We start from the raw sequence: 72089 nt of genomic DNA, 5'->3' as shown, positions 1-72089 counted from the left end.
TAATTGTTATGTTAAAGATCGAATGTAATATTATGTTATTATACTCTTTTGGTTGCTTTATTTTTAATGGCTTACAAATGATTGAGCGTTATATGTATCTTGTTTAAGAATACATAGTGTTAAGACTCACTGTGTGATGTTTTATATGGCTTGACCATTAGTGCTTTATAATATAAGACAAGAAAGAAACTAAATGAATAGCTAATTAGAACTTAAGATGAGTTACATTATCATCCTTTTTCAGATTTACAAACATGTCAACTTTTACTTCCAAAGGCTTACTGAATCTTAAGGTCTTTTTCTTCTAGTATCTTTTACTTGATTCTACCCAATATTCTTCTATACATGAATTGGTGATTTTAAACTAAATTGTCCAAAAAATTTGTAATTTTGTGCTGTGAAAATACGTATTTGCATTATAAATTTGCAAATTTCAGTTGCAAATTTATACTTTGTTTAAGTTTTGATAACTAATTGAAATTGACACATTAATGATCTGCAATAAAGGATGAGATATGGCTAGTAGTCCTGGAAAGTGATTATTTTACATCTTCCATGTAGGAGGGAACTATATGAAGACCTTGTAGGAAAAAATGACATATGTGAGATTATAAGTTGAACATTGATAACAAAAAGGTTGCTTGTTAAATATTCACAGGTCTATGGGACAATTCACAACTGGAATTAAAAAATTTATAATAAAGATTCGTGAATTAACAACAAAAATGCGTTCATTTGCAAGTCGACTAATATAACTAAAAAGTTGAACATGATAATGTACAATTCTAGAGAGACAATTCACAACTAAAATTAGAAAATTTACAACAAAGATACGTAAACTAACAAGAAAAATATATGCATTTGCAAGTGGACTAATTAAACTAAAAAAGTTGAACATGATAATATATAAGTCTAGGGAGACAATTCACAAATGGAATCAAAAAATTAGCAATAGGGATACGTGAATTAATAATAAAAATACATCTATTTGCAATTGGACTAATGTAACTAAAAAAAGTTGAATATGATAATGTACAAGTCTGGAAAGACAATTCACAATTAAAATTAGAAAATTTACAACAGGAATACGTGAATTAACAACAAAAATATGTCTATTTGCAAGTGGACTAATGTAACTAAAAGTTGAACATGATAATGTACAATTTTGGGGAGACAATTTGCAGCTGGAATTAGGAAATTTACATCAGGGATACGTGAATTAACAACCAAAATATATCTGTTTGCAAGTGAACTAATCTGTTCATACATTTATATTGTTGCTAGCCAATTTTAGTGCAATACTTAGGATAGTTTATCATCAAGTACTGTCATGAAATATTCCAACCCACCCCAAAAATCCTAAATAGGTTGTCATACCTACTTCCTCTACTAATCCAAAAATACATATTGGGGTTCATATATATACAAAAGTAATTGTATATTAAACCAAAAAAGATAATTTTCAGCAATAAAGTCACGCAGGGCTTGGGTTCCTGTAAGTTTTTCTAGTGTGACTATTTTCACCACATCTTAAGCAATGATACACTTTCTCCTACTAGAATTGTGATTCAATTCTCCTAGTTCTAAGCCTTCTAAGACAACAAGTAGTTAATGATAGTTGTAGGAAGATAGTGAATAAGTAATCACCATTTGGCCTAGGAATGTCATGGTCTTCACCAAAATCTTAAGTTTGCCATAAATTTTTTCTTGAGCTGAGAGTAAAAAGCAATCCTCCATATATGCATATACATTACCGTAGTTTTTCTTTATTACACTGTCCAACTATGACACGTGTCAAATCTTTCTCATTTTTGCAAACATGAATACGCTCGCTGCTATGGTGTTAGTCAATTAAGTGTCCAACTCCCACATCATCAACAAGGTCGAATAATGTTTTTCTGTCAAAACTAATTGTGTACTTCACCTTATATTGATAACTTTTAGGCTACAAATCATTTGCTATTATACTCTGTAGTTCTTTATATGTAATCTCTTTTCTTATCAACCTTCCACTTGTAATCCCCCTTCATATATCATTTTGCCTTCTAAAGTTTTCATAAATTCATCTCTCACATAAAAGATGCAAAATAATTGTTTTTTTTACTAATACTAGCCATATATAATTCGTTGCTGCATATCATTCAAATATTAATTTCAATCAGTTTTAAAAAAATTCAACACAGTATATGTTTACAACGGAAATTTACGAATTTACAATAAAAATATGAATGTTCACAACACAAAAATACTATTTTCCTATACAACGCTAATTTGCAAATTTACAATACAATTACATATTTTAACAACAACAAATTATCATTTCTCTGTATAATTAACTTCCATATCAGCTACTCAGGCACATTTACCCATGTTCCTCTCATTATTGTCTTTCTAAGTTCCTCCAACAACGTATGGCAGCTAATCTTCATCCATTTTCACCCACTTTTCAAAAATCACAAACACCCAATGTTCAACAACTTAAAATAAGAAGAGGATGACAATGTCTTTCTAAAGTCAAACTTACCATCAGATTTTCCCTCACTCACTACTTACTTACCAATTCATTTCAATACCCATTTCTACATTATTCACCCATCACAATCCACTGGTGCTCACCAAGCTAGATTTTGAAAACAAAGTTTTACCTCACACACCAAGCACCAGTGACAATAAGGACACAACACCGTAGGGCAGAGTTACAATTTCTCTCATTTTCACCAACACTAAGAGTGACTTCCAAAGATGATAGAGATCATCGGTCACTGCGTTTTCTCAGCTCATGGTGGTGGATACTCTCCCTTCATCATTGCATGGCGGTGGGAAAGAAATGGCGCAGACTTTTTCTTCTTCTACTTATTTCTTCTTTCTTTTACAGTACTGAAATTTCTTTTCATTTTTTGAAGCAAACCATAGCGACGAGAATTGAATGCGAGGTTGACATCAACGGTGATCAAATGCGCGGATGCAATGACGACAACAATGGACTCAACAGAATGATAGCAATGACGCTGATAGTACACATCCAAAAGCTGGAGGATGGAGTGATGTTTTTCAGAGAGGAGCTTTAGTGAGCAATCCGTCGGATTCTTTTTCCAAGTTTCAGATGCAACAAACTTCACAGGCAACAATGTCTTTTTATTCCAAAAATCAATTTCATTTTACACTCATGAGACTGCGGTGAAGTTTCATATTTTTATGAGGGCATTTTGAAATAAATTAGCTACAGTAACTCTTAATTGAAATTTTTCCTATTTTCAAAGAATAATGTCATTACAAGATATTAAATGTGGACATTTTTTTTAACAAGGATTCGAACCTTAATTCACCACATTGTGAGGAGATGACCCTTTTCACTGGACCTAATTCTTATCGGTGTTGTTGTCGTTTATTTTACCTTAAAGTGTTATTTTCTCTCTAGTAAAAAAATGTTATTTTCTCCGGGGGGGAAACAGGATAGAGTGAAATGCACATTAATTAGTGCGCGTGGGATTTCAAATGTCATGACTGCGTCAGCGTGGGATTTTTCGGCTCGGTCTCATGGGGCCATGATGATGACCATTGCAGTGAGAGTTTATCTACTCGAACTGTACTTATTAACTATTATTAGCTATTATCATTAAATTAAGTAAGAATTATAGGGCTTAATAATGACCCAATTCTTTTTTATTTTTAAATTAAATCAGCCCATCAAACATGACATTATATATATGTGTGTGTATGTATGGTCCTACCTGACCAAACTTGAGACCAAATTTGACATGTGAAACACTAGATGGTGGTGGACTAGACGCGCTGGGCTATAGGATTTCACTCCTATGTGAAGGCCCAAAATTTTAAATTGTTCAATTTTATTTTATGTATTTTCTATTAATAAAAAATGAAAAAAACCAAAAGATATGAAAAAAAAATATTTTTTTTCTAGGCACAAGTATCTTTCTATTAGAAGGAATCCTGTTAGAGACATTGTCAGAGACTAAATGTTGGAACCTCTCCTAGTGAAGATTTAAATCTTGGTTTACTAGCCTCTTCTACTAGACCCAATCCTTATTGGCGATACGAAAAAATATTGATGCTCCCTTAGATTAAAATAGAAGATAAACTTTGTTAGCGGGGTTTTATGTTTTTATAAGGTAACATTCACTTTTGTCTCAGCATTAAATGAGTTTTTTTTCCCAATTTTGCCCTTATATATATTTTCTTTTTTGAGTCATTTATTGCATATTTTACTTATTCTCTTTATTAGTAAGAGCATATTTGGGATAAAAAATATATGTCTTATATATTTATTGTTTTGAACTGATTTTAACTAATTTTTTAATAAATGTAAACGGATAAAGTTTATCTTATATTTTAAACTTGATGGAGTATAACCCTGCTATGTGTGAGAGTGAGTGAAAAAGAGAGTTCCTTGATTGCTCCTCTTGAGAATATACATCTTTTGATTAGAGTAATGTTGAAAGGTGGTTTTTTTTTTTTTTTATCATATCTGACTGAAAACCTTTTGAGGAGCTTCCAAACATATTGATCTTTGTTTGGGACGGTTTGATCGGCTATCAAAGTTCTCAAACTTGCCCAGAATTAGCGATCTTAATAAAGTTAATGATGAGACAGTGAATTGTGATCTGATTAAACTGAAATTTTATGGAGTGGTGTCGAATCTAAATGGTTGCATTGTCAATTGAAGCTTCTTATCTTCCTGAAATTTGGCGTGAACATTATAACATGTTCTGTGCATTGCAGCTTGTGTTGGTTGCAATCTAACGGCTAATTGAGCAGTTATTTGATCTTTGTTTTAACTGAAATTTTGTGTGGGAGATATGAGGTGTCCAATCTTTATCATCTGTGGTGTGATTGAAATTTGGTAATCTCTAACACATTTTCTATAGTTCTATTTGCTGTTTTATTTTATATTTAATCTATCGGTGACTTTTGGATGAGGTGAATTTTGATGTCATCATATAATAAACCACTTGAATACTGTATTCATTTCTAGGATAGTGAAATGTTTTATTTTGGGGCTGAGGCTTTTTTTTTTTCCAGTCACATTGAGGAACGAGATTTTTTCATGTTAAATTGTTGCGTCCATATTTATTATTTTTACTTCTCATCTTATATTCTATTTATGTTAATTTCATATGATCCTTGTTGTTAGGAAGATTTAATTGTTACTTCGCTTCCCTTTTTCTCCCAGAGAATTGTTACTTTGCTATTCCTATCAACTTGCGGGCTTGTATTTTACTACCTCTAATCCTAATTATAAGATCTCGTTTGTAATCTACAAATGAGGTCTTATGATTAGGACATGAGGCAGTACTACAGAATTTATATTTGAAAGTGAGTTCAAACATTATATAAATCTAAGAAAAGAATCATGGTACCAAGACAAATTATTTTAGTGAACTTTTATAGGGATATTTTATTAGAGCAAAAGACCCATTAATAATTAATAATATGTGTTTAAATTAAGCATAAAACAACAAACTTTTTATTAGAAATAAAATAAAAAATTGAAAAGTAGCTTGTGACAAGTGTGCATTGGCACTTTGCCAATCCATCCAAATCATATAACAAAATTGTCATTTTGCTGAATTCATAGAATCTGAGTTCGATTTAAGGGTCCAACTCATATTATCAGCTTTGCTTTTTATTATCACATTGCTACTTACTAATTAACAACAACCGGATGGTTATGAAAATCATATAACAAAATTGTCCTTGTGCTGAACCAAGTTGTCACTAATAAATACAAAATATATCATCTTCCATACTCATGAATTGCACAGAAATGCCATGTATCTTGGCTTGTTAGGTTACAAGGAAGGCCATAAATGTTTCCACTCTCATGCATTTAAATTTTTTTTCTCCTCTTGCTTTGGTTGTAGATCGGAAGCCAAGAAACATTTTTAATCATGCAAGTTTTTTAATGAGTAACGAGCCACCACAAGTATGTAACATTCAATCCATAGTTTTTTTAGAAGTACTTAAGCATAGCATCACCCTGTAATCATGAATAGTACGGTTCCACTCCTAGATTCATGGTAGTACATTAAATAGTTCTCAGTGACAACCACAACCAATAGACTAATAATCTCGAACCACCAAACAAGACCATGTATTATCTGGAAAATGAATTTTTTTCCCATTTAACTTATTAATTTCTTCATCTTTTTCAAATAATTGGCGCTTAACAATACAAAACATTTTGTAAAAGCAATCTCTTTACAAAAAAAAAAAAAACAAGAAGAAAAAGGAGTAGAGGTAGTCAAGTGACAACCTACACTACAATAAATAACAAGGAGTGCATATACAACCTTTTGCCATCATATCCTTCAAATCTAACTGTCCTTGTGTTTTGCCCCCCCTCTGCTTATGGCTTCTTGCCCTTCTTAATTGCATGTTGCCCAGCTGGGCTTATGCGGATAAGCCAAGCCAGAGATTCCATTTGAGAACGGGTGAGGAGAAGAGCGCACAATTCCCCAATTTTAAAGTGTGCTTTGCTATGTAACAAAAAACAAAGATATATTAATAAAGGAACTAAATTAGCTCTTTATAAATGGAAAAATTATCCATGTTTTTATTAAATCACAAAAACCAATATTTTAAATAGAAAAAAAAATTTAAGGGGCCAAAATCAAAATGAGAAGAAATTTAAAGAATAAAAAATTATAGTAACCTTAAAAAAAAAGAACTAAATTAGCTCTTCATACTAATTAATAAGCAGAACATAACAAAAGGAAAAGACAGAGCTGATAATGAAGCATCATTATGTCAATCTCCCGATCAGGTTCCTCACCTTTTTTCCTTCACCTTTTCCTTTAAATAAATCGAGGCGACGTGGTAATTACATATACAATGTAAATTATTCGGAGTCAGGTTTTTAAAGACTTCAGAATTATTATGTCATTTCAAGAACTTTTTAATAATTAAACTGTTTAAGTGGGTTCGCACAAAAATTTTTCTTTTTAGCTTTTGTATACGTACTCTTTTAATCCTATTTATAAAGTTGAGAAAGAAATTTTTCTTATTAAAGTTTTAGTATAAATGTATTATTTTGTTCTTTATTTAATATAGTATAGATAAAAATTATATACATTAAATGGAATAAAGATAAAAATTATATACATTAAATGAAAATTGTTTTAAATTTATGTCAGAGGCATCTATTTGTAGGAAGTGTTGTTTATCTCCACACTAAATTAAAGCTTTTGACAGAAAATTGTGTTGAGAATTCTGCTGTATTTGATCACATGACGGATGAGAAAATAGAGAATATAGATATGGAAGATGGAGTAATGTCTAAATTTGTCGCTGGCAATAAATACATTTAGCGGCGATGCAAAAAGTCGCTACAGAAAGTTGACTTGTTGCCGCTGAAAAATCAACTTTTTGCGGTCAATTTTTTTGTCGCCGCCAAGAGTTGCCCACAACAACTCTACTCCATCGGCAATGCTTCTCAACATGGCATTTTTGGCATCCAAGAACTCAAATATGTGATTTAAGTCCTGTCCAGACCTACAGTTAACAGTGAATACGAGTATAAGCTACTTGCACACCATATAATTGCATGACTCCAAACCAAGAGAACCATCAGTAAGAGGCGAAAGCTGACCTCTCAGAGTTATCTAAAGGAAAAAAAGTACAATGCTACGTCTTGAAGTCCCGGACAAACATTTTAGAACAAATCTATCAAGAAACTGAATATAGGTAGTGGTTCCACCTCAACAACTGAGGGAAATTTGCATGCATAATATAATGCTTTACAATGCTATAGATAGTTGACTTTTAAACCCACTCTCGGGTTTTTACACGAAAGTCAACATTGCTCCCATTTGTTAACTTCCGGGGCAGTATTGCTTAAAAAAACTTCCTAATAGACAATGATCCTTTGTGGCAACGTCCAAGGCAGAAGTGACTTTTATCCTTTAATTTTATATTAATTATTCTATATAGAAATAAAAAAAGAGAAATGCATAAATATATAAAACTAAAAATGTATGAAGAATAAGAATGAATAAAATAAACAAAAAATTAGATAAAAAAAACATAAACAAACATTTTGACACGGTTAGCCATACCAACTTTAAGTCCCAACTCCCAATATCAAGTATGGGATGCAACTAATCATTTTGAATTTATGTTTCAGCAGATCTTGACACTAAAGAAGGTGCAGAGTCTTGAGCATAGCTCGTTTCATTGATGGAAAAATAGGGGCAAATAAACCCGATATCAGGTTTTAAACCTGCTCCTGGGTTTTTAAGATTCACATTAATTTGTCATGGCCGTCATCAATGCAACTGATGGTCTGGGTGCGGTAAGGGTCAACACCTGTTTCCATTATCCTACTGCCACAGGTGCACGATGAAACTGATCAGTTTGAATTTATTTTTCAGCAGATCTTGACATGATATTTGGTGTAGTGACTTGAGTACAGCCTCTTTCCTTTTTACAAAGAGAGGCAATGTTTGTAATGTGGATAAACTCGCCATCGGAGTGTAAACCCACTAGCGGTTTTGTTTCACTTCCGTAAAGGATCACCTTATTTTGTCATTGCCGTCATCAATACCATTGATGGTTTGGGTGCGGTAAGAGTCGACACCCTTTTCCATTGTCTATACATTGAAAATTTTGAAAAGGAGATTATGATAGATGGTGTAGAGGCTTGAGTACAGCTTGTTTCCTTGGTGTATATAGAATGCATTTATATAAACATACTTTATTAATATAGAGTAGCAATATTCATATATTGTGGATAAATAAAGCCGCTAACGGGGTTTAAACCCACTATCGTACACTTGTTTCCATTAAGGATCACCTTGTTTTATCATCGGTTATAGTTTCAAGAGTAAGACACTTCTGGAAGAAAGCCATTCTTCCTTCTTTGAGAATCTTAACTATGAACGCTTGGAGTTCATTGGTGACGCCGTCTTGGGCCTCGCCCCCAGCAACCATCTCTTCTATGTAAACTCACTCTTCTGCGGGCATAGTTAAGAGTCTCAGAGAATGAAGAATGGCTGAAATTACCCCATACTACACTGTGCTTCCCCTCCATTTTGACATCTCAACTCTATCGTGTGTGTTTTTCTTTTTCTTTTTTTACCTGCCTCTATCGTGTGTTTGCACATAGCAAAAACTACACCCGCTTTAGGGTCACGTGAATGGCTTAAGAAATCAGAAAGGGCGGGTTGCACAGTATCAGGGAGGAAGACTCCAATTAAAATATAAATGTGTGTACATTACACCCTGTTCTCATTAGGGGCATTTTTGTCAAAATACGAGTCAATCTTTAGAAAAAATTAATGGTCAATGCAACGTAGAGAGAAAAAGCTGAGTCTATTTTTACAAAGCTGAGTGTATTTTTACTTTTGTGTCATGCTTGGATGAAAGAATATTAAATAGTGCCTCTAGTCGAAATTAATTTGTGAATATTAAAGAAGTTAGTTAACTTAGTGATTCGTAGTAAACAAATATTTCCTTTTCTAAAATATCCTTGTTAATCATGTACATGAGACAAAGGGTATGTTTGGATTTGAGATCTTAAATTTTGGACAAAACTACATCTCTAACTACTATAGTACAATTATTTTAAGGTAATATTGCATAACACGTTTTCCTCATAATGTTTGAGAAGGTTTCTCGATGATAAGCAGCTTAGTGCTAGGATGTAAGATGACTAGTTTTATAGTTTTTTATTCAAGTTGAGGTTGCCTTTGTAATATTAAAAAAAGATTTCTGTAATAAAATCTTAAGCACCTCATTTTTGTTCAACACTTCCATAAAGGATCACCTTATTTTGTCATTCCGTCATCAATGCAACTGATGGTCTGGGTGCGGTAAGGGTCAACACCTCTTTCCATTATCCTACTGCCTTAGGTGCGCGATGAAACTGATCAGTTTGAATTTATTTTTTCAGCAGATATTGACACAGAAGGCGTAGAACTTGAGTAGAGCTTGTTTCCTTGAATAAATAAACCCACTATCTGGTTTTTTGGTTCACATATAGCCCTAATATGTCATTACGTGTGACTATCTCCATCATATTTAAACCTAAACTCCCTCTGAAGCCGACTTGAGACCAGTTTGGAATCTTGTTCGTGCTTCGGCGCCACTTTCCTGATGGGAACTGTTGAACCTGAATTAAGCTAGACCCTCCTGAAGCTGCTTCACATCAATGGTAGAGCAAGAGAGCTACATTTACAGCAGTACCCTCATCAATGCCTTTCGTGCTGCATTCAAGTCTTCACACCTTACCGTCGGTCTACAATAGCACTTTGATTGACTGATTAAGGGGATTGAAATTTCAGAAGCTATCATATTGGTGGCTGCATTATATGCATGCTTAATGCCGAACTACCAAAGAAAGAGGAAGAGATCTCACAGTTGGCCTCTATCATTCAGCGAAGATCACCCATCAAGCTTCTTTCCTGCGGACGAGGTGAGTTCATAATTCTTCCTCTTGGTTTTTATGTTTAGTACTTATAAATCTTCTGCATTACATTTTTTTGTCTCTTTTTTCAGATGAGCTCTTCAACCACTTCAGCATCCAAAGCACACTGGGAGTAACGTCAGGTAGCCCAGTTGATGGAGTCGATACATGAAATCATCACAGGGGATGAAGGTGTATGGAAAAACCCTGGCTTCAAGACAATATCAGATAAGCTCAATAAAAGATGTGAGAGCTATTTTTCTGCTAAGCAAGTGGAGTACAAGCTGAGGTGCCTAAAGGACGAGTATGCAGAACATTGTGTAAGTTTTTTTATTTAGGCTCTTTTACTTATGCATGAAAATTTGCTAGTGAGAAGGCTGCTTTAGGGGATTTATTTTTTTGATAGAAGATTTAGGGGATTTATTTATATTAATGCACGAGGTATAATATTAATACAAGAGTTATTAGGATTTGGTAATGGTTCCCACGAGGACTTGAGCAGTTGTGATACCAGTTGTGTATCTGTTGGATGGATATATGAAAATTGAAGAATTTTGTCAAAAAAGTTCAACTCAATTTGAAGTTAAATTTTAGCTGTGAAGAAGCATTATGATTTATCAACTTCCTTTTGTTAATTATTCTTCTTAGAAATTTGGGTTTGAGTTGTTTAATTTCCCAGTCACAGAGAAAGCGAAGGGAAGAGATTTTCCCAAGAAAACTGGAGTTTAAATTCAATATCAAGCTATCGAAAGTTAGAAATTGATGTTTTTGTGTTATCCATAAATATACATATCAAGGTCTCTCTTTTTTTTTTGGATTTGACATATCAAGATCATATTTTCTAGTTCTAAAAGTATTAAATGAAAGAACAAATTTTTTCTTCTAAATATCACATTATTTGATTCCAAATTCAAAGCAATGCCTATTGTACCCTCTTCAAATTCTACTAATTCACCTGCCATTACTTCATCAAGACCATAAATACGAGCAATGCCATCACCTACTTGAAGTACGGTACCGGTATTTACAATCTAATACACATGGCAAGCCAGTAAATATAATATTTAAACATCACACTAATCACTAATGCATGAAAATCCACTGGTAAGGAAGTTGATTTAGATGATTTATAATTGTATGTCGTTATAACTGTTTTAAAATATTTAGTGCCTAACTATTTATCATTGTAATATTACAGGAAGAGCCCTAATATTTTATCAAGCTATTCTGCTTTGATACTAGAAGACTCTGTCTTGATGTACTGCTAGTGGTGTGCTGTAAATCTAGCTTCTCTACTTGTGATCAACAAGTACTTCCTCGAATGAGGGATGCCCTAGCTTCCATGGTTGAACTTTCCAGAAGACTGTCTAGCTTGGAGCTAGATAAGACACATCCTCATCTTTTTGCTTTTGCAGTATCCCATCTTGATGAGCCTGAATTCCAAATCCAGTTGTCAATGGTCGTTAACAACAAAGATATTACATGCGACTTTCTTTGGCGTCAGATGAGGAGGGCTGATGGAAGACTTGTTGATGATGATGTTGTATGTTGACTCTTTTTCTATTCTTCTTTAAATTTTGCCAAACTACTCTATTATAAGGATGGTTATAAGGATTTTTCTACAAGGAGGATATAAGAACGGTTGATGGAGTTCCATGCATACAAATTTCATCTTAACTTATTATATATTGTTTCTGGAAAACTGTTTATGCTATATGAATTTATGTTTTGTCCACTTAACTATCTGGTAATCATTCCCTGTATACTTGTTAAATTGGAAATTGTGGTTACTGGAGCTTTTGACTCACCCGTTGGTTATTTATCATTTTCAGGCGAGGGGTTCCAGTGTCGATTCCTAGGGGAAGTTGCCTGAGGCTTGAGTTTCACTTTCCACTCTGTATAGCCTCTTTTTTGTTGATACTACAGAATATGTTGTTAGTCATTCTATGTTTCTTCAATTACATGCATTGCTTGTCGCCAACAAGGACTTAAAAATCTCTGTATGTTATATACCAAAGGAGGGCTAAGTAAGATGCATTGCTAATGGTCTTGCGCCTATGTGGGCCCATATATAAATATTTTTATGCTTTAAGTTTTTGGGAAATGACATTTAGGAATAAGTTTTGAAATTTTAAAAATCCATGATCCTTGCCTAAAACTGAATTTTGCGGTACTTATTTTACAGATTTTCAATACTCATTTCCTTCATTTTCAATTTTTCAATAGTGATCTAAAATATTTTTAATACTTATCTTCCATGTTTTCGGTCTTAAAAACAATATCCAAAAGCCACGTACAGTTGACAAAGTTGCGAGCCTTTTAGCTATCTTGTTCAACAAAATATGGTGCCAGTTATTGGTTCTCCCCTTACAGTTGCCACTTCTCCACAAACTTCTGAAACTGACACGCAGTTATGCAAAGATAAAGGGTTATGTTTCAGATGTGGGGATAAATTTATTCCAGGCCATAAATGCATAACTGCCTTTTTTAAGCTAATGAAATTAACTGAAGATCCAGTAAAAAAAATTTGAAGAATGAGAACTTGATTTTTGAGTATTGATAGGATCCTAGTTTAAGAAAGAGTTCCCTTGAGTTTTCTGATTTTCAATACAAAATGCGATAGTGGGTATGGAACCCACTCTTTTTACCAATATTCATAAACTCGTGATCATGAGTGTTGGGAAATTTTAATTAGTATGGTGATGTAATTGGGTACAGGTTGCTCAAAATATGATATTTGAATGGGATTGCAAATAGTTGTGGCTGTGGTAAAAGAAAAGAAAAGCATAACTCTGGTTGTAAACCATAGGACCTCTTGCTATATGGTAGCATTGAAATCCTTTTCGTTATTGAAAGCATTGAAAACAAATCCCAAAGGGTTTCTTTCGCAACAAATACAACAGTAAAATCAAGTTCACTCTATGTTAATAAATTTATAAATACACATTAATAAAAATTCCAACTAATACAACAATAAATATTTAGCAATTAAACTCCCATAATTGGCTTACTGAAAATTCCTATACGAATGAACTCAGAAACTTCTTTAAGAAACCTACTATCGGGTTTTTAATTTAAATAATCAAAAATCAGAAAAAGCCTACCAGTATTAGAAGCCCAAGACAGCGTTGACGAATTAGGAAACCCACTCTCGGTTTCTAGTTTTAGAAGCCCAAGGCAACCCTACTGTTCTATATCCCCGATCTCGGGTATAAACACGCGACTTCTGAATACGTCTTCCTCCAAACTAGGAGTTACGCGTGTACATACTTCCTGCAAAAAGCTTGTCTAATCTTTGTTCGTACCCTAAAAATTTGTTCATCATATCGGTTTTACTAAAATGGCCAGTAAGTTTAACGGTTTAAGTGCTTTTAGATAGTTGACTTGGTTCCCTGCTTAACATGTTTTACTTTGATTGCAGATAATCCTTTGGGTAAAGTTCATAAAAAATGTAATGCAGTTACAGATTTTGATGTTGGCAACGAAGTGAAAAATTTCTTAAATGGCACTGGATTTGAAATCTCTTGATGCTTGTAGAAAAAGATTGTCGAAGCTCATGGTGTTTGATTCACGGTTTGGCGAGCAAGTATGATCATGAGACTCAGTTATTTAAATTTGGCTTTGAGGGTAATGTGACCCTATATTTTGGGTTAAGGGATATTCTCAACATTCTTAGTTTGCCAGTTAGTGGCAAACCACTTATAGCCAAGCTTGAAGGTGGTGGGGAAGTTATAGCTAACTCCATCTTTCCAAATTTTGGAGTATATTATAAAGAGAAGGGCATCTGTTTGAACAAGTTGAAAATGATTGCCACATCAAGAAGTGGAGAGGGTTATACTCATGGTTTGGAGCTGAGGATAAGGGCTACTGTTCTGTATTTACTAGGAATTTTAATTTTTCCTAATTCTTCAAGACATTATGTGAATGCTTTCTATGCAAAATTTGTGGAAAATATTGATGAGATAAAGAGTTTTGCATGGGGAGAAGATGCTTTGGTGGAGATCCACCATTGCTTGAAAAAGTATGACCAATGTGTCACAGCTAAATCAAAAACTGGTTGCAAAGTTGGCCTTGAAGGGAGTGCACTAGCTCTGATGGTAAGTAAATTGCCCATGTTCTTGCATTTTCTTTGAACTTTATTGATTTTAGAACGTATTCAACTCAATTTTTTTTTTCAGGCTTTTGCTTTTGAATATATCAAGCCTTTGAGCACACTGTTTAATTTGGAGGATGGGGCATCAACATTCCCACTGGCCAAGGGATGGGCCGCAAAATCAAGCAAAGTGCTAAAGAGCTCATATCCTGAAGTTCACTTGAAGGATATTGTAAAATGCTTTAAAAATTTGACGAATGTAAGTTCCTATCACTACTCTTATTTTAATTTTCTATAACTAATACTTGGCAAAGTTCATATTCTAATGCATGTTGGTTCACATGCAGGATGACATTCGTTGGAATCCCTATGAGGGTAAAGTTGAGCTTATGCCAGTGCCTTACAAAGATCAAGAAAAAATGGGATTGGCAATACTGCCAATATTCACATTGAGCCTTGGCCTTTACCATAAGCCCTTTGTTTGTCCAATGCAGTTTCAGCTCTCTGAAATGCAAGTCACAGAGATGGCAAATTGGATGGAACACAGGGTTAAAGCAAGTAATAAAAGGAGTTTATTAACATGCCAAGGAGCAAAAGGTAAGCTTTGCTCTTGTTTGAAAATCAGATTCCAGTCTTTCGTTCTTGTTTCGGAAAGGTTAAGTAGGCTTGTTTTATACATTAATTCAGTAGCACTTCTCTGTTTTATGTATCAGAAACAAAAGATTATTGGGTGGTGTGGAAAGACAAATTGTCCATTGATGTCATGGATGCAAGAAATGAAATCCAGGAGCAAACTTGGCCGACACAACAGTTTGACAGCTTCACCGTGGACATCTTTGATAAAGAAAAGACCCTTCAAGAGATTCATGAAGAAATTAAAGGAAAGGGAAAAAAGCCAAAGTGGCTTAAAAAGACTCTTGAAGCTAGACCCTTTGAAACACCTCTTGAAAAGGAGTGCAAGAGGCAAAAGGCAGTAAAGTATGATGGATTTGTATCATACAATGTATACTAAAGAAGAAAAAGAGGCCCAATAGGTGTATTGCAATTACTTTTGCTTTAATAATTTTTTCTGAAAAAATAAAAAGGGTAGAATCTTGAAAATAATGATCTATTATAATTACTTCTGTTTTGGTGCAGATAGCTGAAACCCCCCAATCAGAGGACATCAAAGTTGTAGCACAAACAAGGAGGAATAATATATCGTTTGTAAGTTAGAAAGGTTTAGCTTAATAACCGTCCACTGCTTGTATTTGAATTTGATATATATATATATATATTTTGAATTACTGTTGCATAGGAAACACGAATAGAATAGCTTTGGAAAAGTATTGAGAGAAAAGATCTGAAAATTGTCAAGCTAAGTGATTTGACTTTCCTGGAAGAAGCAAAACCTGAACAGTGTGATGAGCAAGAGCTGAGTGACATTGTTCATGGCTGGATCAATAAACTTAGTGAAAAGTAAGTGGACTGCCATGGAATTCAGGGGCTTTAAAGTTGCATTATTTTGAAAAAGAGTAAGTTATCTGATTTTCTATTTATTGTTGATAGTTGGAATGTGGAAACATATGACTGCGGCTGTTGGGCGCTTGACAAGAAGGATTTGTTACACTTCATGAATGAGACGACATGGTTTTCTGATTCAGTAAGATTTCTGAACTCTTATCTCCTCTTTTTGTTAATAGTTTTCTAAAATATTTATAAATGTGTAACTTCAATATTTTTCATTATTGTAGATCATAAACATGTACATGAAGTTACTCCAGAGAGAAAATGGGAATTTTGCATTTGTAAATTGTCAATTACTGGTAAATTCTTATAATTTTGAATTGCTTATTTATATTTAGGATCATTTTTCCCTTGTGACTAACAAACTCATTTCTGAGTCTTGGGTTAGACATATCTCGCACATTCCTATCCAAATGTAGAATTCCAGGACTTCTGTTTCACAAAAGAAGCTCGCAGAAGACATTTTGAAAGAGCAAAAAAGGTAATTGATTGCTCATGTGGAGGACAACAAAATCTGTGTTAATTGTATGATATTTTTTTTATTGCAGATTTTTGTGCCAATAATTTATAGTAGTCACTGGTACGCAATGGTCTTTCATATGGAGGATAAGAAGGCTTATATGTTGGATACTGTGGTACATGGTGAATCTTACTATGACATAGTAAAGGAGTTGGCGGTATGTACAAGCTTAATTGCAACATATCTTACTATAAAGGGCATAAGGTGAATGCATTAATGTATTTTCTCGTTTTGGGGCGTAGGCATATCTTGTTAATCGGTTGATCAATGACGAAAGTTGCCAATGGACATTTCATCTGGTTATGGACATTCCAAAGCAAGAAGATGGTTCTAGCTGTGGTCCCCTCTCATTGAAGATAATGCAATGTTGGGCGATAGGATATAAACCCTCATTTATAGATAAAGTAAGTATGAAGAATCATGTTTCTTTTTGTAGGATAATTTTTTTTAATATATGACACCTTATTTGAAGCATCATGTATACAGGTTGATGCTCACATTGCAAGAAAATTTATCATTTGGGAGATTATAAAGGACCAACCAATAAATTCATCGATGTATGGTCGAGAAATTTGTAATAATTTGGCATTGACAGATGGGCCACAAAAAAAGGCTTCTAATTTTTTATTTGAACGGAGTGCTTTTGAAGTCACATTGGAATCAAGGTAAGAGCTATAGCTAACTTAAAATTGTAAGGCTGATTTGTACATATTCATCGCAAACTAATTGTACCTTCTAATTGTAGGTCGTCATCATATAGAAAATAGAAATCACTATGAGGCTTTTTTGAAATTTTGCTCAAGAAGGTTCGTTGTTGTCATTTGGTCATCAAAAAGAAAGGTCATCTCGACATGCCAAGATCTTGAAGAAAAAGTAAACGGGCTGAAGTTCCTCTTTTATTGGGTAAGTTCCTCTTTAACCTGAAAAAATCTATTTCTTGGTAGAAATGTATGATATCATTTTATTTGGAACTAATGTGTTTTGCAGAATCAAGATCAGTGCACCATATCAGAGAAAAAGGTCCTTGGCAATGATGAAAAGCCAATAATGTTTAAGGATTTGAAAAGAGTGTGGCAAGTGTATCAGAATTATAATGCATCAAACACAATATTGATAGATGATTCTATGTACAAAACATATCTTAATCCTATAAGTATACCAAATTAGTTTACATTATGTGGTGTATTATTCTATTTTGGTCTAATCACTACTTCTCATTCTCTTGATGCTCATTTTATTTTTTGCTTGTCTCATCATTTTTTAGGAATACACTTCCATCATCCCCATGTCATTTAGAAAGGAGGACAACTATCTGGGTAAGGAGCATTATTCTGTATTTGTATTGGTATATTACTCATATGGGTTGAATAACAAGAAAACCACATACTTGCAGATGTGGAAAATGGTTTTGCAAAATATCTAGAGGAGTTGGCTGCCGCAGAAAACGTCCAAGATCACATTAGGAATAATCATTTTGGTGAGCAGGACTATCAAGACTCAGTGACTAGAGAATATTACCGATCTGTTGCAGAAGAATTGAAAAATATCCTCCAATATTAAAATTTGTTTTCATAGCACATTCGAATGTGTAAACTAAATGGCAATCTATAAGGATCACTCAATCACAGACACATTTGAGTGTTTACGGGTAAATAGTAATATGTGAGGATACAATGTCAAACATGCGAATGTAAATAGCAATCTGTAATGAACATGCAAATGTGAGCTCTAAATGGCAATGTGAAATCATAACTGAAACATAAAACCCAACACATTTTGGTTCACAAATTAAACTGAGTTACAGCAAAAGTATGAGCATACAATGTCAAACCCATAGAGTTAACAGAAGTTCCTAATAAATTCAAGTTAAATACATTCAAAATGGTCAGCAAGTAAAGTCCATATAGAGGAACATCTCTACATTTTGTAACAAGGAAACATGCTTTACAGGGTTCTCTACACCCTCTCTCGGGTCAAGCTCTATTGAACCATACTGTCAAACTGGTCAGCTGCATCTCGAAACTATGGTAGGAGGATAATGGAAAGAGGGGTCGACTCTGACCACACCCATTACTTCAGTGGATTTTATGACTGCCATGAAAATTTCCTCCCACTGGGAGACCACACGAAAAATGAATTTGTGTCCTAAATGTCAATGTGTAACCATAACTGAAACAGAAAACCCAACACATTTTGGTTCACAAATTAAACTGAGTTACAGAAAACGTATGAGCCTACAATGTCAAACCTATATAGTTAACAGAAGTTCCTAACAAGTTCAAGTTAAATACATCCAAAATGGTCACCAAGTAAAGTTCATATAGAGGAACATGTCTTCTTCATTTTGTAACAGGGAAACATGCTTTACAGTGTTCTCTACACCCTCTCTTGGGTCAAGCTCTGTTGAACCATACTGTCAAACTGGTCAGTTGCATCTCGCAACTATGGCGGTATGATAATGGAAAGAGGGGTTGACTCTGACAAACCCTATTACTTCAGTGGATTTTGTGACTGCCTTGAAAATTTCTTCCCACTGGGATACCAAACGAAAAATATCTCAATTTTACAGGATCAGAAATTGTATTAAACAATAAGTTAAAATTTGTTTTAGTCTACAAATGAAAAATATCTCAATTTTACAAGATCAGAAATTGTATTAAACAATAAGTTAAAATTTGTTTTAGTCTCATATTCGAATGTGTGGACTAAATGGCAATCTGTAAGGATCACTCAATCATACAACACAGACACATTCGAGTGTTTGCACTAAATGGCAATCTATGAGGATAACTGGCACAGATAACCGATGAACATGCGAATGTGAGCTCTAAATGGCAATGTGTAACCATAGCTGAAACAGAAAACCCAAGACATTTTGGTTCACAAATTAAACTGAGTTATAGCAAAAGTATGAGCATACACTGTCAAACCCATATAGTTAACAAAAGTTCCTAAGAAGTTCAAGTTAAATACATTCAAAATGGTCAGAAAGTAAAGTTCATAAGAAGTTGATGGTCATTAATTCTTTAGCTTCCTCCTTGGGGCCATCTTCTTCCGCTGATGCCTCGTTCCCGGTTGGATGGTTTGAGAACCAGGTAGGTTGACAGGCACAAACATGCTGTCCCGTATTGTTGAAGGACCTTGCTAAGGAATGGGATGTGCAAAGGACGTGGGGACATTGTTTCTAGGAAGGGTTGAGTCAAAAAATTCACCAGGAATTGTGGAAATTGGTGTAGGGAACATGGGTGGGCTAGGAGGTGCTGGAGGAGGCATTTTGGGTTGTGGCACAATTATGATGGATAGTGGAGTGACTGGTTCAATTGGGTGTGCATGTGCTTTGGTGAATGTTTGTGGGGATTGGTGTGAATTAGTCACTATATGGTGAATGGGGGATTGATGTCCAGAAGGTGGAATGGAAGAAGCAATGGGGGATTGAAGGTTTGTGTCATGCTGAGGGGGATGAAGCTCAACTTCAGGTCTTGTATTGGTTGGAGTTCCCCCAACATTTTCCTTAACACCCTTCACAGCAACATACTTTACGTATTCTTGAAAGTCAGACCCATACAGATTAATGAAATCTGTAACGTTCTTCACATCCATACGGACATCAGTCAGGGAGGTTTCAATATCAGTAATCTTGGCATGCATCTCTTGTGACTTGCTATTAACCCCTTTCTCAACACCTGTAACTTGCTCCTGCAAAGCCTGAAACTTGTTGTTTATTTCTAAAGCAAGTTGTTCCAAAGTGGTTGACACATGAAGCTTGAGGTCAGTCATTTTGTCCACCATCATAGAACCCAATATGTTAGCCAATGCAGGAGAAGGATGGACTGATGTTGCAGGATCTTTTGTCTTTGGTGACTCAACCTCTTCTTCTGTTGCACATGATGTTGGGTTGAGGGGCTAGCACTGTGATCTCCCCCGATTGAGATATGCATCTTGTTCAAGCATTTCTCATCAAACTCTTCTGTCCATTTTAGTGCCTCTCCATATTCCAAGTACTAAACTTTATGCTTCTTCAGAATGAATGACACAAGTGAGGGATATGGCAGATATGTATTCCTTTTTCCTAGTGCACCAGCCTTCAATATATGCTTCAGTATGAGACTCCCAATGTCTTTTGTCCTCCCTTTAATAATGCAGGTCAGATTTTTTCTTGTCCTTAGGCGTTAGAGCTGTGTAGTGTCCTCCTTTATTGACAAAGTTTCTGGTGTACAGATAATGCAGCACCCTATATCTAGCAGGCATCTTAGATGGTACAAGCACAGGGTTATCTGGGTACTCATTTGTGTCCATTAGTGTCTTGTACACCATTTTTTTAGAATATTGTTTTTTTTGTCCCCTGGGTTATCAACTCCCAACCATCTGTGTATCTTGTCCTCACTGATCGTAATTTTTTTTCCTCTCACAAAGGTTGACACCAATCCATATTTACCAATCTCAAGATTAGTATAAAAGACTTTCACAACAAATTCACTATAAGGGAGGGACAATTCCAACAATGTCCTATATGGCTTTAGCATATTTAATAGCCCAAATTTGAATGTGTTGTCAAAGGCATCTAATAATCCTACTCATGCGACAGATTGGTCGGCTAGTCAACCTTGGATCATACCTTTCCAGAGCTTCAGCATTGAAGTCCTTCATCCTCTCAGGAAACACTTGCACTCTGCGTTTCTTCTTCATTCTCTTCATGTATTTGGACCTGACCGAGTCCAGTTTAACAGGACTGTGTTCAGCATGCTTGGATGATTCACTGTCAGACTCAGTTCCATTGGGGCTGTCATCTACAACTCTTTTACCCTTTGCAGTTTCTGCTAATTTCCTCTTTCAAAGTGCCTCAAAAGTGGTGGGAGACTTTGCTTCACTTTGGTTTGTCCTTGAAGTGTTGTCATCGAAGTTAGATGAATCCTCATCCTCCTCCTTATCATCAGAGGATGTTGAGTCATCCTCTTCACTCCCTGATTTGGTCTGGTTGGATTTTGGTGCATCCTCAAAGCTCGAAGTGTCCTGTTGCTGTCGTTTTTGTTCCTTCTGCTTCTTCCTCCTCTCCTTGGCATCTTGTTGTTGCTTCCACTTTGCTGTAGCCTCAAAATCATCCATATTGTCGTCTGGATTTCTCCTATACTTTGAAGGTGCTCGTCAGTGACCCACCCTTCGAGTATCCCTGAACTGACGAAACTTCCTCACATCCTCCATTGTTATGCCAAGTGATTCCAAACGATTTTCACTTGTCTTCGTTCGCGCCATTGCAACAGCAATTCGATGAACAAGTTCGAATTCTAGAGTGAGATTGGGAGTATGGTTGGAAATGGGAACGGGAGCTTCATTTAGGTGTTTGTTGTCTCCGGTAAGGAAGTCGAATGGTAACTGTCCATTTGAAGTTCCCTCTACTTTTTATATTTCAAAATTAGAAAATGGCTTTTATTATTTTTGCGTTTAAATCTATTTTTTCAATGCATTCGGATTTGGAACGACGATGGAGGATTCCTCGAACTCCAATGTGGAAGTCACATTTCAATTTGTTTAACATGGGTGTTGGATTTCAATTGGAAAAGAATTCAAATTTGACCCACAGAATGCAATTTACAATGATATTGCTACGGATAGGGTTTAGAGGAAGATGTATTGAGAATTCTCTTGTTTATACCCAAGATTGGAGCTACGGAACAGTAGGTCTGTCTTGGGCCTCTATAGCTGGCGAGCATTTTCTGATTTTTATTTATTTAAATTATAAACCCGATAGTGGGTTTCTTAATTGCACGCTGATTCCTCATACGTATAGGAATTTTAAGTAAGCCAATTGTGGGAGTGAACTTGAATTGAGGTAACCACTTTCCAATTAATCTTGTATTCATGTTGAGGTGATTATAAGTGTATGCTTATAAACACCTGGCATAATTAATATTTCCCAACACCTATGCTCAGACGACATAAGTAAAAAGAGTGTGTTATATACCACTATCGGGTTTTTGGATTAACTATCACAAAACTCAAGGGAACATTTCCTTGAAAGTAGAGTATCCTTTGAGTCTATTCAGATTATATTATTCCAACATTTGTATTTGTTGCGCAAGAAACCTTTTGGGGTTTGTTTTCAATGCTTTTGACATCACCATACTAATTAAAATTTCCCAACACTCATGCTCACAAGTTTATGAATATTGGCAAAAAGAGTGGGTTCCACACCCACTATTGGATTTTTGTATCCTGTGTTGAAAATCAGAAAACTCAAGGGAACTCTTTCTTGAAAGTAGAGTATCCTTTGAGTTTGAATTAGGGGGGAAAACAATTTTTTTTTTGGTTGAAAGATCAAATGCATTAATAAGAAACTAGATACACAGATTATCACAAAAAAAAAAAAGAAACTAGATACACAGACTATAAGTACAGCACAGAAAAGCTACAGGAAAAAACAGTATGTGTTCACAATATCATCTGCTGTTCAAGATTAAAGGGTATTAACAAAAATCCCATCAACAAAAGTCACAGTAGTCTGTAGATAACAGAAAAAAAACCACAGAAAATCCTCGACCTAACAGAGTTCAATCATCCTCAAGATTTAGACAGTGCAAGGCTTCTTCAAGGGTGGTGGCTCTATTCTCAAAAGCATCCCTTTGTCGACTAACAGTTTCCAGCTCTTCTTCCAGAGCTTCGCATCTTGAGACTAAAGCTGAAATAATTGATCGGGATTCACTGGCTCCGCTAGTCCAAGATGCACTGGCTCTGCCAGTACACTGACTTCGCATCTTGACAAATGTAACACCAGCACAGCCCTGATAATTAACAATGAATTCAAACAACAAGGAAATTTCATAATAACAAAAGAAGAAAAATAACATAACAACAATACTGACTCTACATGCATAATAGTGCTTGCCAATAGTCTCCCTCGCATTAGAAACCTTGAGAAGCTGCTCCTTTCCACAAGATTCACAACAAGGGATAGGTTTCTTCACAATAAAAAGAGAGAAATTCATAATTTTTCTATAAGAATTAAAAAAATTTGAGAAAATAAGTCTTACCCCTTTCAGCCATTGTTGTTCTTCTCTAAATTCTTCAAACGATGCAGAAGCTTCAACCAACAAATAGAAAGAGCAATGCACAGTATTCGGCACCTTGTCTGTTTCAGCCTTGCATTCAGACCATTTACTGTATATGCCAGGATTACAACCCATATATACCACATAGAGTTTTTTCATCTGAAAATTTGTCACACCCTAATAATTTTATCCTAATTGATGAATGATTTGAGACTGACTAAGGTCAAGTAGTATAATAGACTGGTAGAGGATCTAGGCTATGAGGAAAAATCAGGATAGGGACATAACGGTCATTTTTGAAAAGATCGGTCAAGAAAGGGCAGTATTAGAAATAATGTCTGAAATTTCTGAAAATTCCCAGAAAATCATGAAAAATAGAATGGAGGGTAGAGAATAATTTTTGAGGCTTAGAAGGTGAATATAGGATAAAAAAATAATTTATCAGGGAATTATTTGTAATTATTGGAATTTTTGGTTAATTAAAGAAAATTAGCCAATTTTTATTATTTAAAATATACGGAGGCCTTAAAAATTCAAGGAAAAATAGGGATAAATTATGTGACATATTATCCTAATTTATAAAATTACTTCCCACCTTTGAAAGTACAGAGGTTAGCTTAAAGAATATTTATTACTGAATTATTATCGGTAGAATATTGATTTTTGACGGAATAAAATTTAGAAAATTATAGAGGGAGGTAAAACTTGAGGAAAATCATGGAATATCCTTAGAATGAGAGGAATTTAAGGAGGTGTTGAAATCAAAATTTTGTGACAGAAAATTGGACAGGATTGTTGGAAAATCGGACCGAAAATACACAAATAATCAGTGAATTGCACTAAATATTGGATGAGTCATTTTTCTTTCAATTTTCAGAGTAATAATTCGGCCAAAATAAGGGGGAAGGACAAGGTTGGAATTTTTCAAATTGTTCAAGGGCATAAAGGGAAATAAGTGACAAAACATTAAAATAATATTTTTTTACCACATGAAAATCACATGGTGAATAGGTGTCCTTCCATGTGTCATGATCTCAAGGCTTGTGCTCTAATATTTGTCCATATGTAAAGTGAAAAAAAATGGACGGCCGAGATCGCCTCTTTTTCTCTAAGGGCATTCTTGGTATTTTGAAAAATTCAAGCCTACAAATACCCCCTCACCCTTCATAATTCGGCCAAGATGGTTTCCTAGAGAGGGAATTTTTTGCTCTTAAATTCTAGGAGAGAGAAAGAAGAGAGAGAAAGGGAGAAAGAAAGGTTAAACGCCTTTAATCGTCGATTAAGAGTTAATTAAGGTATGTTTACCTCCCTAAGTGTTAATTATTTTTAGTTAATGATTTATTTGAGGAAGATTAGGATTAATTACCTTGATTAATTATGGTTTAGTGATAGCTAAGATTAATCATGTTATTTGATTAAAGATTAATAAGTAATTAAAGTTAGTTACCTTGATTAATTAATGACTAGTGATTCGTTATGTTAATTAAATGATGATTAATTATGATTAATCATGTTGATTAAGGAATGATTAATAATATTGATTAGAGAATGATTAATGGTTAATCCATAAGGGATTAGTGACTTAATCTTAGAGGATTATGTTGTATTAATGACTATGTGACTTGAGGACCTTAATTAAATATTGGATTAAGGATTAAGGGTTAGTGATTAACCAAGAAAGCATGATTAATCATGGATTAAGGAAGAATTCCAAGACCTTAATTGAGGATTAAGGCTTGGTCAAACCAAAGTCAAAGGATTAGGAAAGGTATACAGAAGTTATAAATTGAAAGGCACAAGGATAGTATTATATTGAGAAAGAATTGTATACTAGATATGGAATTTACCATACCCTTACTGTATGGTTGATAGGCAATTTTCTGGAAACCTATGAGGACCTCAAGCAAGAAAAACAAGGAAGAAACATTGAGCATGGAACGGAGGTAGCGTGAACTTGCAATTATTTTGTTGACCTGCGTTTGGTGTTTCTGCTATGTGTGTTTATGTGCCATGAGAATGTTTATGCACAGATAATGTGAACTCCTTGCAATATATGCCTTGACTCTTGCATGATTGAGTTTTGACTAGAATGATTATATGCTCCATGATGATGGCATGGATACAGAATGGTTATGGCATGGCATAATGACTAGCAATGTTATTTTACTGCATGTAGCATGACATCTTATGCATGTTAACCTGATGGTTGTATGTTCAATGCTACTGGGATTTCTATGAAATCTCATTCCTCCTATAACATGATATCCTAGGTGCCACTACTTCCAAGGAGAAGGGAAAAGAAGTAATCATGGCTTGAGGAAATTATGATTTATGTATTGTATTATACGGATTTAAACCTTTCTTTTCCAAGCCATGTAAGCATATTCTGAGCATGAACACATGATATGGTAACCTTTTTGGATGTATATTAATGGCAGAGTAGCTTTATATGCGAGTATGGTATGCTTATGGTGAAAAACGAAATGGTGCTAGAATTAGTGAAAAAGGGGGATAAAAATGGTCTAAATTTGACCAAACTTTGACCAATTAAGACCCTAGTCAAATGTTTGAATTTTCCCCTGAACTTTGGCATGCAAATAGATCTTATTTTTCCCTTTAAAATGAGTGGTAAATCATCACAATTGGAGCTCTGTGCAAGAAGTTATGCATTTCCGAAGTTAGGCAAAAATCTTGAAAAATAGAAAAATGACCAAATGAACAGTACTTTTTGAAATTAAAATCGGATGCGTTTATGATTAAATTGGAACCTGAGGTCATTTTTCTTTGATAGATGATGTTAAGAGCTTCGAGTGAGACTTGGAACGACCTTGTTTTGATTTTTTTAGAATTAGTTGTAATTTTTCAAAGTTATGCCAAGTTTAAGGTTACAATGAATAGTAATGCGGGAAAAGAAATTTTCAAACTCAGATTTTTCAACCCAGTAACCTGTAAATGCGCTTTCGAATATCTTAACTTGGCATAATATAAGGATGCAAATGTAAGGTGTTACAAAATTCAAGCCTTTCGAATAATTAGTTTAAGTAAAATCTGTCAAGAAAATTATAAAATGTAGAACTCAAGAAAGATAATGACCCATTGAAGAAAATCAAAACGCGCAAGAAAAGAAACGGAAATGAGATACTGACCTTTGATATTAAGCAAGTGAGAGAGACTCAAAGTGGAACACAATTTTCGCGTCGAAAGAAACAAAAGTATAGTACATTGGAATAGGGAGTTGGGACTTAAAGTTGGTATGCCTAACCGCGTCAAAATGTCTGTTTATGTTTTTTTATCTAATTTTTGTTATTTTATTCATTCTTATTCTTCATACATTTTTTTGGTTTATATATTTATGCATTTATCATTTTATTTTTATTTCTATATAGAATAATTAATATAAAATTAAAGGATAAAAATCATTTCTGCCTTGGACGTTGCCACAAAGGATCATTGGCTACCAGGAAGTTTTTTTAAGCAATACTGCCCCGGAAGTTAACAAATATGTAGTGGGACCCACCTAGCTTAAAAGAAGTATCAGAGGATATGGTTGAATGCTATTTCTCCCCATTAAATGAAGTTGAGTCTGAATTGGAGTTGCCCACCAACTTGCGGGAACCTTACATGTGAGGCATGAATTACCATTATTCAATATGCCTATAAGCAGCAGCAAGGGTAGTCACTTTATTTATCATTAAGCTTGCAAACCCTACGACGGTGTTCGATAAAAATGGTGAAAAAAAAATCTTTGTTGTAATAGCATAAAAAATGTAGCAGTCTTTTATCTTGTTCTTTTGGCCTGTGGGAGGGTTGAATAAATCCCGAGTAGAGCTTAATTTTGTTGTCGTTTTACTTGTCTCTGAAACAGAATAAGATGTCTCAAAATGATCCAATTTGTTGTAATCATTCCATTATCTTGCCTAGAATATCATATAGGCTTTTAGTCAGAGCAAAAACTCTTCGTTTGAGTGCATTGCATCTTAATTAAAAACCATTATTGCTGAGTTTTTACCTCAAGCAGGGTTAAGAAACTGTTGAAATTGCAGGTCAACAACCATGGGGTGAAGTTATTTAACAAACAATCTCTTATACTAAACACTCTTTTAATAAGTTTTCTCAATTACAATCCCAAACTCAATCCCTCATTTTTAATACTTCCTACCAAACGTAACCGTAGGACTTATATGGTTGTTCGAGGTGGTTTCCTAGTGGACTTAGTACTTACCTTACATGTGATCACTTCGTTTTTTGCTTGTGTTCATCTCTTGCCTTGCAGTTTTCATGGTTTAAGTTGGACTGACACTTCAATTCTCTTTCTCATTTTAGTATGCATGTTGTTCTTGTTGTTTTTCTATTTTGCTTTCAGTTATAATTAGTTCCTTGTGTGTTTTCATTTAATCTTATTATATAATGGGATCTAAATGGTTGTGTATCATTTTACCTAAGTTCTTAACAAATTTTCTTTTTATAAAAAAGAATTCAAGAATTCTAGTATCCAGACAATTTTGATATGTTTCATAAGCAAATCATTTCGAACAATGAAATTAAATATGGCTTATTATTTTATTTAATTCATTTTCTTCATAATCAACAGGTCTAAACACCCAGAACGATGTTATTGCTAAATCTAAACCTATCTATTGGCCAAGTTACGCCCAAGGAATCACTGTCCAACAAGACTTCACATCCCATTGGTGGATTATCAAAAAACCTAAGACTCAGATTCATAAGGTCAGACATCTTTTGCAGTATTGGATCTGGTTTGGTGGAGCTACGATTCATCCTCAAGAAGTTGTCTGCCTCATGTTTGGTATGAGAAAATGGAAAGGAGGAAAGAGAGCAGAAATTTTGATGAGTTCAATTTAAAAAATTGAAAAAGTGAGGTTATAAAATTTTTATTAAAAAAAGTAAGATAAAAAAATTAAAAATTAATTAAAAATTTTTAATCCAACTTCTTTAATATTGTAAATTAAGCTCATTAACATTTTTTTCCTCCAATTAATTTCATACCAAACATAGGATAAAAGTGTTCATCACAGCCATAATTTCTCCTCCAACAAACCAACTTTATTGCACCCTTTTACTTTAATTTGCCAATCTCAAACCACATAGTTCAACCCATAGCTCAGTGAAAATGATAGGGAAAATTTCCAGCTTCCTCACAAAACCACCATTCCAAAACTCTTGGTTTTGGCATGAGGGAAATGGAGTGGAGAAAAATTTTTAATGAGTTCGATTTAGAAAAATTGAGGAGAACCATTTTGTAGGTACCTATACTTTTTTTTCCTCAATTTTTAATTTAGTACCTACGTGTTTTTTCTTTTAATTAAATGTTTAAGTTTGCTTTGTTAGCATAATTAACTCCTCTAAAGGGGTTACACAATGATAACATAGCAAAGTTACAGGGATTAACGGACAGTGCTAGATTTAGTTAAGAAAAAAAAACACATAGGTATCAAAGTAAAAATTAAGAAAAATTATAGATATATGCAAAATAGTTTTCCCATCCTATTCCCTTTCATTCTCTCAGCTTCCCTCATGCCAACAGTTGGAAGTTATCGTCAGAAGGTAGGCCCAAACCTATAAGAGTTAGATAGTTTTATATTTAATTATTGCCATTCAATGCTGTTTTAAATTTTAAATTTTTTATTCTATATTCTATGTATTTTGCATATGTGATTCAAATCCTAAAGATTTGATTAGATTCAGATTTTCAGCTAAGATAGAATTACTGTTGTAACCCTAATTAACTCTATTTATGTATAGTCGCAGCATTCAGGTGATAATAAGAAAAACAGATTATTTTTCTATTCAACATTTTCATGGTATCAAGGCTATGGATGCAAAAAATCTGCAGTTTGGCAAGTTCGAAGCATTAAACACAAAGAAAGAGGCCAATGCCTCCTTTGTGCAAGTGCTAACCTTAGCTTGTGACCCCCATCCCAAGACCTTGATAATCTAATTACAACGCAGATGTTTGATGAAGAGAACTACCTTCAATGGTCTCTCTCTTTTTGTGAAGACCATGGTAGTGGCAGCTTCACCCAAGAAGGGGTGAATTGGGTGAAGTATAAAAATTTAACTAAATAAAATAAATGAACAGATAAAATAATGGATACGAGTTTGGAAAGTTTGACCAATGAATGAAGACACAAGAGTTTATATTGATTCGGTCTCAACCTCTTGACCTACGTTCAGTCCTCAGAGCACCTCTGAGATCTCCACTATATCCTTAAGATTTAAAGAGCTCTTGGTGCCTCAGTACAACAATTAAGTCTCTCAATCACTCTCCCTTACTACTCGTAAGGTTACAATCCTCTCAAGAGTCCACACCCTTGAGTAATTCTCATAATTGAGTAAAAGATATAGCAACCTCTCTTATAGAGTATATAAGTGATGAACACTAAAGCTCGGTTCAGAAAAACAGAGTATTGAATGCAATAGTAAAATTTAACAGATGGTAGCTCATATATTCAATACTTCATTCAATGCTCTTCGCGCCATTTATAGTTAGAGTATTTAAGTTATTTGTTAGACTGAAGAGCTTCTAGCCATTAGAAGATCGCTTACGTGTGTTTTCCAATTACAACGGTTGTTCGTCATTAATGCTTCTGACACAGTAGGTTAAGCCTATAATATATCCGTTGTGTTTCGTAATTTGCAGAAGTCTCTTAGCACAAGTAAGCTTTCTTCTGCAAGTAAATATAAATGAATAACAGAAAAGCTGATGATTCTTGATATTTATACAACAGATGAAAACATAGAATCAATCATCAAATATTCAGATAGTGAGTAGAACTTACTTGATCGATAACTCCTTGATCGATCATATTATTGATTAATTACAAGAGAAATAGACTTAACTGATGTATGCATTTGTCGAGTTAATTATAGATCAAATAATGATAGGACAAGTTATTGATAAAAGGTGAAATACAAACAAAGTGTTCTTAGCAAGTGAAATACTTTTGTACTTTGTGCAAGGCTAATTTCTTCCAAATTTGCATACCTTCATATCTTTAAAAAGAGAATAATATGATTAAGGAAGGCTGAGAACAACTTAAAGACAAAATAAAAATATGTTTTATGAATGATCATCGTGAACAATAGTTTGAAGTAAAGAAGTGGTGCATTGATCGATTAGATGATCAAAAATTGCTTAATTAATTAGTTCATCGATAATTTCAAGTATAGTGTAAAACAACTTTTAAGCACAATGATTTGTCACTTGTTCGATAAAGGGCTGATCGAACAAGTGATAGAAAAAATCATTCAAAAAAGATTTGACAGATATGCACAAGGAAAAGTTGATGATTGATTAAATAATCGATTAACTGATCGATTAAAAACTATAAATGCTTGAATTTATAAAATGTCAGAGTAAGCCTTTGATCAAACAATTGATATGAAAAAGTCTTGACGAAATGGTGCAGAAAGATATGATGATGATCGATAAAAGGATGATCGATTATGTGATCGATTATAGATTGTAAAAACCTTGTTTTGCAATATAACAGAGAATACTTTGACATAACACATTATCGATTAACCAGAATTGATTTGATTCACAATGTTCGAATAATTTATCAATAAAATAATGATCGATAATATGATTGATAATTCATAATCTATTTAACCCAATAACTAAGTCAAGGAAACTTACCAATTATCTGAGTCATTATTGATTATGACTTGATCGATCAAGTGATCGATAATCCTATTATTATACGAAATGAAGTTTATTCCTTTTTCCTGACAGTTTATCGATCAACCAATTATCGATTAAATAATTGATAATTTGCTGCAATATCTTACACTTAAACATTTCTATCAGTGATTGAATACTTGATTGATTAACCTATTTTAACAGTAAAGCATCACATAATACTTTAACAATTATCTAACACATGTTCGATAAACTAGTGATTGAATACTTGATTGATTAACTTAATAATTTTGTAGAGAAACTTAAAACTGAAACTTAAAATTTAGTTTGTTATCATCAAAATCTTTAAATCTAACAGACCGTTCATCCAAAACTCATTTAGATTAAATCAAATAATTTATTCGAAATATTAATCATGATAGAAGAGAAGAAACCTTAAAAGCATAAAATCCCTATTATGGTTAAAAGAAATAAACTTACATCACAAACAACTCATATTAGAAAAAAGCTTTGCACATCTAACATGATTTAAAGATAAAGCACTATCTTGTTGGAATTGATGGAATCAGTTCATATCAATCCTTAACCTAGACCTTAGACTTTTAAAGTCCAGAAATACCTTTCAACTATTAGCCCAAAAAAAACTCATACTTTCAAACATACAAAGTGATAAATCATTTTAAATAAGTTATGGAGTGTCGAAAGTTAATACTTTCAAAAGAGTGTCACATGCAAAGTCTTAGAGGCCTAGACCTTTGGCTTTCTAATGGCTTTTCCATCAAATAGCAGAAATCAAAAGTATTGGTTTATAATATTATAGTAAATGAGCCATATGTGACAATATATAATAAATCAGCACATAAAACAAAAAGGAGGGTACAAGCTATAACAAATACACTAAGCTTTTAGAGCCTTTCTTAATAGGCCACCACCTAAACTATCACATAAAAATAGTAGAAACAACAGGGTGAGACAAAAGTCTCAGTAACCAACTTTCCAACTCATCATACATTCTAACATATGCTTGTGGGGTGTCAAATGGAACAATGATTAATTCTCAAGAACTATAGATATATCAATAGAAATATAAAACAAGTATATTAAGATAATCCCAATCATCCAAACCCTCACTATAGGGATTAACATATAAGCCACATAAGTCTATCCCTCACTATAGGGGATCAACTAGACATATAGGCTTATTGCTCACTCTAGGAGATGAATAAGGAGCCACAAAAGTCTATCCCTTACTATGGGGGACAAAGAAAACTAATCAATGTGCACCGATGGCCGGCCTTATCACGTGATAGAACAAGACTCAACTCTAAATCCAAACAACTTCTAATTAATCACAATATCACTAGAAGTATGTCAATCTCTTCTTAATATACTTCATAAGATATAAATTATATATTATACACTTTTTTCCCCAAACTTCTTAATCACAATTCTAAAAATCCCACAAGACAATTTTCATAATTCAAAAGGGATAACATATTTTTTCAAGTTTCAAATAGCATATCATTATTCCAAAATAGCAAAATACTCACAAACAACACATTAGCGTATACAACAAGTGGAAATTGGTTACTTCTCTCTAAAGCGATAAAAAAAAAGATTACCCCAAGGTCAACCATGTGCTCAACCAATAATTAATCTACACAATTAATATAGCCACATATTAATATAAGCTTAAGCTAATTAATTAATTAAGCTTATATATTTTAGTTAAATTCCTGATTTAATTGTATAAAATTCTTAATTTATAAGTTAAGCTTTAAACTTCAAAAATTCTCTAATAGTATATCCTCAGCATTTTCAAGATTCTAAACTAATGAAAATCTTAATAATATGTCAAACAACCCAAATAAATTATTTAACTTAATGTTAATTGGTATAAATATGATATACATATATGTCATAAATAACAGATTTTTTTAACTATAAAAATTTTAAATACTAAAAACCAACAAATGGACAAATCTAAATTGATTGAAACAGACCACTCATTTACTTGTAAATTCTTATAGTCATCTATTATCAAAGTCAATACTTACACTATCCTTGGATCTCGACATTTTTTCTAATCATTATAATAATATTGCCTTTAGAAAGCTTAAAATATATATAAAATATTCATGAAAAAATTTTGATGAAAAGAATTAATTTTATGCAACTAAATTATCTCCAAAACTTGTGCTCTCATTCACAAAGACTGATGATCTGCTCCTTACTCTCTCTTGCTCTCTTGCTCTCTTTCTCTCTTGCATCGGACGAAAGGAAAACGATGTGTGGGGGTATATTTAATACCACCCACACATTTATTAGGGGAAGCTCCCCTCTAATAAATTTACTTTTAACTTTTCACCAAACTTTCAGTAGAAAGTTACTCTTTTTTTTTGTGTATAATAATGAAATATTATTATTTTATAATAATGTAATATTATCTATTTTATTTATTTATCTTTTATAAATCCTAAAATAAAATTTAGGATGTTAAACTTTTCTTATGTTTATTTGTGGACATGAAAAGAAAGATTATCTCAACAGCAATTCTACTTGCCTTACTACAATTGGTGCCAAGTATGCCACTTGGAGAGCCAAAAATAAATAAGTCATGTCATGGCTAATCAATTCAATGACATTAGACATTAGTGAGAATGTTGTGCTCTATGAAATTGCCTTGAAATTTAGGAGGGTGCTTGTGAATTATACTCAGCTTCCAACACTATTCTACTATTTGAAATCAAAGAAAGGTTTCATATACTGAAATAGGGGAGTATGTTATGGCAGCAAATGATCTTTGTGATAGAATTTTTTAAAACTGTAATGCATATATAATTATATTTCGAAGTGGATTGAAACAAAAAGGATTTACAAATTCTTTCTTGGCCTAAACCCTAAATTCAACGAGGTTAGAAGCAGAATTCTGAGCTTATCACCCATGCCTTCAATTAGAGAAATCTTGGTGAAGAGAGAAAAAAGCCAAAAAAAAAAGTGAACATCAATCCCCTAAGTCCGAATAGTAGTGAGATCGTAGCAATGGCTGCCTAGAGTGAAGTAAAAGGTAGCCTCTTCTGTGATCACTACAATAAGAAGGGTCATACCAGAGAGACATGCTAGAAATTCATGGCCGACCTCGAGTGAGCAAAATGGATGTAGAGAAAGTTGTGGATGTGGAGTTGAGAGGGGCAGGAATCTAAAATAGACGAATTAAACGTCAAGTTCAAAGATTCATTAATCTTTATGAGAAGCTACCTAAAGAAGGCACTGCCATTAGTTTATTAGTAACCAAAACAGGTATTATTTCAGTTGCTTTTTCCTCAGTACGTCTTGATTCAAAATATGGATAGTGGACTTAGGAGCCACTAATCATATGACTAGAGATATTTCCTTATTTCATGATATTCAGCCATGTCCAGAGAAGTAAGTTGTTAGAATTGCTTATTCATCTAATGTAGATATAGCTAAAATTGGAACAATGATTTTATTTGATAAAATTATTCTATAGAATGAGCTCTATGTTCTTAAGCTAGCTTGTAGTTTAATTTTAGTTAATAAACTTACCACACAAAATGATTGTTATGTGAATTTTGGATAACGTGATTGTATATTTTAGGAGGTGAGGTTAGGTGTGACGATTAGTTGGTATGAGAAGGATCGCGACCTATACTACTATCAGAAAAATGCCACTGAAAGAGGAAGGTTATCCAGTGCTGGTACTCTATTAAGTCAATTGTTGTCTAATTCTATTTTATTTAAATGAAATAAAGTTGTTTTATTCTTGTTCTAGTCATCCAAGTATTGAGTATTTCAAGAAATTGTATCCTTATTTTTCAAATAAAAATTTATCTTATTTTGATTGTGAAACTTGTTCTTTGGCCAAACACACTAAAAACTCCTACTCTTTTAGACCTTATAAGGCAACACATCTCTTCTATCTTATTCACAATGACATCGGACCATCCAAAATTTCCAACATAAATAGAGCATGGTGGTTTGTTACCTTTATTGATGACCATACACGACTTATGTGGGTGTGTTTGCTTAAAGAAAAATAAGAAGTTTCCATAGTTTTTATAACCTTTAATACACTCATTGAAACTCAATTTCAAACAAAAATAAAAAAAAATCTTAGAACTGATAATACTTGAGAATATTTTCACACAACCTTAAAAGAATTTTTGAACAGTTATGGGATTCACCATCAAAGCTCTTGTCCTCACACACCTGAAAAAATGGGGTTTCAAAAAGAAAAAATAGACAAATTCTTAACATGACAAGATCACTACTGATAGCCTCAAATGCACTTAGCCAATTTTGGGGGATCCCATGTTAACCTCAATTTATCTCATAAATCACACACCTTCCAAAACCCTTCAATTTTGAACACCATGTCAAGTTCTTCTTAAAACTTATGCCTTTACTCAACTCTCTACCACTTAAACTTTTTGGGTGCATTGCCTTTTTCCATAATAATTAAGGATCAAAACTAGATGCAAGAGCCACCAAGCATATGTCTGTTGGATGTTCACACTCCCAAAAAGTATACAAGTGTTACCATCCTCCTAGCTGAAAGTATTTTGTCTCCTATGATGTATCATTTATTGAACACCAACCATTTAGGAGAGTTATGAATGGCCCACTTTTAACAACGTTAAACCTACAAGCACAATGGATACAAACATATACATTCAACCCTCCTATTTTCAGCCACTGGCTGAACCAAAAAAAAAACCAAACAAATCTAGAACAACCATTAAACTAGGAGTGAGGAAAACCGAACTGTAATCGAAAACCAAACTAAGCCGAATTCAATTTTGATTTTTCGGTTCAGTTATTTCAGTTTTCGGTTACATATTTGGTTTTTATTTTTTACACAATTCAGTTTCGGTGTTCGGTTCAATTAGTAGAAATTTTTTTTGGTTATAACCGAAAAATCAAAATAAATTTATATTTAATAAATATGATTATAATAAATATATAGGTAGATATATGTGAACTCTTTAAATATATTTATATTCAATAAATATGGTTATAATAAATATTATTATAATAAATCACATTGAATGATGAAATATTTATTAATTAATGGTTGTAATCATGTTTTATTATTATTTTTCATTTAAAATCACTTTTCATATTTCTATATTTTGGTTAATTGGTTAACCAAACCGAAACATTTCGGTTAATTCAGTTTCGGTTATTTTGGTTAATCGATTTCGTTTCAGTGTTTAAAATTTGCTTTATTTGGTTATATGGTTAATTCGATTATCCCCAATATACGAACCGAAAAACCGAATGGTTACCCCTACACTAAACCCACCTAAAAATGTCCCTAAGCCACCTGAATCATTTATGGGAGAAGAAAGGATTAATGAGGAGCAATTTGAAGCTTATCAGAATGTTAAATCTACTTAAATAGTGCAAGATTAACAAGAGATTGAACAACTAACAAGGAAAAGTAGATAACTCACATCACACCAATCATCTCTCCCAAACTCAAATCCTCAAGAAAGTGATCTATGGTGGCCAATAGTACTATAAAAAGGGTAAGATCTTGTACTAAGCATCCTATTACTAACTCTGCCTCATGTGAAAAATTGTCTCCTACTATGAAGGCCTTTACAGCTAATGTATCAATGGAAAAGATTCCAAGGGATATTCATGAAGCTTTAAAAATCCTAACATGGAGTAAAGCAGTCCATGAAGAAATGGAAGCCTTACAGAAGAATGGAACATGGGAGCTAATAAATCTACTAAAGGAAAAAACCACATTTGGCTGTAAATGAGTGCTCACAAATAAATACAACCCTGATGGAAGCCTTAACAAGCATAAAGCAAGGCTGGCGGTAAGGGGATTCACTCAAACATATGGAATTGACTATCCGGAGACATTTCCTTTGGTTGCCAAATTCAACACTATTAAGGTACTTCTCTCCTTAGCTACTAATTTGGATTGGGAATTGCATCAGTTAGATGTCAAGAATGCCTTTCTAAATAGCAATCTTGAGGAGGAGGTGTATATGAAAATTTCTCTTGGCTTAAAAAAATGAACAAAATAAAGGAAATATATGCAAGCTCAAAAAGTCCTTATATGGCTTGAAGTAATAACCGAGAGTGTGGTTTGAATGATTCACACAGGCTGTTAAAAGGTGTGGTTACTCTCAATGTCAATTAGATCACACACTATTCATTAAGCATAGGGAGGAGAAAATATCTCTTTTAATTGTTTATGTTGATGATATCATTCTTAATGGAAATGACTCTGTTGAAATTGAAAAAATAAAAGGGCTACTAGCAACAAAATTTGAAGTAAAAGACCTTGGAGACTTGAGATGCTTCCTTGGCATGAAAGTGGCCAAATCTGGAACTAGAATTGTTGTGTCATAAAGAAAGTATAAACTTGATTTATTACATAAGATAGGAATGTTAGGGTGCAGGCCATGTACTACTCCCATGGAACTAAATAGAAAATTGGGCTTGAATAAGGATGGCTCATTAGTTGACAGAGAACAATACTAACAGCTAGTTGGCAAGTTAATCTACCTTTCTCACACTAGACCAAATGTTGTTCATGTAGTGAGCATTGTAAGCCAGTTCTCCAGCCTACCCAATAAAGAACACATCACAAAAGTTTTTAGAATTCTCAGATACCTTAAATCCTCACTTGGCAAAGGTCACTATTTAAAAAAAAAAAAAGGACTAATAGAGGTATTGAAGTTTTTACAGATGTAGATTGGGGAGGTTTAGCTATCAATAGAATGTTTGTTATAGTCTATTGTACCTTTGTACGTGTTAACCTTGTAACTTGGAGAAGCAAAAAACAACCTATAGTCTCTCGAAGTAGTTCAGAAGTTGAACTAAGAACATTAGCTCTTGGTTCGTGTGAAGATCTATGGTTAGACTAGCTATTTGAAGAATTGAAATTGAGCTATGAAGGCTCCATAAAAGTACTATGTAATAGTATGGCTACCATCAAGATTGTAAAGAATCTTGTTCATCATGATAGAATAAAGCATGTTGAAATTGACCGTCATTTTATAAATGAGAAGATTGAAGGAAAAAATTTTAAAGTGATCTACGTGCCTACAAAACATCAGGTGGGGGATATCCTAGTAAAGTCTATAGTTAAGCTAAAGTTTGAGGATCTTACAAGCAAGCTAGGAATGATATATATTTATTCTCCATCTTGAGGGAGGGTGCTGGAAGTTACTGTCAGAAGCTAGGCCTAAGCCCACAAGAGTTAGATAGTTCTACATTTAATTATTGTCATTCAATGCTATTTGAAATTTTAAATTTCTTATTCTATATTCAATGTATTTTGCATATCTAATTCATATCCTAAAGATTTAATCAGATTCAGATTTTTAGCTGAGATAGGGTTTCTACTATAACCCTAATTAAATCTGTTTATGTACAGTCGTAGCATTCAGTTGATAATAAGAAAAGTGGATTATTTTTCTGCTTAATATTTTCACAAAAAACCACAAAAGAACAACACATGGTGCTAAGCCACTACTCTTAACAGCATTGTTAAAGTTAAGCTTCCACACCTTAACTTCCAAGCAAAACCCACCCAACTTACATTATGTGTTTTCTTACTCCGTTCTTGCCAAAATTTTTGCCCGAATGCAATCGAGGGCCCTCTCATAATTCTTAATTACTCATCTTACAGAAATAAACAATCTATTTAAGACTACAATCTAGAGGAACACCTGGATTCCTCTCGACCCTTTTTAGCCCTAGATCTTTTTCAATACTCTAAACAGGTTAATTATTAGCCTCATCTTTCATATGCTTGTAAATGTGGGCAACAAAATATACAAACAAATATTTATATTATCTTTATATATATATACACACACGTATGAAGTTTGAAAATAAATAAAAGGAGAGCAATGTTTTTGGTGAATAAAAATTTAGATGAGTTGGGTCTTAGGGCTTATAAGGGTTACATGCCTTCAAGTTTAAAGAATGTTTACAAAGATACTTACAGATTACCCAACAACAAGACCCTTACATCAGTAGAGAGATTTGAACTCATAGTTTAATTATAGGTTATAAGTAATTCTTTACCAAAGGGACTAACTTCTGTTAGCAAGGAGAGCAATTTAATATAATGAGAAAATATAAACTTCATTGTATAGTCGGCTACATATTCTTAATAACTAAATCACACAAAACTTCATGGAATTTTAATACTCCCTCCGTTCCTTATTATAAGAGACGAATAACCAAATTACGTTGATAAAAAAAGCAGTTAAAATTAGTTAAGAGCAATTAATGTGTAAAAAATATAATTTTTTTTTCAAAAATATCCTCATTAATAAGGAGAGAGAGCACGAGAGAGAACAATTAAATTATTAAAAGAAAGAGAAGTGGGAGGGAGAGAGAGTGTGAGTTGGAGACAACAAATATGGGTAAAATAGGAAATCAACACAAAAAAGTAGAGACAATTTTTAAGTGTCTCTTATATATAGGAACATGCCATAAGCATCAAATATATCTTATAATAAGGAATGGAGCGAGTATATGTGCAAGTGACCCTTTTGACTTTAAATAAAGATAACTTTGTATTGTTTTAGTGGTGCTTGTTTTACAAGTAAGTTGAGATAAAACTCCCTTCACATGCTTACCTTGTACATAGTAAAATCACTTTAAAAAAATTAATACAAACACCCTCTTATTTTGTTATTTCATTAAACTACTTCCTACTCCCTACAATCGATAATATAAGCCACTTCTAAAAAAATTGCTTAGTTAAAGTATAAGTTGCTTAGGGAGTAATTAATGCTTACTTATCAATTTTGTCCTTGCAATTAATATTTAAATATAACTTTTTTTATTTTTCTTTCTTCTTCACAACTTCTTTTATTATGGGTAAAATTGAAAAAATATTTAAATTTAAAACATATTTAATGAGGTGATTACTACTTTTGGTTCTAGTAATTTAATTAAAATGACTTATACTATATACCAGAAAAAGTACGAGATATATTTATATAGGAGATCATCTTAAGTAGTATTTGACGTTGCATTGATGTAACGTCAAAGTTGGCATCCGCCTTTACATTGAAGTCAATGTGATATCTTACATGACATTCAAGTCTTAGGTGATATGTCCATGTCATCTCCAGCAGTGTCATTTAAGAGGGTCCAACGCAATTCCAAAATCTTTGACATACCATTGAAAGCCCAATTTCTAGAAACCTAATAAAGACTAGAAGATTTAGGATATTTTAGAGAGATATTTGGGTTCCAATTTTACTACATTAAATGTCTTCAATGATACTATACAGATCGGTATGGATAGGGCATTGATCATGTGGATTCAACCATAAATGCGCATGTTCTTATGGGCCATGGAAACTAGAGCATGTAGCTAAGCATGAAAATGGAAGTTCATGAGGTTGGTATGACATGAGCTTGAAGATGGAATGAATGCTTCATGATTATGAAGTTATACCAACTTCATCAATCTTTATGCCTAGCCACGTGCTTAAACTTCTATAGCTTATAAGAACTTGAACTTGAATTTGGATCCGGACATGCATGGCCAGTCTCACATTTGCCCACTCAATATATTGTATTGATTTTTAATGTAAGACTTAATTAATTAATTTGAAAAAATTTAAAAAGTTAAAAAATTACTTAATTATAGCATATATTATATGATATCTTTAAAATATTTATGTGTATTATTAGATTATATATCAACTTATAAGTTGAGTAAATTAGTTCAAAAAATATTAAATATAATACTTTAAAGTAATTTATTTAATTTTTTTAATCTCTCCAAATTAGTCAAGTAAGTTTTATATTAAAAATCAGAAATAATATATACTACCATTATGATCTTTTAATATAGCAAATTAAACCTTGAGTATTCTTTACAATTTCTTTGAATTTTTCATTTTCTATTGAATTTATAGTGATTGGACCTTTGATGTCATATAGATTTTGGGATTGCTTGGGCTTTTCTTGAAAGAAGCGGCTTGTGATGATATAAACACTATTTTAAATTCACAACTAGAGATGCAATCACCAATGAGATGGGGTCTAGTGAAAAAAATTAGTGCTTTATAATATGGTGAACTAAGGTTTAAATTCTCGTTGGGAGAGGTACTCACATTTAATACCTAATAGTATCTCAAACAGAATTGTCTCTAATAGAAAGATATTTGTGCCTACCAAAAAAAACTAGAGATGCAATCTAACTTTTAGACGCCATCTAGGATGTCCCCCAGGCACATATCGATCCCATTATTAACATGCTTTTTTTTTTTTGCCAGCCATTATTAACATACTATTATTGACCAAATATCCTTTTAATTATTTTTTCTGTGTGCAAATAATTCAATTTTAGGTTATATGGAGATAAGCCCATAAACTTTTAAGTCACGTATGAATAAATCCCTTTTAATTTTATGTTACTCAAGTGAAATAATAGAAAATCAATAGTAAAAGAGTTATGTATATAAATATAGAAGTTTAGAAGGTATGATGGCGAAACATATGGAAGGTTTATTGTAAAATTTTAAATATTGGTTTAGGGGTTTATTCATAATTTATAAATTTTTTATTTTACTTTTTGTCTTCAAGTAATCAAGTATATAATTGCATGAACAATTTCCATTTATTAATCTTCCGTTTGTAATTCTGAAAATTAAGGACTTGTTTGGTTTCTTATTTTGAAAATAATTTTGAATTTTTAAAAAAAGAAAAACAAAAACCTTTGTTTGGTAATTTCTTTTAAGTTGATTATTTTAAAAAACAAAAAACAGTAAAATGTTTTTAGAAACTATTTACATGTTTTCTTGTTTTTATTTTTGTATTTTTTATTTTTTGTTTTGAAAAATTTTGAGAAATTTTCTTCTCTTCTTATCTTTATCTATCACTTATCACTAGGGGTAAAAGTTGGCAAAAAAATCACTAGGGGTAAAAACTATCACCTACCAAGTGTGATTTTTTATGTCTTTTTTTAAGCATGACTTTTTAAAATTATTATCCAAATAAATTCTTTTATTTTTGTTTTCAAAACTTATTCTAAAAAACAATTTTATAAAATTATTTTCAGAACAAGAAAACAAAGAAGACAAGCAAACAGGCCTGAATAACCGTCCCATTAAGAGCCCACTATAGGGAATAATCTTGATAATTCATTTATTTTACCCAAAAAATTAATTTATTATTTTGTTTTCCGGTTCTTTCTTTTCTCGGCAATCCCCTGATCCGAGAAACCGAGGAATTCTCAGTTTCGTGAGATTTGATTTCTGAGCTCGAACCCAATTCATGTCAGCCCTTAAATTCACGGCAACGGCTTCGTCTGTCTACGCGCGCACAGCCATACCCTCCTCCACTGGACCCAAAACAACCTCGTTGGCCCTTTTATGGAGCCACAGAAATTTTGCACACCATCATCGTCACCTACGTGGGTGGAGGATAACACCGTGCGCAAATTCCCCTTCCCCGGCGCACGATAAGGCTCCTTTCTCTATAACTCTAGGGCTACAGCTTGCGTTTTGGGTCCGCCACCTTAGATCCCCGTCTTTTGCCCCTGTTCGTGCTCTGAGTTCGTCTTCTTTTGAGAAATCGGGGGTTTCTGGGGGTGGGTCCGGCTCTGCATCCAGGTCTGGGCTTGTGGTAGAGATGGGATCGGACTTGAAGGATTGTGATGGCTCGAATAATGAGGTACTTTTGCAGAAAGATCGACCTCCTCCTCCTATGCAGGATTCGGAGCAGCAATCCAAAGTGCTTACATTGCCTACTATATTGACTCTAGGGCGTGTAGCTGCCGTGCCGATTCTTATTGCCAGTATGTGTGTATTTGTAGCTTTCATTTGAATCCTCACTGCTTTTATATTTATACTTGGGATGGATAGATTCGACGTTGCGTTGAGGTTGTTTCCCCACTGGTTCCTCGGTGATGCTGGTTTTTATTGTATTGGGCATTCCTGTAATACTATTTGTTCTAGTTTTCTCGCAAATTACTATTTCTGCTGCTGCACCACTTGCTAGAAGGGCGTCTTGAAATTGATGTGATTTATGTGCTGAGTGCTAATTTTTATGATATTTTGTTCAGCCTTTTATATGGATGGTTGGCGGGGAACAGCTACTACCACAGGTATATTCATCGCTGCAGCAGTTACTGATTGGCTTGACGGATATCTTGCTCGGAAGGTACCGATCTTATAAAGAAAAGAGCTATTTTTTTTAAAGGATCTCAAATGTTATGGCGCTGATCCTTTTATATTTTCAATGTGATTGCAATGCAGATGAAATTAAAATCAACGTTTGGTGCATTTTTAGATCCGGTGGCTGACAAGGTATTTCTCTTTGTGGGTTTTTCCTTTGAATATGTTATATGCATTAAACCTCTTTAAAATGTGAGAGCCCATTTGGTTCTTTGGTGAAAGTAATTATTTCTGAATGCAGCTCATGGTTGCTACAACATTGGTCTTATTATGTACCAGACCATTGGAAGTTGCCAATTTTGGACTAGCCCCATGGCTACTGACTATACCTTCAGTTGTCATAATTGGTAGGGAGGTAATAACTACTTTTCTCTTGTATCTACTTTGTTTAATTCATGTTTCACATAAGAGCTTTTGTTGCTAAGAACCTGGCAAGCGTCTTACATGTGATCGCCAAATTTATGCATTTTGATAGGTATATAGCATATACCATGAGGTCTTTAGTGTCTATGCCTTATTTATTGCAAAAATTTCCTTGGTATTCTATTATTCTCATACTAATAAGATGAAACTAAAATTTCTAGTAAATGCCGTGAAATCAGAACAGTTAATGATCTTGTTGTGCACTAACCAAGGAAGAGTAGCCATGAAACAAAGTTAGGTAACTTTCTGACAAGTCCCTTCTCTGAGGTGCTTAGAGGGTTGCTCGTCTCCTTATTGGTCTAATATGTCAATCTGGGATAGATTAGAGTTTCTCAAATTGTGATTTATCATAGTCAGGTTAAGCTCAACATATTTTCCAGAAAACTGTAGAAATTCAATGATTTATGCAAGAATTAGGTTCTCTTGATTCTGAAGTGTGCAGAAAGGAAATTTGGCTTCAGGATCATGATACAGAAGTGTAATTCTGACTTTGAAAGAGAGCCAAATAGGGGAGAAAGAGAGGAAAAGCAGAGGGAGAAGAGAGAAACAGATTAGAGGGAAGAGAGAAGACAGAGACAGAGATGAGAGGACGGGAATTCTTCTACTGTATTATTCAAAACATAGGCTGCATGAATTTAATAAGCCTGTGTGTGTGTGTGTGTGTGTGTGTGTAAAAGCAATACTAATCCTAACGGCTATATTCATATCCTAACTGACTTCTATTTCTAACTCAACGTTGGACTAACTAGTCTAACTTCTGACAGATTATTTATTATTATATAACAGATCACCTATGGCTGTTGTCTCTGTCTTACCTCCCAAGGAAATTTGGCTTAGAAAGATGGGAATAAGTGATCTCAGTATTGTCCGTTAGTTTTGTCTGTGTTTCAAAATTCTGCTAATAAGCTCCCTTCACATTCACATGGAGGCTTTAGATTTGATTTTGTATTATGTCTTTTTATTGAGAGGGAATTATGCAAATCTCTGTCATGTATTATGTGATTGCCTTTTTTCTTTTTGGTTTTGGAAACGACACTGTTGATAGGATCTAGATCTAGTATGTTTGTGTTTGTTGTCAATCATGTGGGCAAGCATATTTGTTTGACTGAGATTAATATGGCAATACCTTTTTCTTTCATTCCGTTCGGGGCATCTTTTTCAATTTTTGAAGGCAGTTGTCTTAACACTTTCTTCTTGTGACTTGTTGTAGATAACCATGTCTGCGGTCAGGGAATGGGCTGCATCCCAGGATAGTAAGCTTTTAGAGGTTTGTTTATACTTCCTCTGCATTTGAATTAACTGTCTGGTTGATATATGCTAAAAGCTTTGAATATATATATACTAAGAAACTTCTTATGACAGGCTGTTGCTGTAAATAGCCTGGGGAAATGGAAAACAGCCACACAAATGACAGCATTAACAATCCTCCTTGCGACCCGGGACAGCAGGTGTTGATCTTCCTTTCAGTATTCTGGATGCATTATTGTTTTTGGTTGTGAAGAAGTAATCCATGTCAATTGAGTTTGAATCCTCTGCATTTAGTAAATAAATGTTTAGTTTATATTCTGGGGGAGAGAGGAGGTGGGTTTCATGCATTTCCTGTTTTCCATTTCACTCTTTTTCTTAAATATATGGTGCAGAGGATCAAAATCCATGTGCGTCTCTATTGGGCATGCCTGATCGTGCTATTCTTTTTTCTTTTTCAGCCATGGAGGGCCTGCCATTTTAGCAGGATCTGGTGTTGTTTTGCTTTATATCTCAGCATGGCTTGCTTTGTGGTCATTGATAGTATATATGAGGAAAATAGGGAAGGTATTACTGAAGTAGAAGCTTCTTCCATAGTCTGGCTTTATGATAGGGCCATGTCTTATTACATAATCTCCATAATTAATGTCATCGCGGATGGGGCTGCATTCTTTTGGTATGTGGCAGAGGAATATGTATATTTTCATTAACATAGAATTTTCTTTCATTTTTGGAAAATTTTTCTCAACTCTTGGTCTTTAGTCATGTATGGAGGAAAAGCCTTAGCAAAAGTAAAATTCTTTGGTGAACCCCGCCTCTCATGATGTTGGATGTTTTGGCCATTTTAAGATGGGAAAATCCCAAAAAAATGACTCTTGAATTTCAAAATTCTAAATCAATATTGGTTACTACATTTGTAAAGAAAATGACTACATTCAAAAAGTAAATGACATGTTTTTGTAATAATTTCTGATTTGTCATTTTAAAATTCAACAGTTATTTTTTTTTTTGGATTTTTCCTTTGAAGATTCTCATTATATTAATGCAAAAAATTCAAGTGGGAATTTCAAAATAGTTTTAATGGTTAAAAAAACTTGGAAGAATCCACAAAAGCCAGTTTGAAATTGCTAAATTACAAATAAGGTATTCCTACAAAAATGTATTGTTCGCAAATTAGGTGTTATCAAAACCTGAAAATGTTAACAAACTTAATTTGAGATTTAATTATTTTAATTTTTTTAATGGGATTTTTCTTTAAAAATTAAACTTTAAAAGGGGTCACCTATTCATGGAAGTTTGTTTTTGGGCCCAATGAAGTTTTTTTTTTTAAAAAAAAAAGGCGTGCGTGTTGTGTTGGAATGAGTCGGTTGGACTAGTAGCCATTGTTAAAATTTGTGGATGTTGAGAGATTAGATGATACTATCTCTGATCTTATAAGATCTGGTTTGTAGATTATAAATAAAGTTTTATAATTAAGACATGAGATAGTCTTTTGTTTTATTTGGTGTTTTTGTAATGACTTTTTTCTTAAAAAAAGAAAGAAGTCTGTGGATGTTGAAGTTCACTATGATCCATGACACCACGAATAAGTGAGTGTAATTTTAGACTCTAGAATTACTACTCGTGCTGTTAGGTTAAGCGGGCGGATATGGTGCAATGTGGTTGTTCCATCTGAGCTGTCCAATTGAAATTTGGATGGTTTGGATTTTGTTATTTTATGATTTAATTAAATTATTATTCATTTCATAGGTTGGTAATTCTCTAATGTAATGCTGAATTAACTAATTTAAATTGATAAAAGACGTTAGTTAAATTAATTAATATAATTTTTTTAAAAAAATAGTCTAATAATCTTTTTTAATTCTCTTTCTTTCTTTCCTACTCGATAAACTTATTATTAAGAGGATATCAATGAGATTAATGTTGAAAAAAATTGATAAACATGTAAAATAAATTTTACATATAAAACCAATATCAGCTCTTAAATTAGGTTCTAAATTAAAAGTCGGAAGAATATTATTTTATTTTTGAAGATAGAAAAGATGCTACAATCCATTTTTTCCTCAAAAAAAAAAAACTGTAACTAGTGTTTTTATGACGACAATGAATTACTTAGTTAATGTGAACGCTGACATGTGCGGATTTGATTCAGCCTATTAATGTTTCTAGTAGAAAAACCAAAAAAGAGAAATCCCTTAGTGGCACCTAAATTCGATATAAAATAGGTAACATTTTAATATTTTACGTGTGAAAAACAACTTGCTTTCCGTTTTTTTTCCAAATATTTAATACTCTAAATTAAATGGAAAGAGCATTAAATATTTAAAAAATTATAAAATATTATTCATTTTATGTAGAATTTAATTATAAAAAAAAACACATTTGGGGACGGCAAAAGTTGAGACGCATCTCGAGGCAGCTGACACCCTCTCCAAACTGTTTGGAGATGAGAGATAGGCACATTTCTGCAATTATAATCGAAGATGTCGCCTAGATCAGATTGGGGGTTTCAAAAACATTTAAAATGCGTCAGGAGGGACATCTATACAATGGATTGTAATTTACTCAGTCCACGTATTCACAGCACATATCTACATTTTGGGTTCATGATGTGGAAGAAACAACCTGGTCTCAAGATAATGCATCACGATCTCATGGTGACGCCTTGATTTCTCAACCGATCTTCAAGCTCTACAGTCTAGATGAATGAGTTCATAGACGTGCCTAAACACAAAAGTGAACAACTAGATTCAATAAAATAAAATAAATGAAAACAACGGCCCTGTGAACTATGAGCTAAAATTCTAGCACAAATAAGCATATTTGAGTGTTCGGATTGGCTTAGTTTATGTAATTTTGCGCTCTATGTGGTAAACATGTGAGGTGAGTTTTAATGCATAAAACAAAAAAGCTTTTTTTTTTTTTGAAAGTATGGGTTTGCCCATAAAAGATCTTTTTGCAAGTACTTACCAAGAAGCGTTTCTTGTAGCGTTCAACGAGCTCCTTCGGATCACAACAGGTTTGTTTATAGGCATCAATTTTGTTCATCTCCTGTAGCATCAGCACAATTATATCAGGACTAAGCTCAGAAAGTCTATAAATCCTAGAAACTTCAGTGCTTAGTGCAAAACTCGATAGTGGATAGTATGAAAATATGTATACCACAAAACTATTTCGATCAAGATGGCCCTGAATTTTCCAAGTCGTTATATGAAGGAAATAGGAACCTATGCTTCTCATGATATCAAGGGCATTAATAGTAACCATTGACAGCATGTAATTCATTCAAAATTTTCACTTAGGCTAGACTCTCCACAAGGCGCCTCTGAAATTCTTGATATCTTCTCTCCTCTTACACAACCACTCATTTACTATTAATCTATCTTCTCTCTCTTCTTACTCTTTGGATAAGTTTTAGGATGTGTTTGGGTTAGTAATAACGTTTGCTTCATTTGACTTTTACAAAAACGTAAGTTAGGGTAATAGTAAGTTATGGTCCGTTTGGTATAAAGGAGGGGAGAGGGGATTTTAATGAGCTCAATTTAAAATATTGAAGAAATATGATTTTGAAATTTTAATAGAGAGAAGTTGTAAGATAAAAGATTAATAAAAATTAATTAAAAACTTCTAATCCCACTTTTTTAATTTCTAAAATCAAGTTCATTAAAATTCTTCTTCCCTTCATTTCTACTCCACTTTCCTCATACCAACATAGGGTTGGTGAACTGTGATTTATGGTTAGACTGACATTTGTAAAAAAATCAGTTTGACAAACTAAAACTTATTTAGATAAGGAGTAGAAAAATAAGTTTAGAAGTAAAATGATTGAATCAGACATAAATTTATTAAATAATACATATATTAGTTGTCTATGATGTGATAATTATAAGAGAAATATTAAAATCAAAATTATAAAATCAAAATAATGTGTTATTATAAAAAACTTGAAAATATTTAAATTTTAGGAAAATTTGGGGGAAAGTTCCTTTATTAAAATTTTAATTGGTAAAAAGGATTTAAATTAAAGGGTGTCTGTAAAAGTTTAACTTGCAAAGTGCCGCTACTCTGTGTGTATAAAAATTTATCAAATCTTTCTCACCAATTAAATTTTTAATGAAGACTTTTTTCCAATTTTCTCTAAATTTATTATTTAATTTTTTTTTCTTTCTTTAGATACTTTTATAAACATATATAATTATTGAGGATTTTTGAAGTAATTTTATATTTTTATTAAAGTAAAAGTAGGACCCACCTTAAGAAACTCCTTTCATATCATCTTTTTTCTCTTTCCACGGTAGCTTTTGTCTAAAAGCTACAAATTTTGGCTTTTGTTTCAATGGAGCTTTTTCTCAAAAGCTCATTTGCTCTAAAGTCAATCCAAACAATCCATCACCCTTAAATAAGCCACTAACTCACGTCTCACTCTTCCCAAGGCATGTTTTGTCCTCCCAACAGTGTTCCAAACACACCCTCAGTGGTCTTGGACCCATCAGCTTTAATTTCTTATTGATAACTCATTGTTGTCAGTTGCCACTCAGCAAATAGTTGTCCAAGAATGATCTGGTAGGTAATATCTAGTCTGCCTAAAAAGTTATTTGGGAGTTTTTGCACAATGCCTATGGTCTGAGCTCAGCAGATGCTGCGAACTAGATACCCTCCTCTTTCAGTACATTACATTATGTCCTTGCTATGCACTCTTGTTAGACATACAAGTAGACTGGCTGCTACCACCATTATGCATAATTATTTTTCAGATTGAGAAGATAAAAGCGTTTGCCACACTAACCAACTTTCTTTGAGTTTCAATTTTGAGCTGATATGACTGAAGAAACAAATAGGTGAATTCAATTTATGCAATAAATTCATGAACATAGAAATGCGACACAGCTAGATCTAGTTTTATGAAGTGAGGTTCTTGTATCAAAACGGTATTTTAGAAAAAAGCAATTTGAATGAATGCACCAGCACTCAAAACAACGGCTAATAGTTAAAACCAGGTTCTGGCCCGGCGAAGACCAATGTATATAAAAGGCAAACAGCTGGGAGATAATGATGATCCAGGGAGGCAAAGTGACTAACAATAAATGGAACATCAAAATGTGATATGCGCAAGTCCGACAATCTACTTACTCCATGAAAATGAATCTGGAACTCTAGAATACACTTTAGAATGTATTCGCTGCTAGCTACAGTGATGTTGATTATATTTTCATATGCAAAATATTATTAGGAATAAACTACTCAAAATTTGAAGGTCACAGTCTCGTACCACTGAGTGACACATATGACTCAGAGTAATACAATTTCTTAATGATATGAATAGACAAGATTATGTTTGTTTGATTTACCTCAATCCATGCTGCTAGTCTAGGCCTGCCTCCTGTGATATCATGATTCTTCACATCCATCAGAAATGGTTGAAATCTTTCAACAAAGGGAGCGTAAGCAATATCCACCTGAAGTTTAAACAAAAGAATGTAATCTATATCAGGATGAAAACGAAGAGAAAATAATGCATATAACCACGAATTGGACAAGTCCATACTCACCAAACTGAATTGGCCAAGAAAGAATGGACCATCAAATTTGGAGAGAGCAGTTTCGATGTAATCAAATGCAGTACCTATAGCATTATGAGGTTTTTGTAATCATCAACCAAAGGAACACCAGGAAGAAAGAAAGTATCACGTTACCTGCTTCTGTCACATTTACATCTTTTTTAAATGAAGAAACGATAGTATCATAAAAAGTGCCAGTGTAAGATAGCAAATCTTCGGCAAACTCCCTCTTTGCAGAATCCTGTTGACCATATAGAAACATTTAATTTAAATTTTGGATATGAAAAATGTTAATTAATCTCCTGGGCCCTAACGTTTCACTCCATTTTTAGTTTGGTCCATAAAGTTTATGAGTCCTAGTAGTTTTAAAATCTTTAATTTGGTCCAGGTCCAGGTCATTAAACTCTCATCAGGATGCCATTAAATTTTTTCAACGTGACCAAACTAGCGCTATCTTGAAAGTTTGAATACGCATAATTCAATCAAACAAAAGATATAGAAGGTGACAGTGAAATTCATTAGTGTATGTGGTATGTGAAGCCAATGAGGTTCAATGGCTGAGGTGAATCAGCATCAATCATGCATATTCAAAGCGCTGATAAGCAAATGAGTGGCTGCGCCAATGAGATTTAAAAGCATATTGATGAAGATTAAATGATAGAGGTCAGGGACTAATTTAAAAATTTTAAATTAGAATTTAAACTTTTAACTCTAAGGACCAAAATAAAAAGCGAGTGAAAATCTAGACACCAACGAAGTTATTTAACCACCTAAAATAATACCGTAAGAAATTTTGCATCTTACATCAGGGAGAAGTGAGGGCCCTTCGAAGTTACTGTCAATGTATTTCATCAAATCAAGACTCTCTCCTCTGACTTCATTATTGTGTTCCAAAGCTGGAACCTGGATTTAGAAAGACATAAATAATAGTCAGGAGAATGTTATGCCTTAATGCAACTATTTCAGAAAATTTTGCAGAAACACATAAACAATGTTATTTAGTTTCTTCAGTGGTTTTTTTTAATGTTGTTGCATTTTAACCTTTGATTTGACTTCAAACATAGATAATGTCATGATGATTTGCTTTAGAAAAAAAGAATCATTATCATGGGCACCTTGTTTGGTGGGTATACTTTCTCCTTATACCACGCAGGCCTATCATGTAGATCAATAGGGACGAGTTGTATTTTGCCCTGCAATCCCTGTATGAAAGTAAAGAAGGTGTGATTATCCTATAAATAAACAAATGATGGAGAGCACATGAATATAATTATTCATTTCAACAGCATTTACAGAGGAGCTAAATGAAGGTGATCAACCAGAAATAAATAAAGGGAATGAAATCCATTTAGCAGAAGAAATTTTCTCTCGATCATATTCCAAATAAATGAGGGGAAGGAAAATCAAGACAAATTGCAATATCAAATATTTAATTATAGTTACTCGTTTCAAAGATGGTAAGCAAAGAACAACATCCGATCTATCCGTTTATTTATTTTCCTTCACTTTCGGTACAGATTTGGCGGCAAGAATAAATAGTATCTTCATTTTCATTTCATCCATATTCCTCTTGGTTTTCTAAACCAGGTAGCACAAAATGATCCTTCCCAAAATTATCCCTGACGTTTTCACTTCTACAAAATATTTTAGAAAAGAAATGCAATAAACAAAATTAGACAAGAGTCCTTTAAACAACCTTACAATTACGGGTGATCCAGACACGCTGTGCATAGGGGCAAGTGTAAGAGATATACAACCTTCATCCACACACAAAAGAAGTAAAGACGGAGATTTCCAGAGATCAGATATGAGAAAATAAATATTACCATGACAATGTTTTTGTACAAGGAATGAAGCAAATACAGAAGTGTAAACTCTAAACAACCGTAAAATGAGAAAAAAAAAAAATAATTCCAAGTTTTGGGCACAAAGGAAGTAATTAACCTTGTTGTCCCATCAAATAAGTCAGGAGGGGCTGATGTCGAAGTAAGGGCTGGTGGAAGAGCCTCCTGCACACTTCATAGCAGAGAAATTCTATTAAAACAAGTTTAGAAGACAGAAATCCAGTTTCACAGTAATTCAAGGGAAAATCCTATTTTGGAACCTAATTTATAGATAATCTCATCGCTTCCGAAAAGCTAATCTAAACATCCAAAACTCTCTCAAAAGTACTTGCAATACTGTCATTATATCTCATTTTCATCCAAAATTTAACGCTAAGTTTAACAAAATACTGATTTGTCACCCACTTACGTCCCAAGCCACATTTGCCATTTGCTTGCCAATAACTTCTCACAAATCAAAATGGAATAAAAGGCCGACATTGACACAGGACAAAATCGCAAGGAGAAAAATTGTAGACCCGGATTGGAAGTTAACCTAACCTACTTTGATATGCCAAATTGTGGTTTTCCCATTCAAGTCAAGCAATGTGCTATCTGCTTGGTTGCTGACAATAAATATAATATGGCATCAAAATTGCGCTTGTATTTTGGAGTTTATCTTTCTCAGCAATCAAACAGAAAATCCCCCCACATACCTAGCTGCCATTGCTCTGGGTCTAGTAGGAGACAAGCCAGACGAATTGCTGATGACTTTAGATGAACGAAACTGAGGCTGAAGCTGAATTTTGAGGGAATAAGCGCGTGAGAATTTGATGGGTAACGTTTCAGAAGAAGAGGGACAACGTGGAGAAGGTAACGATGAGTCTCGCGTTGCAGGGAATGCAGAGGAAACACGAAGCAGCATAGCCATAACTAGAGGAGCTCCCTTGTGAACGTAGACGTGTGTGACATATGCGTCTTCTCTTTTATTATGTGCACAGGCGGAATATGTCAACGTGTGGCCATGAGAACCAACCTTTTTTCTCACCTAGGGACCGGCAGATAAAGTTCAAGTGATATGTAATACTCCTACTATCCTTAATATAAGATCTATTTAATTAATTTGATTAAATTAAGGAAGTTAGGTAAATTAGTTAATCATAAGAAAAGTGACATATTTTTCCTAAAACACCAAAATCATCTTTCTTAATACCCCTTTCCCTCTTCTACTTAATTATGGTTGAGAGAGTATCCATAGAGGTAATTTAGAGAAAATTGATAAATATGATAAATAAGTATTATATTTAGTACCAAAATCAACTCAAGAATTGGGTCATATATTAAAGACTATAGAGTATTATTTTTATAATTTATATTAAATTCTAGTATAGAGTCTTTATATAAGATTTATTATTAATCTAGATAGATTAAAAAAGTATAATTTCTTATGAAAGCCAAAAAAAAAAAAGAGAACTATATTGTATTTCTTCACTTGCATTGCAATACAATTATATATCCTATTTATAGGTATAGTTTAATATAGGTTACACTTGTACTTAAATACTAAATAGTAGACAATAAATCACATTAATATAAGTGGGAGATAAATTATAAGATTAAAAGAATAGTGGAATAATGCATAGTGAGAGTTGTGGGAATTACTTGATGAAGTTGAAGAAAAAGAGGGAGATTGACATTTAAATTTAATAATATTCAAAACACTACCCTTTGGATATCTATTATGCAAGAATATCCCTTGTTAAAAAACTTCAGTAAAGAAAAATCCTGTGAGACAAAAACCTAGTGAAAGAAAAAGAGTACATATTCATTGATACAATATTTAGTATTGCCTCATTAAAAACCTTGTTAGGAAAACCTAGTAAAAAAACCATAGACAAGGAAAAAAGAAAGTGTACAGCATGTATTAACTTTCCTTCTTGACAATATCAATTGATATCTCTGAAATATGCTAGATTTTCATCTAAATGAATTTGCTACATATTAATTTCATACTCTTTTTAAATATCAGGAGACAAATACTCTATTTGGGATTACTAACATGTGGACCCTAAACAAAATCTAGAATCTGTATAGCCAATGAGATTAGTCTTAGGTACATTTAGATAAAATAATTCCATGTTTATAGTACCCTTTAGGTAGCGAAGAATGTGTTTAACTTTATTCCAATGTCTCCGTGTTGGTGAATAAATATATTTTACTAGTTAGTTAACAGCGAATGATATATCATGTCATATGTGACTAAACAAGATATATAAGCGCACTAATTGTATTAAGATATGGTACTTTTAGACCAAATAGTTCTTCATCACCTTCTTAAGGTCTGAAAGGATTTTTTATTCACCTAGAAAGATCTTACAACCACTAGAGTATTTAAGACTTCTTTTGTATGAGTTACTTGATACATAAAAATTTGATTTCTCAAGTATTCAGTTTGTCATCCAAGGCATAATTTTATTCTTTTTAAGTCCTTCATTTGAAATTCTTTCTTTAAGCAATTCACAAATTTTGGAAGTTTTTTGGGAGTTCTAATGATATTTATACTATCAACATAAACAACAATTAAAACAAACTAATTTTCAGATCTTTTCATAAAGTATATGAGCAAATTGAATCATTTTTATATCCTTCTTTCAATAGATATTGACTTGGTTAATCATACTACAAACGCCATGATTACTTCACTTCTTATAGAGACTTATTTAACATAATTATGTATTGTTCTCGATAACTTGAATTGTATGCTTCTAGCAACTTGAATTTCCTAGGAAATTTTATATATTTTGATCCAGAAATGGATGGTACGTGCTTAGATTATTTTAATCTTTGTAATATTTCATATATTAAATGATGTTCTTGCACATGCTTCTAGCATATTTGGGATCTTTCAAGAATTATAATGTAAATTTTACTGTTTAATAAGCCTTATGTATAGGTTATAACAATATTTAACATAGGCATATTTTGTTTTTCATACACTGCCAAATTATATATGCATAAATAATTACATCCACCATAAAATGATATGCCTTATCATAATCATCATCAAACTTCTATGACAATCTTTCTTTTTTTTTTTGTGAATTCTATGAAGATCTTTATTTTCACATAAATGTTTGCAGGGATAATTAATCCGCAAGTCCTTATAGTTTCAACGAATTTTGAATTAGGTCCTTATAGTTTTTTTTCTTTTTATCAGATCCTTATACTTTCACTTGTTTTTAAGTAGGTCCTTGTATTTATTTTTCTTTTTATCAAATCCTTATAAGTTCATTTTATTTTTAATTAAGTCCCTGAATTTTTTATTCTTTATTTTATGAATTCTAATAGTATTATTATATAACATAAAATAGTATATATTATTTAATATTAGTTTATAAACAATAATATTCTAAAGATATTGAATTATTATAATGATTTTAAATTTTTCAGCAAAAAAATTAATTGTTCTAAAAAATTTTCCTGAATTAATTAATTCTATTATTTTTTATTACATAATTATTAATTTAATTTACTTATTAATATTTTATATTTCATTATTAATATATTTAATTAAGCTTATATTTAATTAATAAATAAAAATTAAAACTACATGGACCTGATTAAAAATTTAATGAAATTATAAGGACTTAATTAAAAGAAAAATAAATACAAGGACCTAATTAAAAAAAGGTAAAAGTATAAGGATCTAATAAAAAGAAAAAAAACTATAGGGACCTGATTCAAAATTGGTTGAAACTATAATGACTTACGGATTAATTAACCCAATGTTTGCATATCCCATAGAACTTTATATTTGTTGTATTTAGACTGTACATTGATAATTTTCACCTATTATTGAAAGAATATAATCCTATTTTCATTGCATCTTTTCTGTTTTACTTTTCTTTTTTGGCCAATTTCCTGCCCACTTTGCATGACAGATCTACTATAAGATCTTTTTTTTTATCATGTGATATTATTATCAAAATTATTGTTGCAAATTTTATCTTTTCGACTCCATTTTTCTCTTATGACATAATCTATTAAGATCTCTTCCTTGCTTTTTAAATACTTAAACCTCTTCTTGGGTTTTGAAATTAGTTATATCTTGATACTCTTCTAAAGTACCCGCTTCCTCAAAATAAGTTTTAAACTTTATGCTGCTATTTTTCAAAATATTTGTATTAGAATCGATTAATCTCTTATGTTTCGGCCATATCTTACTTTCATTTATATAGTATGTTGGCTATTCTTGAAGAATCATCTGATTATTCAATAGATATCAATACATAATTCTTAATAATTTGTTGCATTATGTAATTAGGATTATCAAAGAAGTCATGCCAACAATAATTGGATCAACAAAATTTATGGTTCATTGTGCCATGTTTCTTAACCAACAGTAAACTTTCCAATTTTTATAACATATTATTGATTTTTATATGATGATATCCATTTACAAGATTAATTAAGCTGGGTGAGAAATCTATCTAACATCAATTCACACTTATATTCCAATAATCTTTTCCTCAAGCATTTGTCATACAAATATGACTCCCTTATTCATGTAGTCCAAAAACATTGGCTAGCATATAATAGGCCAATAGACTATCTTTTGCTTAGAAACCCAAATACTTCTTAGTTTATATATAATTATAGATTTTTTTTTATATAAACAAAAGTTTAGGTGAGTTGGATTCTGATGGTTCACCAAGGGTAGAGCATGTATCTAGGCTCAAAGAGTACTTACAAAGGTACTTCTAAATCATCCATCAATAAGGTCTTCATATCGGCTACGAGATTCGATTCAATTGAGTTATCAATTTTAAACCCTTTAGAGAATTGAAGTTGTGATGTAAATCTATGACACATATTTTTCACCATTAACTCTTTGTCCGCCCTTAAAGGAAAAAATATGTATTAGTTCTTTAGAAACAATATAATTTGAGAGGAATATGAAGACAAATTCATTTTAATATATGATTAACATAATAATGAATAATAAATTATGAGCATCATATATTTAACTGACAATATCTATAAAAATACAAAAATGTAGAAGATCCTTTAAAATAAACTTTTGGAAACAAAGTACAAATTGAACATACTGTTCAAAACTTATCAACATTCATTAATTCTCATAATAATTTGTCTCTCACAAATTACAATAAATTTAAAGACTGGCAAAAATTAAACATTATATAATCTTCTAGGCTTATGGTTATATCTCTTATATCTTTATAAATACTTTGGGTGTCTTTCTTCACAACTTATTATCTTGGGCATCATAATTATTTTTAATATTTTTTATAATATCTTATGGTCTTTTTGGCTTCATAACCATTTTTTAACATTTACCTTTAAAGAATTGATATATATATATATATATATATCTATTTATATGACTTATGGTCATATTATAACATTTGCTTATCATTGTATTGATCATATAGAGGTATTATTATTATTTTTTCTGTTATGGTTTAATAGCTAAGACCAAAGATCACTACCCTTCAATTATCAATTTTACTAATACAATGTGGTCATATTCATTGTTACTCTTAGAGACATGTTTCTTGCTTTTAATAGCACATCATCAATTTCTCTAAATATTAGTCTTCAAGAATATAGTGAAAATCTTTCAAAACTATCGAGCTCTTTTATGTCATGTGATATCCAAACCATCAATCTTTAGGACTTTGATATTTGTAATCATTATATTATCAAAGTGTCACAATTTTATAATGCAATTTATTACCATTACAAGATAGTCTTTTGTCAAAGAATCATTATCAAAAGTAATGTAGCTTCTAGTTATCTCATTTGAAAATTGAGAGTATTGTGGCTGTTCGCCTTTTAATAAATCTGTAGATATCTAATTAATTATTACAAACATATATAAAAATAAAACTTAAACTTTAAATGATAAAAATCCTAATGGCTCAATATGATGAATATTAAATTTTTAGTTGAATCAATAAAATAGGTACCTTCTTTGAAATTGTAAGACCATCATTTCCTTTATATAATTTGGGAAAATCTTACCAAGATATTCAGATCAAACTATCTGCATTCGATGAACAAAATATCAGCATGTATCAATAAGATGTCATGAACTTATTTAATAGAGTATCATGCTGATAACATGTTATGAAATGAGTCATTCAAGAAAGTAGAGTAGAGAAGAGATGAAGACAAAAAAATAAGAAAACTATATTGAATCATGTAACATCCTAAATTTTATTTTCGAATTTAAGTAGCAATAATAATAATGATAATTTAACTAAAGTATTATTATTTAGAAAAAATTGAAATTTAAAAGTAAAATAAAATAAAATAAAATATAATAATATTTTATTATTACATTTATTAAAAAAAAAAAAGGTAACTTTTCCACCGAAACTTCAGTGGAAAGGTAAGTAAAAATTTATTAGGGGAAGTTTGCCCTGAGGGGTATTCCCACAATTTTTTTTTTTTTAGTGTCGTCCAGCAACAGAGCAAGAGTAAGAAGCAAAAAATAACATTGTTGTTAGCCATTTGCGAAGGAAAGAACAAGTTCTAGAGATAATTTAGATACATAAAATTACTTTTTTATCAAATCTTTTTCATGAATTTTTTTTATATATTTTTAGCTTTCTAATAGCAGTATCGTTATAGTGATTAGAGAAAGTTTTGAAATTTAGGTGTGGAATAAGTCATGAGTTTTAATAATAGATGACCAAAAAAATTTAAAGGTAAATGAATAGTTAGTTCTTATTGGTCTATATTTGTCCATTTGTTGCTTTTAGTATTTAAAATCAAATTTTTAGTTTAAGAAATCCATTATTTATGATATATATCATATTTATACCGATTAAAATTAATTTAAATAATTTATTTGGACTGTTTGAAATATTATTAAGATTTTAATTAGTTTAGAATGTGAAATAGGTTGAGCATATATTATTGGAAAAATTTTGAATCTAAAAAATTAAATTGTAAATTGAGAATTTTATACAATTAAATACAATCAATATTTATTTATAATTTGAATGAGTTGTTTGTGCGGAGGAAAATGCTAATTAAAGTTAGAATAAATACTTGAGAATTTAATGTGACATTAGCATTTTTGGGTAGTAAATATATGTGTACATAACAACAACAACAACAATAAAAATTCTACGTAATTAAGTTATTTATTTGTATGTATATTAAATTACATCTACTTTATTTGTAGATTATCTTGTACTTTGAATTTTGTAATTTGTGTTCTTATTCTTCAAGCTTGTGAGGTTAAGTTTGCACTAGAGGCAACCAGGTTTAATTTATTTTATATGCCTAATATGGATTGTAAGGTTTTTTTTTAACCTTTTATATTTAACTAAACTATGAAGCATGTGTTTATTATTAAAATATGTAGTTTCATATATTGTAATTGAAGTACGAAGTATGTTAACTCAAATATTATTGGTTTGTATTACTTCAATGTTTGTATCATGTTAAAGAGCAGAATTGATGTCATGTGATGAATTGTGAGATATATGTGTTATCTAATATTATTATATTGTGATTATGCATTGAGGTCATAAATGAAGATTAAATTTTTTTTATATGAAGGATAATTGTTCTTAAAGCCAGCATGGCATGCCAACACTCCTGATTATAGTGGTTGGCTCTATTGTCAGGCCCTTATAGTTTTTCTTTTTCCTTAGCCCAAAATTGAGAATGAGCTCTTGGATATACACCTCTTACATCATAGTCTATTCTTGGATGGTGTAATTATAGGAGGGGGTTTGTTAACTTGATGTGAGTAGGTGACCTTTGGCTAAGTTACTCAACACATAAAGTCCGGCTCCTTGTCATGGAATTATAAGGAGGAGTATGGTGGACGGGATGGACATTTACATGGTTAAGTGTTTTTTGCATCTATAGTTACATATTTTACTGCTTAAAAATTTATGTGTAAGTAAACCTTCATCGACTTACCATCCTACTTGTATATATTATAAATTAATTACTGGTTACTAGAACGTAATTGTTTTACCATGTTGTTCATCATTACTTTTTAGGAGAGCCAACTAATTTGGCTTGGTGTGAAGAGAAGCAACTAGAGACATAGGTAAGTATAGCCTAGTAGTCCACTTTCAGCTTGTGCTTATAATATTATGTATACTGCCATCTTAGGCCATGTTTTTATTGACATATACTTATTTTTATTTGATTGCTGGATGACTGTATCTGGTAGAGTACCATTAGAATAGTTGAAGGCTAAAGAACATTGTTGCATGTGTTTCTCTTATAGATTGAATATGTGTATGACTTGTGGGTTGAGCTGAGCACCTTTTATTTCTTTTTCCCTAAATCTTTGTGGGATGAATGTTTATGTTGGGCTTGTGGGTGATTACTATACCCTGGGTCCTTATTGTATTTATTGTTAAACTTATAGGTGTTTTGTGTATCTTAAGTCTCTTGTGATGTTTTTAAAATAAGACAAACTCTTTATAACCATGGTAGTGTTTTAATACTCTAGTCCAATTCTTTTTCTACCATGGTTACCTTCTTAAAATTGTTTTATAATTTTGTATCAAGAAATGGTCTTTTCACATCACAATACAATGACACATCCTATTTATAGATATAGTCTTACACATAGGCTACACTTATACTTAAATGATGGATAGTGGACAATAAATCATATGAATATGAGTGTGATGTGAGTCACAAGATTAAAGCAATAGTGAAAGAGTAATGCATAGTAGTAGTGAGAGTTACTTGATGAAGTTAAAGAGCAGAAGGGATATGGACATCCACATTTAATAATATTCATAACATATTTAATTAATTAGTTAATTATAACAAATGTGATATAATCTCTTTAAGTACTTTTATATAATATAATATTATATATCAATCTATAAGTGAGGTAAATTAGTTTGATAGAAAATGATAAATAAGAGAATAATTAAATGAAATAAAGTAAATTAAGATCTTATATTGACAACTATATTCAATCCCCCACTTAGCTTTTATATTAGGGGCCAAATGTAGTATTATATTTTATCTTCTCTAACTATCCTTATTTAACATTGGTATATATAAAAGAAAAATATTTTAATACCAACTAAAACTATTAAATACCTTATAAAAATATCAATAATGCCTTCTAGAAGTGCAATATATATAGGATCAAAGGAAATAAGCAAATGAGTGTTAAATCCAATGATTTGATAACAAAATTAGAGAAGGGTTTGTTTTAAAGGAAAACATTAATATTAATAATTTCTAGGTATGATTCTGTAAGTATGTCTTGATATTCCTCATTTTAACCCAAGTCTATTTACTTAACCTCAAGGTTATTATTCTTTCGTAAGCCTTCTAAGTACACACATTCTATATAGACTTGAGCTAGCTTTAGTTTTGCCTCAAGGTGATAATGAGTCATCTAAAAGAATGTTCATCTCATGAACCAAGTTAGATCTAGTGTCAACTTGAGGGAAAACCTATTATGAATACTCCAAGTAAATATCTATAACTTTACTCCAAGATAGATTATATTTAACTCCAGTCTAAACTTTCTCATACTAGTTATGCACATAAATAGTATGGGTTTATTTGACTCAAATCATATCAAAATCTCTAATATGAGTTCATGCCTATTCTTCAAGATATTTAATCATTATAACTTGTATTGAACTCTTGTTGTAGAATAGTTGAGTCCTGTGTTTATGTGATGACGGACTCCTAAATTGCGTATCCATCATGAAATATTATTATTTCTCTAAATCTACTCATCTTGAATAATGTGTTCATAGGCTTTATAATGCAGAACAAATAGAAACTTCTCCTAGAAAGACAAAAATAACAAATTGAGTTATAAGTAACATAAGCAATTAAAAATAAAATAACAAGAATAAGTAAACAAAAAGAAGAAGTAATTCAAAAACTAGGAACCTAATAAACACGCGTTTCAAAAAATATAAAGTATATGGAGCTCAGCACCTAAAGAAAAAAAAAATGACTCAAGCATTAGAGTATATCACTCCCTTGTGCTATCTAGTATTCTATCAAGAATATTTAACCAATAAGTAAATACCTGAAGAAATCTTATTTATAATTCCATAATTTATACCCAAAATAGTATACATAGAAGGGTTATTTATAACTCAATAAACTAATTCTAACTATGTCACATCTCTTTCATTACCTCATTACATAACAATTGGAATCATTCAGAACCGTTATATAAGCCTTAAGAATGAGCAAATTTTAAAATTTCAACTTAGGTTTCAAGTTACTATTCATTATTCATTGCATTTTTTGCTAATTTTGAAAATTCATAACTAATTGTAGAAAAATCAAAATGAAGTGGTTCTAAGTTCTATGGAAAGATCTTGACATGCTCTTTAAAAGAAAAATTCTTATTGGTATCCAGATCTCATGTATCAATCCCAGATTTTGTTCAAAGTAGTACTCCCTCCGTTCCTTATTATAAGAGACATTTAATGCTTATGGTATGTTCCTATATATAAGAGACACTTAAAAGTTGTCTTTACTTTTTTGTGTTGATTTCCTATTTTACCCATATTTATTGTCTCCAACTCACACTCTCTCTCCTTCCCACTTCTCTTTCTTTTAATAATTTATCATTGTTCTCTCTCATGTTCTCTCTCCTTATTAATGAGGGTATTTTTGGAAAAAAAATTATACTTTTTACACATTGATTGTTTTTAACTAATTTTAATTGTTTTTTTGATCAACGTGATTCGGTTATTTGTCTCTTATAATAAGGAACAGAGGGAGTACTATTTATTTGGTCATTTTTCAATTTTTCAGAATTTACGCCTAACTTTAGAAGGGCATAACTTTCTGTACAAAACTCCCTATTTAGTGACTTACTACTTGTTTTAAAGCTAAAAATGAGACTTGTAAGCATGTCAAATTTCAAATCCAGATTCATCCAATTGTTTAAAATCACATTGGTCAAACTTTACTCAAGGAAAGTCACCTTTTATCTTTTTATCATACCATTCTTGCTTTTTCTTTTTCTTTTCCTTTCATCCAATTTTTCCCATCATACAACACATACTTAACCATATCATTGATACACATTTCAATAGAATCCATACATATGTATAATATTACATAACAAATGTCATACATATACAAAGATGGTAAATTGCTTCCATATGCTTCCGTAACATAATTCCTTCTATCAATATACCATCTCCCTATTCTTGAACATATCCTTGAGGTTCCTATTGATTATTTATACATTGAGGGGAATGAGATTTTATTAAAATCTCAGTAGCAATGGATTGCAATTATCATGTAAATCAAGCAAGGATAATGTGACATATTATAAAACTTCAAAACATCCTCAAGTCACATAAAACCATATTTTGCATCATACCAAAAGAGGAACATCAACACTTTCACATTGACATGTTTTTATGCATTTAACCAAAACACAATCAAATATCATCAAATCAACAATTAACACCACATAAATTTCTCAATTCAAGCAATCGACATAATCACATTAAACAAGCAAGATAAACAATCAAATTATAATTCAGTACTACCTCTTAATCCATGGTGCAATTCGGCCTCCTTAAGAAAATTATGCTCTCTTTGAATTTCCTCCATAAAGCCTATCAATTCAAGTGTAAACACATTCCAATTCATCAATTTCAATCTCTTGGTCCATTCCTATACAATTTTTTGTGTAGAATCCAAATATCTAATCAAATTTATAAAAATCACACTCCTTCCCTTTCATTTAAGCTTGGCCAGATAGGGGTCCATATTTTCCAAAAATTTCATTTTGTTATTCCCATGATTTCAAACACTTCCCTTGATATATTTCTACACAAAAACACATTTTAAACTCATTGGAATCATCAAAACACATCAAAACAAACTCTTACCCAAGATAGCATAGTGGCCGAATTGATGTGTCTTGAAGCCTAGGTTGATTTTCTTCCAAAAATCAATTTATACACTACTTAAACATGCTTATTCCACATCATATTTAAAGTTCCTATCCTTCTCTAAAGCATAAGCATATTGGCTGAATTTATGGCAGCAAAACACCTCCAAAATAATTCAGTTTCCTAACCAAAACAAGCTTTAATCTTAACCAAACCAAAACTCAAATATACCTTGGTGAATCCTTGATTAAAAATTGATGATTTCTTATCCAAAAGCACTCATCAAATTCAGTCTCCAGCTCAAAAAATGAAATGGGCAGCACCTCCCCTTATTTTACCAATTTTCTACCTATTTTTGGGTATTTTGAGGGGGTATTTATGGACAAAATAAATTTGACCCTTATTCCCCCATTTGCACATCTAAAAGCCACCCGGGGAGGGTTATTTGGCAGCCATCCAACGCAAGAAGGGTTCAATTTGAACAAGTGTCTTTTTTCTAGATTTTTCCAACATTTATCCATGAAAATTAGATTTTATTTTAATTAATGTAAAGTGTCCAGAATTATCATGAAATTAGGCTTTATTCCAGGCCCAATATGGTTCCCACACATGGTTTAGGATGGCCTAAAAAGATAGCCCATAAACTAAATCAAAATCTCAAACTACTCTGAAACTTTATCTCTTACTATTCACTAGTAACATTCCATAATTTTTTTAGACCTCTAAAAATTTATTTCTCTTTATGATAATTCACCTTTTAATATAATAACATGATCTAAAAATTTTCAGAATTGTTTACCACCTCTAGGTATTTATTTCAAATTTTTCCTGATTAGGCCTCTATCGGTGTAACTGCAGGAAAATAAATTTTCTAAAATTATTTCTGGGGCTTTCAAGGCCTAAATTTTTTTTTATAAATTCAAAAAAATATTTATATGATTTTTTCATATTTTTATGAAATTATCAAGGCTTCTAGCTATTTAAAATAATTATTTTCTCTCAATTTTTCATTGTTTTCCCCAAAAACCGCTGTATTCGAGAAATTCCATAAAAATTTCTTTTTCCATAATTTTCACATTTAGGGCCTTCATCGAGGTTTCAAAACCTCTAATTCACCAATTTTTTATTTTTAGAGAATTTTATAGAATTTTTCTCAAAATTTTCCGTTTCACCCTTCCTAAACTGATAATTAGGAAAATATCAGCCTAGACCTTATTTGAGTTTCTCATCAAAAGTTGTTTCATCTCCCCATTTAGTTTCTACATGGGCCTTTATTCAAATTTTTAACTTCCTATGTCCAGATGAAATTTCTCGGGATGTGACAAACTATAACTCTTAACTTACAAAGACTCTTCTACAAATATTAATTTAATTTAAAAGCTTAAAAGGATTAGGATAGATAATGGGGGTCAGGGTTAAAAGATAAATGTACATAATGAATTAATTAATGAAGGATATTAGGAACATAGAATATGTTTAAGGATATTGAAGGATATTAGGTTATTAAAGTGACTTAATTTATGAATGGATAAGACTTAATGTTTAACAAAGATATTTTAAAATTGGGTAAATCAGATCATAGAAGACAATTTGATTATATGGATACAAAATCATACCACCTCTGATCCTTAATATAAGATCCAGTTAAATAATTTGAAGAGATTAAGAAAATTACTAAATTACTTTAAGGTATTTATATTTATTGTTTTTTCAAACTAATTTGCCTCACTTTTAAATTGATATATAATCTAATAATACACATAAGTATTTTAAAGAGATAATATAACATATGCTATACTTAAGTAATTTATTAACTTTCTTAATCTTTTCAAATTAGTCAATTGGGTCTTCTGTTAAGGACCAAGGGTAGTATTATCAAAGATAATTTGATTTATATGGGGATAATATCATGGACATTCAAGCTAAAAAATTAATCACAAAATAATCATAAATAAATATGCCCTTAATGATTAAATAACATCTAAGCACCAATGAACGACTCTTGGCTCATGGCCTTATTAAAAAAAAAATACAAAATAATTAGAAAAATTAATGACTTAAGTAAAATAAATAGACTTTAGTTGGATTGGTCTTCAAATAATGCTTATTGGCTAAATATGCAAGACTATAGCCCAACTTGCCTCTCCCAAGTGTATATTTGTGCTTTGGGCCTTTAATATTATTGGATTGAGATTTGAAAACACATTGAAACCTCTTGAATATGACAGCTTTTCATTGTATTTCCTCAACTTGATTAATCTCATGCAAAGTAATGAAATTGCCTTTTAAGTTTACATCACTTTTATTTAGTTAAATCCAATATTAGTCAACGTTACACAAATTAATTTAAAAAATGAATTTAGATATAAAGTGACATATGTCAAAGTTTCTTTTCAAGAGATTTTTCTAATCATATAAAGTATGAGGTCATGTAATGATAGGGTATCAATATCTTGTATTGCCTATATGATTAGTATGCAACTAATGTTATTCATACAAAGCATATGGATCTTAGGTAAAAGTAAAGCAAGTGGATACTAGTGGTGATAGGCATAATGTGTTAGTTCCTGAAGTTGCACATGAGGTATCTTTATCTAACATTGATTCAACCTTCCAAAAGCTTTTAACCATTACCAACACAGTGTATAAGGAGATTGGGCAAGTCTCAAAGGTTGATGAATATCTTCAAGTTGATTTAGTTGGCTTTGTTAATATAAAATTTAACCTTTTGGCATAGTGAAAAAAGAATATTTCCAAATATAAGGTTTTACATGCAATTGATAGAGATTTATTGGATATACTAGTCCCTACTGCTTCTTCAGAATATGCTTTTAGTACTCAAGGTCAAGTATTAGAAATTTCTAGGAGCTCATTTTCTTTAAAGGTGGTAGGGACACTCAAGTGCTCAAAATTGGCTATATATAACTCCCACAAATTGAATGACTTTCATGTTGATAATTTTCATGAGTACATACATTGTTGTAGGTAATTTCTTTATTATTTTTGGTTTGTATTATTTCATATTTTTTACAAAAATTAATGAATATAATTTATCTTAATTTATTTTGTAGAAAAAGAGTCAGTAGGTCTAACTTCAATCATTTTTAAGTGAATCTAAACATGATAAAGATCTCACAGAAATGCAAGGATGATGATTGATGAGGATTCAATGGAATGATTATATTTTCAATCTTTTATTAATTTTTTATTGGATAGTTGTAATGACTAATGTGGTTGCAGTGTAGACTTGTAGTGACTAATGTGGAATAGCATTACAGATTTATAGTAACTCAATTTAGGAATTTTTGGTTTATTGCAGTCTTTCAGTTCATGAATGTGTATTTGGTGATATTAAAATGTAGTAGAATGAGTATATTATTTTGTTTATTATTCGTGTTTAGCATGTGGTTTTTGTTGATTATTTATTTCATTCTAATTTCTTCATATGCATTGTCTATAAAATTGACTAACTAACATCATCCTTCCTCCCTATGAATTGTTTTCTAGCTCTTACATTCAAGCGAGTAGGAGAACATTTTTTTTCCCCTATACACACACATAGGTTCTCACAACTTGGATGGGTACTCCTACCCTATTTAACTTTGAGCTTAAATGGGATGCTAATGGGTATATGCTAGCTCATACCTTTGAGCTACCTGTTGCTGACCCCTAACTTTAGTACTAACAAATCCTAAGATTGTTTGAGTTATAATTTGGAGTCATCTTTACTATTCATTGTTTTCCAGGAAATCTTAAAGTTGCACTCAAGTTTGTACCTCAATGTTTCTTCTATCCTTATTTGAATCGCAACTAGATTGAAAGTTCTCTAACTATAACTTCCTATACTAAATGTTTAAATAGCTAATTCGAGTCTAAACTCGAGTTGTGTTTCCTTGTATCAATAATCATTGTGTTAAAAATTTAGATTTAACCCTAAACAATTATATAATTGTTTAAATTCTCTAAGAATGTATTATAAATATTTATTAACTTGTTTCTTCCAAGGAAACCAAGCTTATTATTTTGCAGGTACTTAAAATTTTATTTGTTTAATGACTAATTTATCTACTAAAGTTACTTTCTCTCAAAAGCATTTAAATGCACTTGGAACATTCAAGATGAAAACTCTAATAAGAAAACTAATGATTTTAATGGTTGGATTAATGTGTTGGATGAGTTATAAATTGGAGAGAAGAGAAAGGAGCACAATATACACATGCTCACACTTTATCATATTTATTATTGTAGTTAATATTATAAGCTACTCACTCATTTGTACTTTAATATGAAACAACACTAAATTTTATTGAGTGAGTGATACCTTTATATATTTATTATTGGGGAAGAGTTGCTCAGGTTTATAAAACTTTAAGGGGTTATAGTTACCTTACAAGTTGTAAGGGGAGATTGTGTAAAGTTCACCATCTTAAACCAAAGATTATCCACTCTAAGGCCTTTTAAGTTACTACTATGACCAAAAAAAAAAGAAAATAGTTAAATGAAGAAACCATAGTACAAAAGATTCATCTTGTTTCAAAAACATATATCCATAATTGAAAAGATTACCTGGAAACATCTATCTCCGTTACCTTTTGCGCGACTTTATGTCAGTAGAGGAATATACTCAACTTTGAAAAACTCACATGAATAAAAGAATTTTACATAGGTGGGACTTGCAAAACCATATTAGAAAGCATTTAGCCCCGTTGAGACTGTTAAAAGAACCATACCCTTGATTGCCATGATGATCAATTTCCAAACATCTTAAAATAGGCCTTCGAGCATCAAGCCCTAGAAAATAGAAATACCAAGCCTACAACACAATCGAATTACTAAATAGTATTTGTCATATATCATAAATATTCAAAGTAGTTCCATAATAACACTTACATAATCCCAAAGCCCTTGGCCTACTACCAGCACTTGACCACAATTTAATAATAAAAAATATAAGTTAAATAGTCAGATCTCTAATCAATAGAGAGTATGTAAAATAAGGGGTCCTAGGTGGCAATATATAACCCATCAGTACATACAAAAGAGACAGAGGCAGTATAAGAAGTTATAAAAGTTTAAACCTTCAGATTCTTCCCTAGTGGTACGACCTTAGAACTTTCACCTAGAAACAATATTAACCATGCGATGAGACATGAACCTTAGTAACTAACAATCCAGCTTGTCATACATATTAGTACGTACTTGTGAAGTGTTTAGCGGAACAATTAAGAAGGCATATATAAATACATAAATATCTAAAATACAATAGTTCTTAATACTCATATCTCAATCCTTTGATCCCATAAATAATAATTCAATGCCATTATGCAAATACAATCCCTATGACCATTTTTTCACTATAGGTAAAGTAAAAATCCAGACGGCTAATCCCTTACTTTGGAGGAAAGAGCCAAAAGGGTAGTCTCTCGCTATGGGGTACATAAAGGAACCCAAGGCTTGTCCCTCACTCTAGGGGATAAAAGCCAAGAGGGGTGTTCCCTCACTATGGGAAAATGTAAAGAACCAACTATTATGCATTAGTAGAGGCACTCATAACGTGACAGTCACAGACACACTTTACTCGCCAATTCCCATCTTTACATCATGCTCAAAAATTCAACAAGTGGTCAAATCCAAATCACACAATCATCAATTTTTAAGTCAAAACCCATGGAGATAACATGATATCATAAATTCCAAAGATTGCATTTTTAATGACCTAGTTCCACATAACTTATTTCATTATATCATATCACTATAAATTCCAAGTATATTCCAAAATACCGTCTATAGTTTCAAAGCAATAAAACCACTCACAAACAATCTATTAGCATATATAATGAGTGAAAAGTGATTACCTTTCATCTCAGTAAGGACCAATTATCACAATTAAATTGCCTCATACATAATAATACCAATCACAAATAATTTATATAATCACCACATATTAGTTAACAATCTAATCAAGTAGTTAACAATAACAATTAGAGGCTTAAATCCCTTACTTAACCCAATCCTCATCCCAACTTCAAATTCATCATTCCAAAACTTAATACACTATCTCAATAGGTCAAATGACTCATAAAAATCCTAGATTGACTCCCAAATATACCAACTGATCAAAAGCCTCAATTTCTCAATTTAGGGTTCATAATAAAAAATACCCAAATATGAAAATCAACTCAAATCAATATTCTAAACTAATTAAACATCAATTCTAGCTTATATTAGCATAACGTAATTCTCAAAACTCATTTTGAATCATCACATTATCGTCTACCATCCAAAAATCTTTAAGAATCGTAAACCCTTGCTCCAAAATCCTCTAAACTCCAAACCTAAGAAAACTAAACTGATTGATCACTTAATCTAGCCTATATATCTCATTTAAACTAAAATAATCTATCAAAACCTTAGTCCATTTGAAATGAATAAAGAATCCTAAGATTCAACCATCTCAATCTTGAAAAATCACAAAGAAAGGGGTGGAAAAGAGGTTAGAATCATTTACTTGAAGTATTAGAATTTTAAAAACACTATCCCAAGTCAAAAGGATGAAACCTTAATAGAGTAATCCACCCTTTGCCATGATAGAGTTGATAGAGGTGAGCGAATGACCCCCTCTATGTCATTCACTATGACAAATGTGTATTTTCTTTAAATATGAGGGAATGGCTAGAGTTTGAAAATCAGAGTTTTGGACAAGAAGGATGGTGCTTAGAATTAACACTTCTTCCACAGCGAGGTTTGCGCGGTAAACAACCTCGAAAGGGTTTGTTCAGCTCTTTTCCTTCTCTAATCCAACCTAACTCTCCCTAAGCTCAACTAAACCCCAAACAAAAATCAATCACTTATGCTTTTCCCTTGAATCAAGCTTAAATATCGCTAAACCTTGGCTTAGAATTTTAGGATGTTACATATTGATTGTCACCTTCCAAGTTGTGAGGGAGAGAGATTGACAAATGCAATATGTGGATTACTATGTTAAGGAACCAAAAGCCCATTTGAATATTGGAAAATTTAGTGGATTGGAAAGTCTCAAGTGATTCTTAAGAATTAGACGTAGGTCAATAGAGAGACCAAACCAAGATAAGATCATTGTGCATCATATTGTTACTTATGTGCACCTTTATCTTGAGCTTCTCAATGATATCTTTTTTCTCTTCTTCTTATATTCATTTTAAATATTATCAATTTGCTTTAATTTTATATATTGATATTGATATTGATGCATGCTGTAACCCCTCAAACAAATAATCCATATACTTAACAAAAGTATTCTATGAATAGCCCATAAGTATTTCTATTATCTAATAATCAAAGTAGATCATATTCAGTTCCAAACAACAAAACATGTTATAGTTTTAAACAAATCCTTGAAATATCTTAACAAAACAAAATGATAAAATTATAAGGTCATAACAAGTAAATATAACATAACATGTAGGGAAAACTAATATGGAAGTCCTTATAGTTTTCTTTGATTTTGAATTAGGTCCCTACATTTTTTTTCTGTTTATCGACTCCTTAAACTTTTCACTGTTAGACATGTCAATCCTTCCTATTAAATAAGTGCTAACACCATTAAATATGTCTGTTAAAACGCCTGAAGCCTTTGCTTTTATCTCATTCCACTTCTTTGCTCATGCCTTAGTATCTTCTCCTTCACCATCCAATATTACCACTATT

General features: G+C 32.2%; 2 protein-coding genes across 3 annotated transcripts; one reads left to right on the top strand and one right to left on the bottom strand.

The window, feature by feature from the left end:
- Positions 1 to 32040: 32040 nt before the first annotated feature.
- Positions 32041 to 45922, top strand: LOC114751407 (CDP-diacylglycerol--glycerol-3-phosphate 3-phosphatidyltransferase 1, chloroplastic-like). Its single transcript, XM_028940082.1, has 8 exons — positions 32041 to 32046; positions 42551 to 43066; positions 43334 to 43431; positions 43527 to 43577; positions 43687 to 43800; positions 45079 to 45135; positions 45231 to 45316; positions 45575 to 45922. Exons 2-8 carry the CDS (start codon positions 42901 to 42903, stop codon positions 45693 to 45695), a joined length of 693 nt encoding a protein of 230 aa, XP_028795915.1. The 5' UTR covers positions 32041 to 32046; positions 42551 to 42900; the 3' UTR covers positions 45696 to 45922.
- A 1691-nt stretch (positions 45923 to 47613) lies between these two features.
- Positions 47614 to 61028, bottom strand: LOC114751415 (protein IN2-1 homolog B). Of its 2 annotated transcripts, XM_028940098.1 has the most exons (11): positions 61021 to 61028; positions 53211 to 53379; positions 52616 to 52687; positions 52368 to 52428; positions 51787 to 51873; positions 51476 to 51574; positions 50807 to 50912; positions 50663 to 50736; positions 50462 to 50569; positions 48084 to 48164; positions 47614 to 47837 (listed from the first exon to the last, which is right to left on the bottom strand). In XM_028940098.1, the coding sequence occupies exons 2-11, from the start codon at positions 53219 to 53221 to the stop codon at positions 47826 to 47828; spliced, it is 711 nt and encodes a 236-aa protein (XP_028795931.1). In that variant the 5' UTR covers positions 53222 to 53379; positions 61021 to 61028; the 3' UTR covers positions 47614 to 47825. The 2 variants fall into 2 exon arrangements, with proteins under 2 accessions (XP_028795931.1, XP_028795923.1); XM_028940090.1 differs by lacking the exon at positions 61021 to 61028 and having other exon boundaries at positions 53211 to 53489.
- Between the last annotated feature and the right edge of the window lie 11061 nt (positions 61029 to 72089).

This window comes from Neltuma alba, unplaced genomic scaffold (assembly GCF_004799145.2).
Source record: "Neltuma alba isolate B1F8T4 unplaced genomic scaffold, ASM479914v2 tig00001134_pilon, whole genome shotgun sequence".
Lineage (NCBI taxonomy): Eukaryota > Viridiplantae > Streptophyta > Magnoliopsida > Fabales > Fabaceae > Neltuma > Neltuma alba.
This window is presented reverse-complemented; position numbering and strand designations above follow the sequence as displayed.

Excerpts from the sequence above, each read along its gene's own strand:
- LOC114751415 (XM_028940090.1), bottom strand. The coding sequence starts at position 53,425 with ATGGCTATGCTGCTTCGTGTTTCCTCTGCATTCCCTGCAACGCGAGAC. Across the intron at positions 52,688-53,210 it reads CCCAGAGCAATGGCAGCTAG|TGTGCAGGAGGCTCTTCCAC; the intron begins GTATGTGGGGGG and ends TCTGCTATGAAG. Across the intron at positions 50,737-50,806 it reads TGTAAATGTGACAGAAGCAG|GTACTGCATTTGATTACATC; the intron begins GTAACGTGATAC and ends ATAATGCTATAG.
- LOC114751407 (XM_028940082.1), top strand. The coding sequence starts at position 42,901 with ATGGGATCGGACTTGAAGGATTGTGATGGCTCGAATAATGAGGTACTT. Across the intron at positions 43,432-43,526 it reads ACGGATATCTTGCTCGGAAG|ATGAAATTAAAATCAACGTT; the intron begins GTACCGATCTTA and ends ATTGCAATGCAG. Across the intron at positions 45,136-45,230 it reads AGGATAGTAAGCTTTTAGAG|GCTGTTGCTGTAAATAGCCT; the intron begins GTTTGTTTATAC and ends TTCTTATGACAG.